Source organism: Myxocyprinus asiaticus, chromosome 1 (genome assembly GCF_019703515.2).
Source record: "Myxocyprinus asiaticus isolate MX2 ecotype Aquarium Trade chromosome 1, UBuf_Myxa_2, whole genome shotgun sequence".
In the NCBI taxonomy this organism is placed as follows: domain Eukaryota; kingdom Metazoa; phylum Chordata; class Actinopteri; order Cypriniformes; family Catostomidae; genus Myxocyprinus; species Myxocyprinus asiaticus.
In genome coordinates this window covers 27,969,322-28,040,387 of record NC_059344.1, presented here as the reverse complement: position 1 = coordinate 28,040,387, position 71,066 = coordinate 27,969,322, and the positions used below count along the sequence as shown (strand labels likewise).

Below are 71,066 nucleotides of genomic sequence, written 5' to 3'. Positions count from 1 at the left end.
AAAGTTCATTTCTAAATCCCCAAGGAGTCTGGTTTCTCAAAAAATTAAGTGCATTGTTTTTTTAAATCAGTACATTTTGTTGAGTACTTAGATCGTAATTGTTGTTTTAGCTTATTTGAGAAAAGCAAGCCAAAAGTTAAAGTATGTGCCAATACATGCACACACAAACACACGCATGCACGCACACACACACAAGCTTGTTTTTATATCATTGTGGGGACTCTCCATAGACTTCCATGCATTTTATGGATTCTATACAGATCTAAAGATAATTTCTATTCCCTAACCCTACCCCTAAACCTAACCCTCACAGAAATCTTTTTTGCATTTTCACATTTTCTAAAAAACATCATTTAGTATGTTTAATAAGCCATTTCCCTCATGGGGACTGCTGGCTTGGCCCCACAATGTAGGTGATTTCAGGTTTTACTATACTTGTGGGGACATTTGGTCTCCACAATACAGTATTAACATGTACACACACACACACACACACACACACACACACACACACAGCGATAAAAAAAAAGCACCTTGTGTGTGTTTTTTTATGTGGTCCAGATGTTTTGAAGCACATGGAAACAGGTGATGATAGCATTAGCCTGGGATTGGACACAGATGTAAAGGGGCTTGATTCTTGAACCTATTCCTGTATCACCACCGGGGTCGTAAATAATTCTTTTTTTCCTCTGAATGATGAAAATAATTTCAAAGTGAATTATGCTAGGCCAGCTCTCTACGCTGTTTAAACCCGCCATACCAAAAGTCTTTTCTCACCGTCACATCATCTCTCAAGCAAAACATTTAATTCATGTCTTTCCTCGTCATATTCTCACTTTAAAATTGACAGACCGGCTTGTCCATGAGGAAAATTTTTTATCGCATTTAGGAGGTCTGGTTTGAAAAAACTTGACTGAGATATCCTGCCAAGGTTTTGGCATGACATTCCGACCAGACCAAAAACACTGTTCCTATCATGTGCTCGCATATAGGCCTATGGGCTGCTTTTATTTTAGTTCTGTACCCTGAGGAGGTATCATATCTATATTTTTTTGTTTATTGTTTATTAACATGAAATAAAATGCACATGTGCATGTGTGATTAGTATCTAATCCTGAGAGGACACAACCCTGCTCTATTTCAAATACAGCTCTTTTGCCCTCGCTAAGCGGAGAAGTTCAGTATCATGCCTGCAATACGGACGATTGTTTCCAGCCTGATGAAGTTGGAAACAAGCTTTCTGGGTAGTTTTAAAACTAATCAGCTCTGATTGGAAGGCTGGTGGGTCAGTAAGTCACAACATGTGTAAAAGCATCAAACACTCAGCATAGAGTGAAGATGGACATTGAGCAGAACAGAGAAATATGTCCAAAATGTGTAATTGCTCCTCTCAAGAGACAGCAATACTCTTGAACCCTGTGAGAAGTGTGAGATCTGAGTAATTGTGTTTTTGTTAGGCTCTTTCAGTTCTGCTATAGCATTACATAATGATCCTCTTTATAACATAAGGTTAATATAATTACCTTCTTTCATTTACACATAAGGAGAGGGATGTTAGATTCTCTTAAAAAAAAATTGTGAATCACCAATGAAAATTTGCTTTGGAACAAACCACGAGTACAGTGTAGAAATAGATATGAAATCAGCAAATCTTCTTAAAACTATTGAAATGACCAGTTCATGGTATTGTTCTATCACGGCTTCTAGGGACCCTCCCCCATATCACCTCAAAATTAAGCCCCTATCCTCACACCCCACATGGGCAGATCAACAGTAGGACCATCTTTGAAAGCACCCAAATGGGGCAGCACAAAGTCTACGTGACAGCCATTTGGGAAGAGGGTCGTTCACCGTGATGGATGCATAAAAAAGCAACACGTCATCCCAGCAAGGTGCCATGGAGCTGCGCTGTCCTATAGCCACCTCTAAACTGCTCTATCGCAGTGTGAAATTATTCATTTGCGTTGACAGACGGCCGTATCCATGGCAAGGGAGAAATCCCTACTCTAAATCTCACACCCTTTGTTACATGTTTATGCAGCTGGATTGTTTTATTGGGCCAATTAAATGAAGTTGTGATAATTGAGCGCAAGTATCAGGGTGGGGAACAGGAGCATTCCAGCTGTCAACTGCTGGGCTCAATGAAATGCTTAACAAAGTTGTATGCTTTATGATTGTCTTCACACTTGTATTCTTTAAACATTGCAGCTGTGTAATTAAAAACAACAGAGAGACTTACCAGAAGAGAACACAAATGTTGATCTTGAGTCACAGGCGATACTCTGTGTTTTTTTTTGGGGTTTTTTTCTGTTCTCTTTGAACACACCCTGCGTAAGCAAGGAGGGCGCTTCTATAATTTTGGTTTGAGGGGCATGAAAGCATCAACTCATTTCCTGCGTGTCTCCTCCTGATCATATCCCAGCAACCCCATGATTCAGCCTGCAAAGGACACAAACATTGTGTTTGTTTGGAGCTCCACGGGCCACCTGACTTCACACTGGAGCACAGAAAACTCACACAGCTGCATGAAAGTGCACTAATTGTGCTTTCGGTTCCCTTTCGGTTCATTATGAGTTAAAGGGATAGTTCACCCAAGAATCAAAATTCTGCCAAACCTGTATGACTTTTTTTGCTTCTGCGCTGATTACTTATTTTTATACATTAGCAGTTGGTAGTGACTTACATTAAAGCTTAAAAAGCACACATAAACATAGTCCATGAGATTTGTGCATCATATTCCAATTCTTCTGAAGAAATGCAATTGCTTTGTATGATGAACAGACTGCACTTTAATGCTATTCACTCTAAAATCAAATCTGATCAACTCCTCTTTACAGAGCCAAAATCAAATATGGCGACACGTCAGTAACATCAAACATCATTGATTTTTTTACTTAAGCAATCAGTTACAGGGCCATGCTATATAATCAATATAGTCAAGGGTTGTGAAGTGCCTGCAACCCCTTCAGCTGTGACTATATTCACAATGTGGCACTGCATCGAGTGCCTTATTTCTTACATAACACAATAATAGCCACATAATAAGTTACCACAAAATAAATAAAATATTAAGGACACATATGTTCATTAAAATGTATTTACTTATTTAATTATTTTTATGTAGCAAAGTGGAGAAATTCCATGTAATTTAACTAGTCATAAATTGGACGTGGCCCCTTTAAGATCCGGAGTTTTGTGACACCTGCTTTTTGGCACTCTCTCATGTTAGAGACATGAGAAGAGACATTGTGCATCTTTCATCGTTTGAGAATTACTTGGGTAAATATCAAATTTCTACACAAAATGCTTATAAAAAGCATTAAATATGTGTTCTGAAGAGTTGTATGTTAAAGAGCACCTATTATGGTTTTTAAACGTGCCTAATTTTGTTTTAAAGTTCTCATACAATAGATTTACATGCATCCAAGGTCAAAAAACACTTTAATTTGCTCATAATTTAAATTGCAGCATTACCTTTTTTTTTCCCAGTGTCAAAAACGGCTCTTTCTATGGTTCGTTCTAAAGTCCTCCTTTCAGAGAGCCTACTCTGCTCTGATTGGTCAGATGTCCCAGTCAGTTGTGATTGGTCAACTGCTTAGTGTAGTGTTTGAGGGCGGGTCAAAGCTGTTTACTAGATCTATGCCTTGCCTCCACAGAATTATTAATTCCTTTTCTAAGTTCTTAGGATATAGAGTGAATTGGTCTAAATCCGAAGCTTTGGCTCTGACAGCGTACTGCCCAGTAACGGCTTTTCAGCCGGGCACCTTCCAGTGGCCCAAACAGGGCATTAAGTATTTGGGCATTTTATTACCAGCAAATTTGTGTGATTTATTTAGTTAATTTTGACCCTTTAATAAAAAGGTTTTCGAGCGATGTGGGCAGGTGGTCTTCATTACATTTATCTATGATTGGGAAGGTTAATGTTATTAAAATGAATTGTATTCCAAAATTCAACTACCTGCTACAGTCTCTCCCTGTAGATGTCCCCCTCTTTTATTTCAAGCAATCTGATAGCATAGCGAAGTCCTTAATTTGGAATGGTAAGTGTCCCAGATTACATTTCAGTAAGTTACACAGGCCAACTGACAAAGGTGGGCTAGACCTACCCAAGATTTAGTTTTATTATTATGCATTCGGTCTCAGACATTTGGCTTATTGGTCGCTTCAACCTGAGAGAGCCCCTCCCTGGTTTTGTATTGAACAGGAAGTTCTTGTCCCAATTTTGCCATTGCAAAGTCTTTCTATCAAACTAACCGGAGAAGTTAAGTTATGCCCCGTTATCTCGCATTTGCACACGGTATGGACAAAAGTGTCTAGAGTGCTTAATTCAGACATTTATTTAAATATTGCTTCGAGCATATGGCTGAACCCAAAATTCTGTATTAATAAGTCCTCTTTCTGCTGGACAGAGTGCATTGTGAGGGAGGTTAGTACGCTCGGTGACTTGTATGAGAGTGGAGTGTTGAGATCCTTTGAAAATATGGTTCAACATTTTGGGATTCCCAGATCTCAATTGTTTAGGTATTTACAGCTGCGCTACCTGCTTTGTACTGTTTTTGGGAGTAGCATACACCCCCCTAAAGTGGCAGATACTCTGGGAGAAGTGATTACTGCTTTTGGAAAAGGTCATGAGGCATCAGTGTATTACTCCCTGCTAATGCAGAGTCTGGGGAACGGAGCTTCAACTTCTCTCATGAGATTATGGGAGAAAGATTTTAACTTGGTATTGGAGGAGGGAGTGTGGGCTAGGATTCTAAAAAACATCAAGTCTACATCTAGAGATGCAAGGGTGTGCCTTATGCAGTTTAAGATTTTACATTGATTCTACTGGACACCCTCTAGATTGTATAGGCTTGTTCTTAAAGACACACCCACCTGCTGGCGATGCAAACCAGAAGATGGGGACACAACCCATGTTTATTGGTGGTGTGTTAAGATCCAAGATTTTTGGTTGAGGGTTCAGAGTTTTATGAGTGACGTATTGGACACTCAAATTTCATTTTGCCCCAGACTCTGTATTTTAGGCGATGGGGTGGTCATTAATATAGGGGATATATATATATGTATGTATTGTATTTATATATATTGTTTTTTTGTTTTGTGTGTATTCTCAAGTTGGACCACAGGGATGTTTGTTGGGGGTCAGGGTGGGGATTGGGAGGGCAAAAGGGAATTATGGGGGTTAAAATTTGATTCGGTGTATATGTGTTTGCTTTTCTGTTTCATGTGTCTGAATCACTAAAAGTGTTAATCAGAAAAACATTAGCCTTTACCATATTTCAGTTTCTGAATTTTCTTTCTTTTTTTTTTTTTATTACCTTTCTTCAATAAAGCCCCATCGATCGCTGTCCTTTTTCTGAGACAGCCATCAGAATAAAACCCCAAAAGTTATTGTTGTATCCTGTGTTGTTTCTTTACAACCCACCGGCTACATAAAGTAAAATAATTAAATGACATTCTTCTGCTAGAAGATATAGTCCCTAACAGTTAACAGAGAACAGAACTTTATGATGCATCAAGAAAAACAGGCTGTGTCTCATTTCAAAGGCTGGTGCTAGGTAGGATCCTCAACTTCAACTTAGCTTTGTTTAAACGAGACGGCCTTCGTAGGACAAAAAGAAATATGTCTCATGGTTGCTATGACAGCAGGCATCGTTCTCAACGTACAAAGCATTTTTTAAAAGTCGCAGTCTCGTAATTAAGTTAATTCTGACATGAATGCACCATAAAGCACGACTATTGATCAATCAGCAATAAGAACTGCAATTATTCCTTTTATAAAGTGCTTTTCAGACAACACACGTACATTTCAGAGTCTGCGGTCTGCTGAAGCATCACATTCTAAATAACATTTGCTTAACATCTAAAAAAAGATCAGTTTTACAAACATTCTAAATCATAAACATCTCAAAGACATTTGCTGAATGTTTTTTTGACATCTATGAGGAAACGTCTTATATAGCTTACTTATTGCAGATGAGTAAACCAAAAAAATATGTATTTCAGATATAAACATGCACATCAAATAGACGTCTGATGGAAGTACATGTGCTATTGGGGTTTAAAAAATCACTATCAACTGCTATTTTATTGAAATCAGTGATCACGACATTCTTTAAAACATCTACTTTTGTGTTCTGCAGAATAAAGAAAGTAATTCGGTTTTGGAACAACATGAAGGTTAGTAAGTACATAAAAACAAAAAATTATACATTTTGAGTAAACAATTATTTTAGCTGTTTTTTATTTTTATCTGTGAAAAATATGTGAATAGAAACAAAAACAGAAAATAACTATTGAACGAAAAATGTCTAAGACCTTGCTCGTGGTGAAATGATCGTTTGTCATTTTCAAAACAGCGAGGTAGAAGCTTGTCTGTAATCTTGACCATAGATATCTTGCGTTACATGTTAAAACTGAACAGCTGAGCTCACTCTTGGCAGCAGTCCTCAGATCTTCTCACTGATAGGTGGCTTGGTTATTTCCTGTGATGAAACTGGAAAATGTTTGCCGGCACATTGAGGAACAACTGGAGAGCTGAAAGTTACAGAACAAAATCTTCACTGAAATTCCTGCAAATATGAAATGAATTCCAATCAGTTTCTAAATATCTCTTTGCCAGTGGTTTACATGGGCTTGAAGAGGTTCCACACACCATAGGATGTAAACCTCCTGTTTCATGTCTCCACAGCCAAGCACACATCCATCACACTTACACAAGCAAGACAGTGGTAAACCTCGCCTCTTCCAACAGATTGTCCTTTAGATTTGAACTGAAATGATTTCATATGAATGTTATGGCACAATCCTGGCAGAGCATGCACAGAACTTTACTACTAAACAGTTTATATTTTCAGCTCTTATGATTCACAGCTGTGCAGTCTGTGTACCACTCTCCTCAATCTACAGCTGTGGGATGACAAAGCTGAGGAAATTGGATTTGACAGTGTTTTTCATTCTTTCATCCTCAAAATAACATTACCAATGATTTTCCATCTCTGACAATGTGATGAAAATGGACAAAAGCTACGTTTACAATAGAGAATCTTCATTTAAAGAAGGGGGGCAAGGGCAGAGACAGAGCAGGAAAACAAACACTGAAGGGCTGATTTGTGGAGCACTGAGTGACTGACTGAAAAGAGGGGATTCCATCGTGACGACAAGTCTGATCTTGTGATTTTGCCAGCAGTGAGTCTTGATGCTCCCCAAAACTGTTCTGAACTCCCTAAATGCAAACACTCACAGTTTTGGCAGTGTATTAATATTCAACATACAAATGAACACTCAAATGCGCAATTTGCATACATTAAATGAATTTTTTTGGCATGAACTTGCCCTATTGTGCATTTGTGTACAAGACTTACAAGCACTCATGAAAACACATTAAAAGGTAATTCATTTGGGGCCTGGGTAGCTCAGTGTTAAAAAACGCTGGCTACCACCCCTGGAGTTCGCTAGTTCGCTAGTTCGAATCCCAGGGTGCGCTGAGTGACTCCAGCCAGGTCTCCTAAGCAACCAAATTGGCCCGATTGCTAGGGAGGGTAGAGTCACATGGGGTAACCTCCTCGTGGTCGCTATAATGTGGTTTGTTCTCGGTGGGGTGCGTGGTGAGTTGAGCGCAGATGCCGTGGTGGGTGGCGTGAAGCCTCCACATGTGCCATGTCTCCGTGGCAATGCGCTCAACAAGCCACGTGATAAGATGCGCAGGTTGATGGTCTCAGACGCAGAGGCAACTGAGATTCGTCCTCCACCACCCAGATTGAGGTGAATCACTACGTGATCACAAGGACTTAAAAGTGCACTGGGAATTGGGCATTCCAAATTAGGTAAAAAAGGGGGAAAAATCCCAAAAAATAAAATAAAAATGTAATTCATTTGATTTGTTAAACAATCAAGTAAGAGCTCATAGTGCCTTAACTTAAGGTGATAGTTCACCCAAAAATTTAAATCTGTTATCATTTGCTCACCCTCATATTGGTCCAAACCCACATGACTTTCTTTTTTCCGAGGAACACAAAAGATGCAGAATGATAGTCTTAGTCACCACCATTAACTTTTATTGTTTGGAAAAAAGAGGCAATGAATGGTGACTGAGGTTAACATTCTGCTTAACATTTTCCTTTTCATTTTTGGGTGAACTGTCCCTTTAAGTGGAGAAACAATGTTGCTGCACTTTATCCTTCTAAATCCAGAGAGGGGACAAATAAATGTGAGCGGATGGTTGGTGTGGATTTTCATGATGATTCTGTCAACACAAGCACATATATACCAATTTGGACTGGAAGTTAGGGATTTAAACATAACACCATAACTCTTAATGGAAAAACAAAGCTAACTCGATGTTGTTTGTTTTCCAAACACTGCTTTGATATAAATCATGCAATTGTTTACTAATTTGGGCAATTGAATTCCAAGGGGAAGTGATTACAACTGAAGAAATCCTAACAGAATATCGTATGATCTAATATAGTCTGATTTTACCAATGACTTTTAAACCATCATGAAATCTGTCCTCAGAATAATCAACTATCAAAAACCCGTTGAAAACAACTATCACTCATAGTGCCTGGCATTGTAGAAAGAATGAGAAGCACATTTGTTCATCAAAAAACACATTTAAAATAGCCAGGATATTTCATTTATTTTCAATGGCTGTTCTGTAAAGAACCAAGCAAATCCAAGCAAAACAATAAGCCATACTTTGCACGAAACTCTGGAATTTAGTGATTCTCTCCATCCTGCCTTACATGTTTTGGGCGTTGGTGGAACTGAGGCTTATAAAATAACAGCTAGTGCACTGACTAGCCTCCTAGGGGATGAAAACCACTTCATTTGAATGAGAATGGCTTCCCTGTCCTCTGCGATAAGACTGAATCAACATGTGGTCTGACAATTCAGAATGCCTTTCAGTGCACAGTGTGGAGGATAAAGAATAGTAAGGCTCTTTGGTGTTTCTTCCTTGGCTAATGCATTTGAGGTTCATCAGACATGGTGTTTGGGGAGATCCAGCCACCAGTGCCAAAGACCTAAAGCATATCTGCTACTCCGCACAGCAATTATCCAGGTTTTCTTTTTTCCTCCCGAGGTCTCCAGGAGACTAGTTCTACACTGTCCACACGCGTTATTTCTTGCGCTGATTGAAGACCGATCCTGTCACCCCTCGTTTTCCAGGCTTTCAGGCCACCCAGTACTGATGAACTTCACTCATGTCATCCCTCTGTGTGGTCCTTCCAAAAGAGAAACAGATAGACACAGAGGAAACGCAAAGCAAGTGCCAACGGAGAAAGAGATGTTTCAAAACCTGACAGTGTCATTTCTGGGAAAGGAAGGAAGAGAGGGAAAGGAAAGGAGGTCGGCGGGGGAGCCCAGTAAAACAAGCAAAAAAGTCTGAGCTGATTGTGAGTGTGGGACTCTTGCCATGCGATGAGAGCAGGAGACTGGAGGGAGGATGTGTGAGGTGTGTGTGTGTGTGTGTACAGGGAGGGAGAGAAATTAGAAGAATCTCCAGACTTCAGTAAAAGTTCTATATTCTGTTGGTTTGCACTTAACGCTGAAACAGAGCCACAAAGGATTTATTCACATGAAAGTGCCTGCAGCTTAAACACAGCTCTGCTTAAAGAGATGAGAAAACAGTTATTACAGTCCACAGAGAATCCAACTGCTATAACTGATCATTAGGGGCTAGTTAGAAGCCTTTACCATCCCTGTCTCATCCAAGACACGGAGTCCTCTTTCACTGTAAAAGTCTAAAAACAAGCACAGTAAACACAACAATTAAAACAATGCTCCATGTAAATCTATTTTTTAGCAGAAAAAAACAGAACTCTTTCCTTTTTTTAATGGGGTTTATTTTGTGGTTTGCTGGATTAAAAGGCCTGTTTCCGGCCCACATGTTGGAGATGCTGGTTGCCCCTGAAGGTTTTTAGTGTGAGCGAGCTGTGTAGCTGAGACACAAGCAGCTGGGAGAGATTAATAAAGAGAGGGAAGACTCGTAAATACTGCTGCCCTCCAGTGATGAATGCCTCCACAGTCCACAGACAGCAGGATGGGAGATAAGGGGAGAAAAGATAAACACTCTTTTTCAGTCTAGGACATGTTGCAACCAGCAAGACCTCAAACCAAAAAGAACAGTTGAACCGGAGGTATCCAAACACTAGAGGACAGTATACTGTAGAATATGGTAAATCCGCATTATACAAAAACTGCAGATTGAAGGGTCTGCTTTCTGGTCTGTCTCTTTCTTGGGTGTAAATTTGCTCAATCTAAAGCAGGGGTGTCAAACTAATTTTGGGTCGTGGGCCTGATTGGACCAAGCAACATTGCTTGGAGGCCGAAGTTTATATTTATATATTATATATATATATATATACACACACACACACACACAAACACACCCACACACACACACCCACACACTCACACACACTGCCTGGCAAAAAAAAAGTCGCCTTTTGGATTTAAATAATGGTTATAATCTGGGGTTACTTCAGTTGGTCAGGTCTAGGCTCAGCAATGTCATGCAGCAATAAAATGAAGTCAGCTGACTACTTGAATGTGCTGAATGACCAGGTTATCCCATCAATGGATTTTTTCTTCCAAGACGGCACGGGCATATTCCAGGACGACAATGCCAAGATTCATCGGGCTCAAATTGTGAAAGAGTGGTTCTGGGAGCATGAGGAATCATTTTCACACATGAACTGGCCACCACAGAGTCCTGACCTTAACCCCATTGAAAGTCTTTGGGATGTGCTGGAGAAGACTTTACAGAGTGGTTCGACTCTCCCATCATCAATACCGCCTTTAGCTTTGATTACAGCATGCATTCGTTGTGGCATTGTTTCCACAACCTTATGCAACGTCACAACATTATTTCCGTCCAGAGTTGCATACATTTTAGGCCGAGATCTTGTATTGATGACGGGAGAGTCTAACCACTCTGTAAAGTCTTCTGCAGGACCCCAGTGGGCGTTCAAAGGATGCCAGGAGGCGCTGAGAGCAAATTAGTAGAGAGGGGGGCGTTAGGTTACAAATGGGGGGTGTTTATCAGTCATGTTAATCAAATCTATCATCAAGTTCCTGTTTGCATTAAAATGTTTATCTAGACACCATTATACAGGTTGGTACGCATTTGTACCGCAGTTCATCTGATTTTAAAGTCTAGCGAAGTATCTCGATTAACAGCATCAAATAGACAGATGAAGTCACAACCTCCACTAATGCACCTGTATGGCTCTGTAGGTGGATACGGCTCAATGGACAGAGCAGCACGAGCGCAAAGCAGGTGCATTTTTACTCACAGACTGGTCTTGAGCTCTTAAACGTGCACCTCTGATTATTGCATTGCTTCCAGAACCAGTGAGGAGCATGGTGCGAGACGCGGAAACCATTTGAATTCGGCACAGAATTCTACATGACCACCCTTGAATTTACTATAGTAACACTAACTGTACTTTAGGCAGAAATAGAGTCATAATACATATTATCATATCACTCCTTTAGCTCAGCAAATTTGTCAGGCTACATTAAGGGAGTGAGGGAATATAATAATATTTTGTTACTACATTTAAATGTTTATATTTTGTATTTATTGTTTTTAAATGTGTTTAGAATAGGTCTACTGTTTATAATTACAAAAATGCCATAGGGGGGCGTTCATCAAAAAAAGGTTGAGAACAAGTGGTCTACAGTAATATAAAGCATGTAAAGAGTCTTTTTCTGGGATTTTCTACAAGCTCAGTGCAAACGAATTGCTGAACCTCGCAGCTATTTTTAATGCGATGAAAATATAACAAGCACAGTGATATACATATTAAATAATGTACATTAAGACAAAAAAACATAAGCAGACTTTCAAAAACAGAACGGGTTTATGTTTACAGTACAAAGGGTTCATGAACAGCAACTATTTATGTTTAAGCATATAATTTTCAGGGTTGTGTATCAGCTTCATGTATTAGGGTGTTTGCCAGTTGATTAGAGCCACCAACACGCTGGATTGAGAAGCTCCAGCGACTGACAAAAAGCTCTTATCTCATTGGTCAGTCAGTTTTCATTGCATTTCTCAGAAAAAAAAAAAAAACCTTCAGATTGTCGGCGGACGATTTGTTGGACCCAATGTGCATAGCGCCATAGGAATGCATTGTTTGAACGAACATTCGTACCGAAAAAAACTGACTTGGTGTGAACAGGGTTTTTTTTACGGAGAGTGTTCAGATTTTTTTATTTTTCTTTGAACTGCGATGAAAACTGACTGACCAATGAGATAAGAGCTTTTTGTCAGTCGCTGCAGCTGCTCAATCCAGCGTGTTGGTGACGCTAATCAACTGGCAAACACCCGCATACATGAAGCTGATCCACCCCTGAAAATTATATACTTAAAAGTAGTTCATGAACCTTTTGTAAAACATGGAATTTACTAATTTCATTAACCAGAGGTTACATCACAAATGGTTGAAGGGAATCAAGCAATAATATTTACAAGAAAAAGAGAGAACCACTCGCTCTTTGGCTGGTGCTTTAGCCTCAATAAACCATCTAAAACCAAACATAAATGCCAAGAAACTGAAACCTGCTTAAAATTAATAATAGTTCAATGGGATGGAAACAATGCAACAGTTATTACATCTAATATTTCTTCTTGGACCTGTCCATGTTGTCATTATTTCTGTGAGAGAAACTTCACTGTGGGAACGTGTGGCCATGGAACTTGTGTCACCCTCAGACATGTGTGGCATTCGCTGATACCCGTGACTCTGCGAGCGCTGAATGTCTCGTGTAATTAAAAGAAATTCCACCGATCATGCATTACAAGCTATAACATAGCTACATGCAACACCACAAATTTTTATGTTTACCTGTTCTGCTGTTGCTAATAAAATAATAGTATGAAAACATCATACTCATGTTACAGGCTAAATCAACGTGAATGTTTTCAAAGATTACTTTGTAGGGCTTTACTGGTTGTTTAGATCAGTGTTACTATCAGAAATAATTAATAATTATTTCTTTAGTTATTAATTAATATTTAAATTAATTAATTGAATCTAACTCATTAAAACCTCATATGTTGCTCCAGTAAATGTAGTGCGCTACGTTTAGGAGCGGGTTTAGTTATTAGCAATAATTAATAATTATCAAAGATAATTATTAATGATTAAAATCAATAGAACATTGATCAATGTTAGCTTTTTTAATCCTTTAAATCAACAATTATCAAAGATAATCGTTAATTGTTAACATCGATGAACCATTAATTAAAATTAACACTAGCTTATTGATCATTCAAATTCAAAAATCATCAAAAATAATTATCTTATTATCAAAAATCAATAGAATATTAATAATCAGGGACTAATAACCAGATAGTAAAACAGTCTCAATATTAGATTGTTTTCTTAGGAAAATCGACATCCGAAGAATATCGATTTTCGCGGGGAAAAAATCAATGAATGAAGGTTTGAATCTGAGCACTGACATCCCGTCAGCATGACACAGGTGTATGCAAAACAAACTAAAACACTTCTCTTTGTAATATAAACAAAGTTTATTTATCCAGTAATATCAATTAATAATTAATACAATGCAGTCAATAAACTTCCGACTTACAACTACAAACTAAACAGTGATATGATTAGATATGGAAATCAAAATAATCCTATAACACATAAGGTGTGTGTGTGTGTGTGTGTGAGTGTGTGTGTGTGTGTGTGTGTGTGTGTGTGGTTAGTATAAAAGAGAGAGAGAGAATAAAGTGACGGCCCCAAAGCCGATTTCACGAGAAGAGAAAAGCAGCTGTTAGTTTATCACTCAGAGACATGGTGGAAGGCTCCTAAAAGTCTCACGTTCTTTGACTCTTTAATGGATAAACTCAGTTTGCCGGTTTCACCCGTGATGGCGAAAATGCACAACAGTCCAATTTGGTTGGACCACAATACAGCAAATCAAATTTGTGATAATTAATACCCTGAGTATTAATAACGAGCGGAAATGGCTAAAAAAAGCTAAAACCTTGAAACACAAGAATAACACGCTATAATATTCTATCTCTGCCCAGATGTAAACCTCTTACTTGAATCGCATGAGGACAGAATGTGTGTTCATCCGTCCTTTAATTCCGACCCGGTTCCTTGAGGCTCGGGTGATGACGGGAGGCCGTTTCCTCGCTCTGTTGGCGAGCACAGCTGTTGATTCTCGGCAGGCTGGCGGAGAACTCAGAAATGTTGACTTGATTGAAGATGGAAGAGAAATCTTTAATCTCTTCACTTCTGCAGGCAAACGGATGAAGATGCGAATTGCTCGGCGATCTCCTTCGGATCCGTTAGAGTGTTCGGTTGAACACAGAGTAATCTCAACTCGTCCAGCGAGATGGAGATTGTATGGCCACAGTTTCAAGTCGGACGTTACTTCCTTGTGCCACGAGGTTGCACCTGAGAGCAGCGATGAGCTGCGTCTACACACTGCAAACAAAGTTGCTGGAAGCAAATCCCGGAAGCATTTCAGAGGTATTTCAACTCCTGATGATGTCATGTTTGAGGGACGTTCTGTTGTGTGCCTCATCCAATAGGAGTTAAGAGTTCGATCCTTTAGTGAGCAAGGCTTCATGGGATTTGTAGTCTGTTTTGGACTCCATTTGTTTGATTTTGGCACAAATTTTATCAGTATAATTTACGACTTGGAATGTGGGGGCTTGAGTTAGGTTTTTACGACTGTGTTAGGCCTGCCTTTGTCTTCTATCTGAATACATGAGGCCCAACAACTTAATTATTTTTTCTGCAAATTAAGGCCGGAGATGACTCCTTGGTGGGCTGGGCCATATGTTTGACACCCCTGATCTAAAGGAAAAGTGGTCCAGTTCAAAATGTAAATGATTAATAAAAAGGAGAAAGGATATTTGTGTAATTTTAAATCAACCTTCTCACGGACAAATTGACAAGTGGATTTATTGATTATGAGGAGGAGTTATGCTTTGAATTATGAGAGTCTGGGTAGATGCTATATTTAACTTTTCCCAATTTAAAATAAGACTGTGAGGGATAAACATGCAGTCCATTCAATGCATTATATTATCTCAATGCTCCAGATCATGTTTAGTTTTCTGTCAAAGTAAGCATGAAGTTTAGCATGACTTATTTTTACCTTTTTGACACCTGAATGATCGAAACGAAGATATTTAAGCAATATCACACAAGCAAGAGTGCTGTTGTTCCATATATAAGTACGGCTGTGATTTACCCATAGGCATGATTTTGCAGGTAATCAAAGCCTTGCTGATATACAGAACAACAGCATGATTGCAAGATTGCAGCCAAAATTGGCCAGTTAGTTCATGCATTTCTTCACTGACTATGAAAATCGTTCCAAAAGAAGCCAAAGCATCTAGCACAACTCCACTTTGTGTACTGCACTCTGGTTTTGAACTAGTGGTGTATTGTTCATGAACAAATCAGTGTTTTTGAACAAATATTTTAAGTGAATGAATCATTCTTGTTCACTTCCATTGTTTCCCTGCTGAACGACTCTGTATTTTTTTACACATCAGTTGAGCAAATGATTGAATGACTCACTCGTAACATAAAAGATGCTCATTTGTCACCATCTACTGGAGTAAATTTGCAGTCTCCTGAAATGGTCTCTTAACTAATTAGTGAATGAAATCAAACTATTTGGAAAGCCACAAACACAGAGAAGCCGAGTGATACAAATAGTAAAGTGTCAAGTGCTTTTGGACTGTATATCAGCACTCTTGGAATGCCTCACATCCACTGGTGAATTCTCAGGGCCAACAAAGCCTTCTCTGCTGGCCTAACATGCCAAATAAATACATATTTTTCATCCTTTCATTCTCAATCACCTTTTTGCCTATGCATTTTTAATCACTTTCCACTCTTAATTCATCTACAAACAAATAGAGAAAAACAAAACGTTTATCCAGTCAGAATTTATTCCTTGATGCTTACAAACGAAGCGTGACAACTGTTTCACAAATCACATGCCCAAAGCAGCACGTGAGTCTGAGCTCCACCCCCTCAGGCCTTCAGAATTTCTACAGAATCCCTCAACAGTGCAAATGAATGAGAAACTAAAGTCAGATTGTCAGATTCATCAGCCAATCAGATTGATTTATTTGTTCTTGGTGGGTGTGATCTTTAGGATATGTCACAGTCGAGGCCTTCTAGCTGGCCTTGAGTGACGCAATCATGCTTTAAGTGACGTAACTTGAAAGCGAAGAGCGTGAGGTCTTGCTGACAAGTCGACTGTCATTACTGCCTCTATCGCCATTGAGAAAGAGATCCTTATGGATTTAAAAACACAAGATGTTCTGCATGACCATGTGATTGCTTAATTTAGTAATCAGGAAAGGAGGACTGATTTTCACTTCAAGCAAATTGGTAAGTGATTTTGCATTGTTATAGCAAAATCAAGAGATTTCTAAGTGTTAATTAGGCTGCTTGAACATTCAGTCCAGGCCTGGCTCCAATCATGAGCTTGGCCCACCCTGCTTGACTTGACACCGGGTGGTGTACACAGGAAAGTGCACCGTTAGATCCGATTAATGCTGAAGAAGTTTTTATACATAATTTTTTCTCCCATAAATTTAAACACGTGTTATGCAACATCATCATGTCAAAAAGACTGAAGCCTGTCAACCAAAACATGAGCTCACTGATGTCATTAAATATCATTCTGTTTTTTTATTCCATCCGTCACTCCTGGTCAGAGTCTGCCGTAAATATTTAGTTCATACGTAGGGTTACGTCCTACCTAAGTTTAATGGCGCAACGCTCAAATATTTAGTAGAGCGTAAATTGTGACTTAGTGCCCATTTACGCCACAACTAGGCTAAGTTGTAACGTACATATAGCTGGTGCAACTGGCCCCAGGACGCAGCTACCACCTCTTCCATTTGTGGCAACGGGGTCGGAGAAATAGTTCCTCAACCGCATGGGCAGAATTTTGCCACCGACAGGTGTCAGGGGAGACCGTAGCATGTTTACTCAGCCCCCAACAGATAGAAAAGAACCGATATTACATAAAAAGCGTGGCAGGTGTTGTGAAATTTTTAGCAGTCAATGAGCTTCCACTACGTGGAGATCGGGAAACATTTGACAATGAGGAGGACTGCATAGCTGCGGGGATTTTTGCCAAGCTGTTTAAATACACGTTGGAAAAAGATAAATACCTTGCTGACATTACGTCAAGTATCCAAGAAAATGCAAAGTACACTTCCAAAACCATCCAGAATGAAGTGATTGAAATTTTGGCATCCATGGTTATGAAAAATAAATTGCTGATTGCTGATTCAGCTGCATTCTTTTTAAAAAATGATGGCACAAGGGATCGGTGCAACATTGAAAATGTGTCTGTTGTAATCCGCTTTGTGTGCAATGGTGTGCCAGAGGAACATCTCATTGGATTGTTAGAACTACAGCAGTTTGATGCAGATTACATCACCACCGAAATATTAAGACACTTGTCTCATACAGGATTCAGTTCTGACAATATACTGAGCCAGTGTTATGATGGAGCATCAGTGATGAGTGGGGTGCGAGGCAGTGTTCAGGCTTTATTGCAAAAAAAGGTTGGGAAGGCATATCCCCTACATCCACTGCTATAACCACCAGCTTCACCTCTCCATCATACATGCAATTCAAAGTGAACCTTGTGCCAAAAGATTCTTTGGCTTGTCAGGCTCACTGTACTCTTTTTTTCAGGCATCATTTTGTCTGTCAGAGGTACAGTTGCCCAAATCTCAAGAGGTTGTTAGAAATCCATTGGACAAGTCATTTTGAAGTTACCAAATGTGTTGTGGAGAACAAGGAAGTCATTCTTGACATTCTTTCCAAAGTTTCCGATGATGACAATGCCTCGGTTGACCTTGCAAAAGAAGCTTCTGGGATTCTCTCTCAGCTGAAGCAACGCCATTTTTTTGAAGTTGGCAAATTTCTGATTCATCTTCTTGCCATTTTGAAACCAGCCAGTGCCATCCTACAGTCTCACCATGTTGATTTGTGCTGTGCAGCTGAAGTACTGCAGGTGTCTCTTAGTGCACTGAGAAATCTCAGAGAAAATTACAGTCAATTGTAGCAGTACTGCACTGGCATGTCTACTGATGAGCCCTCACCAAAACGTCTAAGGACTATTAATCCATTCTATGCTGACTCTGTCATTTTATCACCTATACGGCAAGTAGGGCAGTCAGGCTCTGAATGTTCCACTGAAGCTCTAAGGCGACAGATGTTAAACATTGTTGATACAGCTGTATTAGAGATGCAAAACAGGTTTTCCACAAAGAATTTAGAGCTGATGCAAGCCCTCTCATGTTTGATGCCAAAATCCAACAAATTTCTTGACATTCAGCTGCTTGAGCCTTTCTGTAGTCTTGCAGGGGTTGCAAAAAGTGAGCTGCATAGTGAAATTCTTGTTGCCAGACCAATGCTGACCAAAAAGCTTCCAACTGATGCTGACTGTTCAGCTGTTTGCAAACACTTGCAGGAATACAAAGATGCATTTTCAGGTCTTCATAAACTGTATGTGTCTGCCCTGGTCATGGGCGTTTCTACTGCTTCAAGTGAGAGTTCATTCTCCACTCTGGCAAGAATGTTTACACAGTTTTGCTGCACAATGCTTCAAGAGAGGAAAAAAATCTTGTACTTTTAGCTCATGAAAAATCAATAACACATGAACTGGACATGAATGAGTTTGTGAACGAATTTTCTAAAACAAGCAGAAAGCTAATGATGTAAATATTATAGTAGTGATATCAATAGTTCAATGCACGGTCTCAGACCTGCACCTGTTGTGATAAAATCTGCAGTTACTAAATTGTTACAAAATCTGTTATAGAGGACAATAAAATAATATTAAATACAGAACAAATTAAACAAAATAAATAAATAAAAAAAAATAGATAAAAAGTTCAAGACAAACATTATGTTGGCTTGAGAAAGCCTGGTCAATATTTTTAAAAGCTTTAAGTTTGAAAGTTAAGTTTAAGGATGTATGTAGATGATAGATAGATAGATAGATAGACAGATAGATATCTCAGGGAGATATACAAAGTAAGTGATAAACATTCACTTTATTAAGTAATACCAATAAATGAGTTTGTTTCCACATTACATGATATTAAAGCTTGTTTAACAAACGCCTGCAGAAACAGGTGTATAAAACATTATAATCTCTTTTGATAATCGTACACCTGAAGCACAAATGCTAGCACTGCAGCATTGTTTATCAGTTGGGTTGCAAGGAGACATCTCTAATGAGTCAAACACCTGCTAAGCTAATGGGAGCGTTGCTGTTTTGTTTCCTTAAATGTCATCTTCTGTATATCGGGGAATGGACCACCATTTATGGTCAGAGATATCAAGTAGGAATATCCCACATCCAACTTGAATTGAACGCAGCATAACCGTGTACCCTGACGAAATGAAATGTCTTGCAAGTAACATATTATTAGATAGATTTTTCCAGGTATTATAGACCTCCTTGGTAGATTCATATGGAAAAACTGGATTTTTGAATGTCTGTTCGGGAGACGTTCATTTCACAAAACAGTCATAATGCAGTTAAAATTAGGCTTGCTTGAGCATTAAGTGTTGTTTCAAGTTCTGGCTTTCGTGCGTGGTTGTGTTTTTAAAATGTCAATTGGTATTATTAGTTAGCTGCGACATGATGGATGATGCCCAAAGGCATAGGGTGTCTTATTCATTGTGAAACTGTGTTTTCTTAATGGCATGAATCACACTGAAGGCCTAGACTTTTAATGCACGTCCTGCCACTGCTCTCGTCCAATCAGTTTCAAAGACTGGAACGAACAGTTGCGTGATATACAGTAAAACCCAGTGAACAGACTGTACATGTCTCCCTCACAGCCTCTTTTTCAATCATGACAAATTCAATATGGTGTCTACCCTGCCTGAGGTCTATTCCTGATTCTGTAGTAAAATTTCATATTCATGAAGAAATCTGTTTCCAGAGAGAAAGTTGTCATTCTGCACATAATCAGCTAGTAGCTGGATAAAAATGTACCACTGTTTAAAGGTCATTTCATTCAGCAGATGTTCACATTGACAAACTGGAGCCAATAAGGTATACAAACATGAGGAATTCACACAAAATCCACAAAACTCAAGGAGGATGGAGGGTGGATGTATTTGCAGCCAAGCAGATGGAAACTATTTATTGATATGCAAATAAATGAATGAAAGTCTAGTCTTACCAAAGATGAGGAATGCTGTGGTTATGAATAGGGGAAAAAGAGCTGAATACAGCTAGATTTGGCCAGCAGGAGAGGAAGAGAGTGTTTAGCTGGACATTTTTTTGAATAATTTTCTCTTTTAGAAAGAAGCAATACAGTAAAGGATACAGGATATATGCAGAACACAGTGTAGACTTTAGAGAGCACTGCGCTTTGGCTGTAAAAAACGCGCCAGTGATTTTGATTGTGTTGCGTGAGTGTGTCTCCAGTGCACTCACGTTTGGGTTATGGTTTGCGGCATGACGCCAAGTGCTTCACTTGCACTTGGGGGGGGGATAATTTACACCCCTAGATCCGGACCTGGGCCACTGAGAGTATCATAAGTGTGTATACTTTGTTTGTCATCCTGTCGTTTACATGATTCAGACAAAGGGAAATGAGTAATGACTCATGTCTTCTCTTCATTTCTTGTACTGTGTGTCAAGGGCAGAAGCTGGCATGGAAAAAATTAACAAAACAGGATTAAGAGAATAGGAAATTAAGTGAAAAGAGGAATAACTGAATGATTACAAGGTGGCAAGCTGACATGATGCAAAACCCATATGACTTTCTCTCTTCTGTAGAACACAAAATACGGTGTGAGACTCATTCACATTGCATAATTTTTGTATATGATGAAAGTGAATGGTAGCTGAGGCTGTTATTCTACCTCATTTCCTTTTGTGTTCCCAGGAAGAAAAATCAGATTAAGCTAAGCTCTATTAGGCTTGACACCCTCTTATCTTCAAACTATACTGCAACGTCACATTGCAGCATATCCAACCAGATTATCTAACTGTATTCTTTTGGATGTTCCGAAAAAGTAAAATGCCTACGGCTGTTCTGCTTTTGGTTTTGCTGCTCAAAGTGCCTGGAATATTTTACAAAAATCATTAAAAATGGAAACCTATATTCCTATCTCTGCTTTTAAAAAATTACTAGTAATTACTTTGGATAACACATGTAAATGTTTTACCTATATCCTGCTTTTATATATATATATATATATATATATATATATATATATATATATATATATATATATGTATGTTTTTGTTTTTTTTGGTTTTTCTATGCTTAAGGTGTTTTCATATGTATGTTTCTTGTGTGACTCAGGAGGCCGTTGTCCTCCTGCCAGGCTGTTATTGTAAATAAGTTTTATGTTCTTAAGTGGCTTGACTGGTTAAATAAAGGTTCAATAATAATAATAACAAAATTTGGGTCCACTCTCCCTTTAGTACAAGGTTAAAAAAATGTCTCTAACACAACAGCGCTTCTATCTGCAGAGATGTTATGTTCAGCTCTTGGCACTGAGCTGTCCAGTTCTGATGATGTCACTCAGACCTCTATGGCCCAGAGCTGGGTATATTGGCCATGGTTGTGCAGGAAAGCCTCTCTCACACCACAGGATGTGTTTTTCTGGGCAGACTGCGAGGAGTCGCTTTAACAGTGGGAGATTATTGTTTAACAGAGCCCTGCACTGGACACACTCCCTCACCAAAACATATATAAACTCCTGCGAGAGAAAGGTGTTAAGTCCATTTCTCAATGTTTTTTTGTTTTGGCCCCATCGCAAACATACTTTGAGGCCCTGCTGGGAACACCTTGACAGACAGCACACTTGAAGTCAGTGTATGTGTGTGTGTGTGTGTGTGTGCAATTATGATAATGGAAAATATAAAGAAATTGCATTTTGAACAATCCCTATGTTTACAAAATGGCATCCACTACCACACCCGTGGGAAGCAAAAAAATGAGGGGTGAGGTTATAGTTAACAATGACATAGAACATTTAAAAATCATATACTGAGTAACCATTTTTGAAGAGAGAGAGAGTGAAAGACAAAGAGGGAGGGTAGATGGGAGAGAGGGAAAGTTAGATAGAGAGAAACCCAAGCCAAGCGAAAGGACCATTTCAAGGGGCCCCATTTAAAAGATGGTGACCAAGCAATTGCTTTATTGCCTCAGCTAGAAGCCAACATTTTTTATTTTGGCATGGAGCCACTCAGATGTTCTTTCATATTGCCTGGCAAGGTTAAGGTAAGAGAATTGGCTTGGCTACATTTCAGCGGAGCCACCTCCTTTGAGAGCTCTCCTATGCACCCTCAGTGATATGTGGCTGAACAGGGACAGCACATTAGCTTAATGGGTGGACAAATGACTCCTCCATCATCATAGCCATGTGCTTGTACAGTTAATCCAAAGGTTTCATCACTTCATGCATCGGTTCAATGTGCTCAAGCTGACATGTCGCCACTCTCAACTCCATGCAGGCAAATGGATAATTTCAAATTAAGACAAAAAAAAAAAACACCAGTAATGACTCAAGCAGTGATTAAGTAAAGATGTGTTTTAGACTTAAACTGTTCCATACATCAGATGAGTATGGGAAGAGTGCAGATGTTTGAAAGATGCTGATTTGCTCTGCTGAGATCTTTCTAATGGCATCATTTCCTGTCTCAAACCTCAGAGCTATTATTATAAATGCATACACAGTTTGCTCAGGCTCTCTTTCTCCCTCTGTTTCTATTTGCTCCATTTTTTGTGTGTCTTCGTCTTATACATACAGATGTACACACAACCTGACACAGAACTAAAGCAATTTTACCTTGCTTGAATTAAACCTCCTATGGTCAACAAGCATTATTCAACAAATATAATAAGCATAACTAACCACCAGCACAAACTCTGGCCCTATTTGTCTCTTTATTCACAGGTCTAAGTTTACTTCAAATTGAAGGCTGACATGGGTTGCAGGTGTCAGCACTAAAGAAGAGTAACACAAGACCTCAAGCTAAAGCTGCTTACTTTCTTTGGCCAGTTCCTGCTTTGCTTTTTTTAATTTTTTTATGCTTTTTCTCCCCAATTTGGAATGCCCAATTCACTCTAAGTCATCGTGGTGGCGTAGGGACTAGCCTCAATCCAGGAGGCAGAGGACAAATCTCAGTTGCCTCTTATCATGTGGCTTGTTGAGTGTGTTATTGTGGAGACACAGTGCATGTTGAGGCTTCATGCCATCCACCGCAGCATCCACGCACAACTCACCACATGACCCACTGAGAGCAAACCACATTATAGCAACCACGAAGAGGTTACCCCATGTGACTCTTCCCTCCCTAGCAACTGGGCCAATTTGGTTGCTTAGGAGACCTGGCTGGAGTCACTCAGCACACCCTGGGATTCGAACCTGTGAACTCCAGGGGTGGTAGTCAGCATCTTTACTCGCTGAGCTACCCAGGCCCCCTCCTGCTTTGCTTTTAAGCATACACTTTTTTAATAGGCCCTTTCCCACCTACAGTCCTGGTACTTTTCCTTTGGTAACTTTCTTGATGAGAACTCCTATGAGGAACAGAACACCAGAGGAGAATTTCCCCTGTTGCATTCGAATTCCCAAAAATACCCCCGTAGTGACGTCATCTAGTATCTACCATTTTTCTTCTGACGTGGATGGAACACACGATTCAATAGCAACAACAACAACGAAATCAACAACACTGACGCAGGAAGCCAGGATTGGAATTACACTTTTGTTAGGGCTGTTTTAAACACACTTTGGTTGCATTCGAAAATGAAGGCAGTTGCCTAATAAGTTAATGGTTTAAATGACAGCATTTTTGGATGAATGGAATTCTTAAGAAAACTTGTCTCTGAACAGTTTAAAAAGCACCTTATTTCATCCTACCTCCTTATACAGCCCCCGAAGACAGCATTTTGCCATTGTCAGATGCAGTCTGTGGCTGCGTCCGAAAACCAGGAAAATGCTGCCTCTGGAGGCTGTATAAGGAGGTAGGAAGGGATCAAGGCATGTCTGAATCCAATGCTCATGTCACATCCTGTCTACTGAATACCTTCATATGATCAATTTTTGAAGGCAGCATAGATATATCCTTCGCTGCCTATGAAATCCCACAATACTGTGTGCACGGATCCACAGCTGAGCTGAAGAAAAATAAATGCCGGCCAAAGAGGTGGTTAATAACCAGTTTGTGAATAAATGTACATTTTTTTCCCACCTTTTCCAACTTTTGATTCCATTTCTAGTGAGAAATTTGTATTGTAGTTTTGAAATACTCACTTGGTTTTTGCCAAAAACTCTCTTGATTTTGTTCTAGATTATTAGACCATTGTGGTTCGGTTGCATGAATGAAGTAAACGCATTACCTTTAGTGGACACTAGGTGGCGATAATCAGTTGCTGCTATCCTAGCAACGATGTGACAATATGCAGCCTCTGTAGCCTGTCCAAAACCTTCTAATAGGGGAGCCTACAAGCTTAGCCTAAAATAGCATAATGCACGTGCTCCCATAGACATTCTATGGTGGTACACTGGCAAGGAGACAAGAGGCCTTAGGGAGTATTAGGGAGTCCAGCAGGGGGTGGTCACCTTGTGGACTGTGTAGGTCCTAATGCCCCAGTATAGTGATGGGGACACTATGCTGTGAAAAGGCACCGTCCTTCAGATGAGACATTAAACCGAGGTCCTGACTCTCTGTGGTCATTAAAAATCCCAGGACACTTCTTGAAAAGGGTAGGGGTGTAACCCCGGTGTCTTGGCCAAATTCACCTCATTGGCCCTTATCAATCATGGCTTCCTAATAATCCCCATCCATTAATTGGCTCTATCACTCCAGTCTCACCTCTCCACCAATAGCTAGTGTGTGGTGAGCGTACTGGCACACTATGGCTGCCGTCACATCATCCAGGTGGATGATGCAATTGGTGGTGGTTGAGGAGAGTCCCCTGTTCACTGTGTAAAGCGTTTTGAGTGTAGTGTCAGAAAAGCGCTATATAAATGTAATGTTCATTCATTCATGAGTGTATAAAAGTGTTAATGTGCAGAACAAAGAAAAAATAATGATGATAGAGGCATATCTTACTTTAGATATGTGAATGGCTTTTGTTGCAGAATGGCTTGAGAGTATTTGAGAAGATTTGATTCCTTTAGTAGACTAAAAAAAAAAATCACATGACTTGGTCTTGGAAAATGTCTCTAAGCGAAGGATCGTACAGATGTAGGTACATTTGCACCAGCTCACTAATAACTCTGCACATCAATGTGTTCATGCTGACTGATTTTGACTTGCTGAACAACGTAAACAAAATTAGCCATGGGCCGCAAGGTAGGTGGAGCTCCAGGTCACACCTAACAATGACGTGAACCAAATGGCAGTAGGAATGTTTAGCAGCCTATAAGAAATGTTCCTAAAAGTTCGCCCCAGCGAGCTGTTACGAATCACCGAAACGAATGCAAAAACACCTTGTTTTTGGCCAGATTTTGTTCTAAATGACGTCACACCCGTTCATTCTTCGATTTCGTAGGAAGTATATCGAGGCCTTTACGCTATCAAAGCCTTTACGCTCTCTCCTATGATAACCTCCGTGGTTCTATCTCCATTTATATAAAAGAATCTCTGGCCTGTCCAAAACCAGTTTCTGGAGGTACCTTTGTACACAAACACTGTCTGTTGAGTCATTGACTGATAGTGCAGCGAAGCAACAAGACAGCTACCTTTGGTTTCGGACACATTCTGTGTCTTCAGGTTACAATTTACTTACTGGGCGTAAGAGCTGTGCGTTCAGAGCTCCATTCTGCTGCAGCTGGAGTGAGAGGAGAGGGGAGGTGGTCAGACCACCATGCAGCACATGCTGAATTTAGTGGACAACATGTTGAAAATGCACTATAAACCTATTTATCAACACAATCTTTTACAATAAAGGCTTTTGTGACTCAACATAAATTATTGTACTGAAATATTCATCATTGACTTAAAAAAGATGTCTTGATGCAAGTTAACCATGCAGTGACAGGCACGCAATACTTCCCTCGTGTAAACTAGATTTCATGACAGTTTAGTATTATAAACTCAGCAAAAAAAGAAACGTCCTCTCACTTTCAACTGCTTTTATTTTCAGCAAACTTAACATGTGTAAATATTTGTATGAACATAAAAAGATTCAACATCTAAGACATAAACTGTACAAGTTTCACAGACATGTGACTAACAGAAATGGAATAATGTGTCCCATAATAGGGGGTGTCAAAATCAAAAGTAACAGTCAGCTGCATTAAATTTATTTACATTTATGCGTTTGGCAGATGCTTTTATCCAAAGCGACTTACAGTGGACTTATTACAGGGACAATTCCCCTGGAGCAACCTGGAGTTAAGTGCCTTGCTCAAGGACACAATGGTGGTGGCTGTGGGGATCGAACCAGCAACGTTCTGATTACCAGTTATGTGCTTTAGCCCGCTAAGCCATCACGACTCTAGGCATTAAGTACTGCAGTGCATCTCCTCCTCATGGACTGCACCAGATTCTTGCTGCAAGATGTTACCCACTCTTCCACCAAGGCACTTGCAAGTTCCCGGACATTTCTGGGGGGAATGGCCTTAGCCCTCCGATCCAACAGGTCCCAGATGTGCTCAATGGGAGTGAGATCCGGGCTCTTCGCTGGCCATGGCAGAACAATGACATTCCTGTATTGCAGGAAATCACACACAGAACGAGCAGTATGGCTGGTGGCATTGTCATGCTGGAGGGTCATGTCAGGATGAGCCTGTAGGAAGGGTACCACATGAGGGAGGAGGATGTCTTCCCTGTAACTCACAGCATTGAGATTGCCTGCAATGACAACAAGCTCAGTCCGATGATGCTGTGACACACCGCACCAGACCATGACGGACCCTCCACCTCCAAATCGATCCCGCTCCAGAGTACAGGCATCGGTGTAATTCCTTTGATGATAAACGCGAGTCCGACAATCAGCCCTGGTGAGACAAAACCGAGACTCGTCAGCGAGAGCACTTTTTGCCAGTCCTGTCTGGTCCCGCAAAGGTGGGTTTGTGCCCATAGGCGACATTGTTGCCAATGATGTCTGGTAAGGACCTGCCTTACAACAGGCCTACAAGCCCTCAGTCCAGCCTCTCTCAGCCTATTGCAGACAGTCTGATGGAGGGATTGTGCATTCCTGGTGTAACTCAGGCAGTTGTTGTTGCCATCCTGTACCTGTCACGCAGGTGTGATATTCCGATGTACCGATCCTGTGCAGGTGTTGCTACACATGGTCTGCCACTGCGAGGACGATCAGCTGTCCTTCCTGTCTCCCTGTATTATTTCATATTTCAGAAGACGAAAGACAAACAGAGACTTGGCGACATTTCACAGAAAAGCAGAGCAGCTCCATTGACAGGTTGCTTGTCCGTCGCAAGCTGCATTCATCCAATTATTGTTATCGACACTGCAAATATGCAAATAAGATGTTAACCCAGAGTTTATTATTGTACAGTGTGAAACATCGGAACATGAATTGGAAGTATGAACAGTGTGAAACATGAAACTGGATAACCAAGGATTCGGTTTACCCAGGGTTTAGAATAACCCGGGGTTAATGATTTCAAGTGTGAAAAGCCCTAATGCGTCTCCCGATGAAGTCACACACGCACATACTGTATAAGAATGGTTTTATTTTATCTCTGTTAAGGGAATTGTAAAATTAGCCCAATCTTCTGAGTAGCAGGCTAGCGGCTAGTTGTTTACAAATGTGGCTGTGGAGCTACTCTCCTTTCTCAATGCTATTTGTGTGTCATATGTGTTGACCAATCACAGGCTACAGCACATCCCACAGTCTGCCACAGTCCCTATACGACCCTAAAGTACCTACTAGTAGGAGCTAAAAATCCCCCTAAAATGTTTCAGAGGAACTATAGTTCCTCAGGTGCGAAAGCGACTAAAAGTACTAGTCCTGGGGAAAAGTACCTAAAAAGGGCTTTAGTACCACCAGTAGGAAGGGGCCTCATGAGTGTAGGAACTACAGCTAAAGGGACAGAACTGCTCTGAAGTTCTTAAAGAGTAAGAATCCAGATGTCCCTTTGAGAGTCTGGAGTGTTTATCAGTTAAAAACGTAAACTTTATTAATCATCAGCTTCATTAGCTACAGCTGAGCCAAGAATTGCCCAATGCATGTCCCTGCAACTAATAACCTTCGCTATAGAGGAGAAAAAAAGAGAAAAAATTATAAATTATTACAATAACCACGGGAGTTTGCAGCTGTCAAGAAATGTAGCAAGGCACTAATATCGAATGTGCGGTCACAGGTGTGTTTTATACACCATTTCAAGGACTGTTCATTGGTGACATCAAGTGACGTCACTGTTCCGTGAACATTTCCTGCTTGTCAAAAAAGAGACGGGCCACTTTTAATAAAATGAATTGAAGAAATTGAAATGGCCAACGGCAGCCAAGGGTCAGCGGAAAAACATGACATGTTGTTCTGGGTATACGCATGAATATGCTGTTGTCTGCGGTCTCTGAGTGGTTCATGAAGCCGCTGGGTTGGGGTCAGTAGGACTGGGGGTTCGGGTTTGTAATTTATGAAAAAATATACAGGCCTTCCGAACTTGTTTCGCCCACATGCTCTCGCTCACATACACGTGCGAACGGATGAGGGGCCATTAACACTGAACGTATTTTTGCATGCATCTACTCTGTAAAACATGCGCTGGATGAATGTCCTTGATTGCCGCATCGCGTCTCTCTGTTTCTTCAGTGTCTCACGCAGGACTGGAACATTTTTAGACACTGTGTCAAGTTAAAAAGAACTTTAGGTTTCAAAAACACATGAGACTCCTGCGTTCTGTTGTTTTTAGCGCATGTGTCACAAAGATTTAACATTCTGAACAAGTTCAGGCTGCAAAGAGGTGACTGTTACAATGTTTAACATGACTCCAGATTATTCTACACCATGCAAAGTTTCAGCGCTTGATAAACGTAAACATTTTTTCCCCTGCTGCTCTAGTGTTCTGAGGGGCCGTCGTGTCTTGTTTGTTTACTGTTACAGTACTGTAACAAATGTTGCCTACAATGCTTACATAAAATTCAGCCTTATGCAACATGGTGAACAATACACTGCAGCATCAGAATATAAGCTCCAGGTGAAAGTAAAGTCAATAATAAATATATGACTATTGTATACAACAAATCCTCAAAGTAATAATAATATTACTGTATCATATTATAATGACAATCTGGACAACAATAAATAATTGTTGGGTTATAATATTAATATATACTGTAACAACAGAATTCTTAAATGTTATGTACAGTAAATATTGTACAGTAAATATTGCTTTTTTTTAAATCATTATATTGTGGAAAAATGGAAAACATGCATTAATTATCTTTAACAAGATTTTTTATTTCATTAAACATTTTGAATGTACTTGGCTACAATGGCTGATAGGAAGAATTTAACATTATGATTTAAAATGTTGTAATTTTTTAAGCAAAATTTTTCAAAATGGGCCCCGGGTTGGTTGGTTGCTTGGGGCCTCAGAAATCATAAACCCGCCCCTGTGCGTCACCGGACCCACACCCCCGAAGTGAGTTAGATGCGACATCGGGGATTGGAGCGTGCGTCGCAGCCGAGACGCTCGAGTGAAGCCGGCGCCACACGCGCCTCGGACCAATACAATTTTACTGCTTATTTGAAATGTTCTTTTATTGATCTTGACCAACCATTTTGGAGATTTTGGTCTTTCCCTATTCAAGTAGGTAGGAGCTGCACTGTCATGACACTTGTTTACATAGAAAAATAGCTGCCCAAACGCGTTCCAAAATTGGCTGCCGGGTGGACTGACTAACCTTGAAAAAGAGACTTTGTTAAAAGGGTCCAGAAATACGTTTGGACCGTTCTAATTCATTTGTTTTTGTTTGCATTCTTGAAGTGGTCTATAGTAATTTTACTGTAAAATGGCTTCAAATGGGGCTCATCCAATAAAAATTTTGAGTCAGCACTATCCCTTATAATGAACAATAAATAAATGTTACATTAATGTTTTCTCTAAAATATTATGTGAAAATGAAATATTCTAATTCTTTAATTCTTTTACAAAATTATTTTCCCTGCTTTCTCTTATTTGTAAGAAATTATGAGTGGTTTCATTGAGGGAACTAGGAGGGAAACAAGAGGGAGAGCTAGCTGGAGCTGTCAAAGCTTGAGCTGTAAGCACAAGATAACCAAAGGCAGTTGTAACACTGAGAGGAGCCTTTGACGTAAGATGCTTTTATAGCCTTCCTGGGTATTCACATATGATGTGATTCTTTTTTTGCCACATTATTGTTATGTTTGGGATTATTATTAGCAAGTGATGAGGAGAAAAAGATATGGGTGAGAGTAAGACAGGACGAGACTGGATATTTTAAGCAAATTACGAATATAACATCAATAGGAAGTGTATTTTCTTTGTTGAAATTAACTGCATGCAAACCTGTCAAAACATGAGTATGGCACTCTACAGGAGCTTTTGGAAAATATGCTCTCAAGGGAACAAAGTGAGGACAGCAGACAACACAGATCACTATAGAAAGCAGCTCATTAATGTTCAAAGAAATGTTTTTGTAACTAATGAATTTTCAGGATTATGATGGGCCATTAAAGGTATTTCAATAACTGTCAGCAGTGACATATTTCTCTTCCTGAAGAGGTTCAGAAATGTTTGAGGGGGTAAATGGGGGGGAGGTACTCCACACCTCAAGTCCTGCAGAGCATGTCACTTTGTGAGTCGCCCCTCATCCTGCCTCTGAAATTCACAATGCTTATCAAAGCATGATAATGAGACATGATATCAGTGGGGGGCGTAAAATGACCTGTCACTACTGCAGTGTTCCTCCCTCTCCTGAAGAGGAAGGCTTGAGTGTCCACACAGAGTGAATTTGATATGTGAGTTAACAGGGCCCTGCTTGTGAGAGTGACACCATCTGCCTGTGAAGTGTCTCCATGCTGCATGTGAAGTCTGATGAGAGGGAACAATGGGACAAAACAGAATGCAGGGGAAAAGAAGAAATAGCAAAGACAATACAGAGACAAATTAGAGGAGATGTGCGGTGAGGAGAGAAGTGGTAAGGAGAGGTGAAAAGAGGATTGGAGAGAAGCAGAGAGGTGAAAAAAGTGGAGAGGTGCAAAGAGGAGTGGAGATGAGTAGAAAGGAGAAGAGTGCTCTGTAGAGGAGGGGAGCAGAGAGGAGCGATGAGGAGAGGAAAGGAGTGGAGTGGTGAGGAAAGGAGCAGAGGAGTAGTGAGGAGAGGAGTGGATAGAAGTGGTAAGGTGAGGGGCACAGAGGAGTGGTGAGGAGATGTGAGGAGAAGAGTGGAGAGGTTGAGTAGTGTGGAGAGGAGAGGAGAGGAGTGGTGAGGAAATGTGAGGAGAAGAGTGGACAGGTTGAGTAGTGTGGAGAGGAGAGGAGAGGAGAGGTTGAGTAGTGTGGAGAGGAGAGGAGAGGAGTGGTGAGGAGATGTGAGGAGAAGAGTGGACAGGTTGAGTAGTGTGGAGAGGAGAGGAGAGGAGAGGAGGGGTGAGGAGATGTGAGGAGAAGAGTGGAGAGGTTGAGTAGTGTGGAGAGGAGAGGAGAGGAGAGGAGGGGTGAGGAGATGTGAGGAGAAGAGTGGAGAGGTTGAGTAGTGTGGAGAGGAGAGGAGAGGAGAGGAGAAGAGTGGAGAGGTTGAGTAGTGTGGAGAGGAGAGGAGAGGAGAGGAGAGGAGAGGAGGGGTGAGGAGATGTGAGGAGAAGAGTGGAGAGGTTGAGTAGTGTGGAGAGGAGAGGAGTGGTGAGGAAATGTGAGGAGAAGAGTGGACAGGTTGAGTAGTGTGGAGAGGAGAGGAGAGGAGAGGTTGAGTAGTGTGGAGAGGAGAGGAGAGGAGTGGTGAGGAGATGTGAGGAGAAGAGTGGACAGGTTGAGTATTGTGGAGAGGAGAGGAGAGGAGAGGAGGGGTGAGGAGATGTGAGGAGAAGAGTGGAGAGGTTGAGTAGTGTGGAGAGGAGAGGAGAGGAGAGGAGAAGAGTGGAGAGGTTGAGTAGTGTGGAGAGGAGAGGAGAGGAGAGGAGGGGTGAGGAGATGTGAGGAGAAGAGTGGAGAGGTTGAGTAGTGTGGAGAGGAGAGGAGAGGAGAGGAGAAGAGTGGAGAGGTTGAGTAGTGTGGAGAGGAGAGGAGAGGAGTGGTGAGGAGAAGAGTGGACAGGTTGAGTAGTGTGGAGAGGAGAGGAGAGGAGGGGTGAGGAGAAGAGTGGAGAGGTTGAGTAGTGTGGAGAGGAGAGGAGAGGAGAGGAGGGGTGAGGAGAAGAGTGGAGAGGTTGAGTAGTGTGGAAAGGAGAGGAGAGGAGTGGTGAAGAGATGTGAGGAGAAGAGTGGACAGGTTGAGTAGTGTGGAGAGGAGAGGAGAGGAGTGGTGAGGAGAGGAGCTGTTAGAAAAGGACAAGAGAGAAGTGAAGAGGAATAGCGAGATGAGGAGAGGAGTGGTAAGGAGATGTTAGGAAAGAGTGGAGAGGAGGAGGAGTTTAGAGAGGAGGGGAGCAAAGAGGAGAAGATGAGTAGTGAGGAGAGGAGCGGTGAGAAAAGGACAAGAGAGAGGTGGAGAGGAGAGGAGTAGTGAGAAGAAGAGAGGAGTGGAGAGAAGTAGAGAGGAAAGGAGTGATAGGGAGAGGAAAGGAGCAGAGAGGTGAGGAGAGGAGAGCATTTCCTTCCTCCAATGCTCTGCTTTATATTACTCTAAACTCTGGCACCTGTAAAGGACAGCATTACCATCCGGAGGCTATGAGCGATTGCCAAATTGTGATACATTCAACAATTGTCACGGTCCTGTGTGCAATTATGTTTTGTTTTACATTGGCATAGAACAGAAAAGCACAGGAAGACAAACATCCAGTTAAAAAAATATAGTTACAGCATCAGATAAACTCCACGCCCTCTGAATCACTCACACACACATAAACGTTGTCGTCTATTAAGCCATACTGCAGCCTAGCAAAGTCAACACGTACCTCCAATCAGGGCTCCAAGCTCTCTGAAGGTTGGCTTGGCATGAGGACAACATTACAGCACATAAACAAGACTATGGTTTCATATCAAGGCCCTGTAATTGTTATGAGCTGGGCTACAGAGAACTTTTTTTCAGCCTTGTTTTACTGCATGCTTTTACTTCTGTTGAAGACCAAAGGCCCAGTAAGCAAATTTTTACAACCCATGTTGGACTCATAGAATACAACCAATTCAGACTACAGGAAAAATACATAAATGAATATAGAATAAAATGGCAAAACCATGATCTAGTATGGAGAGCAGTCAATTCCAATGTACCTTACAGAGAAAGACAACATTCTGGTTCGTAACCTTCAGTTTCACTATGGTTTGCCTCTCTCCCACCTGGAACACAGTAAAATAGGCAATAACAATAGTTGACATTTCAGCTATTGTATTTCATGACCCTGTAAATAAAGTTAGCACTCTCTATTTGTAACGTCTGGCAGTATTCCCTGAGTAGCTGCTAATTCACACTCCTGGTGCTTGTCAATTGGTGCATTCAGAAATGAGAAAGCATGATTTCATTTGAATAGCATGAAAATAATTAAAAACAGCATTACACTGCATTCATCAAGCCAGCTTGAGACTGACCTTATGCACACATGTACACAGAAAGAGGGGCTCATTGCTTAGAGCTGTTACTTGGATGCTTGGTAACCAAAATCTATATTCCTCAGCTTACTGAAGAATCAGAAGCTCAGACAATATGTATGTTTATGTTAAATATGTCTAACCAACTGTACTCAGTAACTCTACACACACAGTTTCGCTGTGGATGGCAAGGGGAATGGAGGCTTTGAGTATTACCAGAGAGGGGAGGAAAAGAATTTGGACAAAAGCACATTGTTGTTGTTACATTAATCTGGATACAAGAATGGGAATTTTCCTCATTATGATCACACGCTGCTGGGCAAGCGGCTCCATTTTCTCCCCCTACCAAGTCCTGGCAGCTCAAGGCATCCCCGCTGAGATGGCTTCCTCACCGTGATGAGCTTTTGACAGGCTTTACAGCCGTGCCAGCCCAGACAGTGCCTGATCAGAATGCTGGCAGTTATTTAGGTGGTTATTTATCTCCCAATCTCTCCCACTCTCTCTCCATGCTTTTGAGATAGACCAACCATCTCATAATTGTTATGCAGACTTCCTAGAGGGCAAGTTTGTTTAAGCAACTGTGGACTGCGGTTTGAAACTGTAGGACTTCCCCCAGACTTGATAGAGCTTGTCTAGCAAATCATTAGTTATGTTCTACAGGTGGAAACCCCATTCAGCCCAATATTATATACTGTAGTTATTAGACAATTTCAACATACATGTGTATCAATTTACCCATAACACTTTCAAGATGATTTAGCCATTGAAACACTTGAGCTGAAGCCATTAATGGTGACAAAATGGTGCTTAATCATCCCTGAGTTCACACCAGTAGATTGCACTAAAAACCAATATAAAAAAGATCAGATGGCTAAATATAATTTAATTAAAAACCTCTTCAGACAAAATATATAAAAGACATGAATCCTCTCAGTCAGCTAGACATAAAAGTGGTTTTTGTTCATGCATGTAAAACACACAAGCACTGCTGCCATCTGCTGTCTAAGCAAAGAAACATTTTTGGGCCGCTAAAGAGCACAGACACTGAAAAGGCAAAACACTCAGTGATCCTCTTCGGAAAGGACTCACATTACATACATAATTATGTACATAAGTGCATAATCAGATCATGCTTGTAGTTATCTTAATTAATCTATCGTGCATAAACTCATCTTGGCTTTACCATTTTTATTGGAAATGGTAATGCTATGTTAATACTATGGTTTTCATTTCATTACCTTTGAGTGCCTACATTTCAACGTCTAATATTGCAATCATTTAGTAACATGGTGTTTATCAAGGTACTATGGTATTACCATCTGATACGATCACTGTACCATGGTACCACTACCATTTTTTGTTTTTACCATTTCTGTGAATCTCCTTTTTGTGCACTCCAACATTCACATCATTCGCACTTGTTCACATAGACTCGATGAATGCGCAGATGTTGGATAGTCTTGTCTTTCCTGATCAAATGACCACAATGCTGGAAAGACATCAGGATCACAACATTCTCACTTTCTAAACCCGTTCCGAGACAGCAGCATAAATCCAGACATTTCTACAGCCAACAGACAATTGAACAGTTTCAATGACTTTTCTCCGTAGCTGCCATATTTGTGACCATCAGCGGGAGGAAACATTGGCGGTGAATGGAAAAACACCCGAGAAACAATATAAAGAAAAACATCATAAATGCTTTTGATCCATGCCAAGCCCTACAGGTCTGAAGACAGCACAAATATTACCAAATTGGACTTTCGCAGACATATAAAGATATTTTATCCATTATTCACGGACGCAGGAGAGTCTGATGTGTGACTGGCGAGTACACGTGCCCACCTGCACATCACATTAAACATCTCTCATTCAGAAGTTACAAAGGTTTTTGTGTTGTTTTCTGGTCTGATTTAGTCACAGTATTAAAAAAAACGTCTGCGATGATCCCGTCTGTATGAATGTAAGAGCTTCTTTTAACTTCTAAAGAAGGTTTTTTGTTGCATCTCGCAATGGGCACAATGAAGGTATATGAAATATTGGTCACAAACATGGTGGCGCGATCATACCATGACGTCATATGAAACAGGTCAATAGTGAGGTTTCTCATTCTAAGTGCTGACGCACCCTCTTCTTCTTGCATTTACAACTGCTGTATCAAAACCATACCCGAATCACATATTTAAAGTAAATATACTAGTAGATTTAAGACTATTCATTGCCACTGTCTAAATTAGATACACATCCAGTACTGAAAAATAGTACATCAGGATGGCCTTAGTGAATACTGTTGTGTGGTGTGCAACTAACCACTATGATTAATCACTCAATCAAAACCAGATGGCACTGAACTACAGAAAATCAAATGAGGAAAAAACAACACATACCATAAATGAGTGGCAAAATATCCAAAGCATTTTATCCTCATTGAAAGTGAACATTTGTTAAAGGCTTAAATCATTTTGTGCATGAACCTGCTTAAAAACAAAAAAGATAAAACCAGCTTAAGCTGACTTTAATTAAGCAGTGTTGTCTTACTTGGTCACACAGTCTGGTCAGTTACTTGTTTTTAGAAGGTTTTGGGCATTTTTTAGCTAGGCTGGCAGACCAGCTTGCCTCCCAGCTAAACCAGTGGAGAACCAACTTAAACCAGCTAAGACCACCTTAATCCAGCCAACCAGAATTTAGTCTGGTTTTAGTGTTTTTCCTTTCAGCATGGTGGCCTCTTTAAATTGTTTTTTCTTACAGCACAGCAGCAATATGTTTGTAATACCATTGCCCTAAGATCTGTCAGCTGTGCCAGTGTAACTGAGACATCAGAGTATGTGACCTGCTCTGTGGTTTAGTATGAAACTGGATCCACTGCAAGGTAGACAGAGAAAGGTGGACTAAGGAGAGGGATAATGACAGATTTATCTTTACTATCTAACAGTGATCAATCAAAATGCCATTAAAGGAATAGTTCACCCAAAAAGGAAAATTATTTCATCATTTACTCTCCCTCATGCCATACCAGATGTGTATGACTTTCTTTATTTCTGCAGCACAGAAATTAAGATTTTTAGAAGAATATTTCAGCTCTGTATGTCATCACATTACTGTGTCAAAATGTTGACACTCCAAATAGCACATAAATGCAGCATAAAAGTAACTCATATAACTCCAGTTTTTAAATCCATATCTTCTGAAGTGATAGGTGTGGGTGAGAAACAGCAACATTGAAGAAAATTTTTGCTTGGGGGCCTGGGTAGTTCAATGGTAAAATACACTGGCTACCACCTTTGGAGTTCACTAGCTCACTATTTCAAATCCCAGGGCATGCTGGGTGACTCCAGCCAGGTCTCCTAAGCAACCAAATTGGCCTGGTTGCTATTGAGGGTAGAGTCACATGGGGTAACCTCCTCGTGGTCGCTATAATGTGGTTCATTCTCAGTGGGGTGCGTGGTGAGTTGAGCGTGGTTGCCGCGGTGGATGGCATGAAGCCTCCACACGCGCTATGTCTCTGTGGCAACACGCTCAACAAGCCACGTGATAAGATGCACGGGTTGATGGTCTCAGATGCAGAGGCAACTGGGATTCTTCCTCCGCCACCCGTACTGAGGCAAATCACTACATGACAATGAGGACTTAAAAGTACATTGGGAATTGGGCATTCCAAATTGGGAGAGAAAGGGGAAAAATAAAAAAATAAAGAAAATGTTTGCTTGAAATTCTTCCCCCTACCCAGTAGGGAGCATATGCATGAAGAATGTTAATCACCAAAAACACAAGAAGAAGAATGTGAAAGTTAAAGTGCAGCCAGGGAGTTGAATTTATGGTAAAAATTTACTTAAATTTTGATCCGTTTCTCACCCACACCTATCAAATCGCTTCTGGAGACATTGATTTAACCACTGGAGTCATATTGATTACTTTTATGCTGATTTGTGTGACTTTTGGAGCTTCAAACTTTTGGCACCCATTCACTTGCATTGTATGCACCAAAAGAGCTGAGATATTCTTCTAAAAATCTTAATTTATGTTCTGCTGAAGAAAGTCATACACATCTGGGATGGCATAAGGTGACTAAATGAAGAGAGAATTTTCATTTTTGGGTGAACTACTCCTTTAAATAAGATTTAAAAAAAGAAGGATATTCAAGAAAGCAGAGAAATTAGCATGATACCTGTACTGCACTACAGCAAAACTTTAGCCTGTCCGGCACAATGCAATAAAAAATGAGAGACAAAAAGAGAAGACCATTCAGGTTCTGTGAGCTAGAAGTAACAGCACTATCCTTCCTAATTCAATCATTGCCTCAAGAACACATTGTGTGTTCTTATTGGCAAGTCTGTAAAGGGCATTTTTAAGAAAATATACAGTACACAATCCTTTCATCCACCTCAATGCTCAAAAAATGTGCCCGTTCTCTTGGGGCACGATTTCACACTTGTAGTAGATGAAAACCACTTGCAGATGACTCCATAAGTGGTTTATTAATCTGAGACGATGGGTGTGAGGGTATATGGAGTCAAAAGGAACAACTTAAAAACACTGGCTGCAGAATGCATGTATGATTCCAATTTAGGCATATCTATGCACTCATGACTCGCTGTTCAGGTCCGGACAATGATCAGCACAGGAATCAAGTGTTTAATTGGTAACAGTATCTTTTCCTTTGTAAGCAAGGTAGTCTTAATTAATCCCAGTACAGGGGAGATTCTTTCTAGACAAGTCTGACATATTTATCATTGGACATCTGGGTAAGGCACTCTGGAGTTCGTCACACACAGTGTCTAAACACTAACCTGCCAGATGTGTGAGGATCTTTTTTTTTTTTTTTTTCTGTTCGAGGCAGCAGTTCCCATCAACAGGCAGAAACAATTACTAGAGGTTATCACAGGTCATCAACTGCAGAGCAGCACAGATTTGAATTTCATCTCGTTCTCTCTCACTCATACCCCTTCAAACTCTTTTTTTCCCTTTCTTCTAATATAAAGGTTCCTGTTTGTATATAAATAACTGTTTGTATCCTGAGAGTTTAGGAGAGATCAAATAAAAATGATTAGTGGTGAGCTTAAAGAGTGTGTTTGTCTCTTATCTGTGTTTAGTCTTGAAAATAGTATTCACCATATGTCATGTCTATGTTTTGCCATCATAGCATGCATTGCTACTCGATGCAGTAACATGATCTAATGCAATCCAGATGTACTCCACCAACTGGTCTACTTCCTTCAAGCCTCGATATTTCACATTACATATATTAATCATCTGAGGCATGTCACAGCTTTCTGCACTGATAACATCCCTCCCTTCAAATGATGGCTCACTCATTGTATCAAATTAAACCAGTGGGGCAGTTAACAAAACAATGCAGCACAAAAACGGAGGAGGGAGAAAGTATTTTTCTAAGCTGTTGCTCTCAAGTGACACAACATTAAGTGCTTCCACCTTTAGTTTATGAAACAGTTTCTGTTATCTGATGGTGACAATTCAAACAGCCAATCAAAAGCTACAGAGGTTAATTCAGAGGTTTTCGTTTTGAATAAACACTAAGAAAGGTCATACAAAAATATTCTATTACATTATCACAACACATATACGTGTTCCCCACTTTCAAAAGAAAGGCTTATAAGAGTTTAAAATTTTATTATTCTGTACAATCATGACAACAGGTGTTGTGATTTCTCAGTTGAAAATCTCAAACTGCCAAGGTCATTTTTTTTCCCCCTCCATATGCTTGAGATAATCTTTTACTCTTAGACTGAAACATTTCCACAAGCAAAAAGAGTTGAGAAGTTTTGCCTTAACACAATCACTCTCAACTCGATTCAACCTGCATTATTTAAATTTGTGGGCAGAAGCTCCTCTTATTCTCTATCTGAAGACATTGTCAGTGCTGTTCATGAAGAGCACTTCTCTTGTCCTTGGGCTGAAAGCCTCTCTCCAGGGTCCTGAAGCATGGGCTCTGGGCCTAGAGCTGGTCCAGGGCAAAAGGCCAAACATACCAACAAGCTAGTGCCCTCCCTGTAGGGCCCCACGATCAGTCCTCCTCTGAGGAAAGCTGGGCCCCATCATCATGCACCTCTCTGTAGGCTGCCAGTGGGCCTTCTTCTGGGTTGTTACTCTCCCTCCTGATTCTCAGACCATCTGCCAACTTCTGGGCAGCTTGCTTGGCCTGTAACTCCTGAAATAAACAGTATACACAATTACATAAATGTATTGCTTCCTGAATACAGAATGAGACGGGAACACCCACGCACAAAGTGGCAAATATGTACAGGTTTTATACTCTATGGGGAATTATCTATGGAAGTATTCCAGTAGCCCTTCCTCTCAACATGTCCTGGTATGCCAAGTCTCAACAGAAAGTTGAAGCTCTTGTTTGTTTCGAAGAGCTTTTTTTCTAGACTGATCAGCGACAGGAGGTTTAAAGTTGTGCTGCTGAAAGTTGTGCTTAGTAGGGGTGTAAATCACAAGCTTCATTACGATACGATCTTATAGCGATTCTCTTAGCCAGCGATCCGATGTTTGTCGATAGCCCGATACCTCAAAGTCTGCCTATTTTACACAACCAATTACATCTATTATTTCACAGAATATTTTATAGAGCTCCATGAAAATCCAGTATCCACACTGGGACATCCACAACAAAATAAGGTACTTCAGTTGTTGAAAAAGACTCATAAATACAGATAAATAAATAGCATAAAAAATTTTGTCACACATTTGTGATGAACAATCGTTTGATGACTGCTCATTGCCTTGTGGAATGAGGTAAACACTACAGTGACAAATTGTCATCTCTACAACAGTCAAGCAAGTCTTCAATCCAAAATATTTACATACCCATGACAGGAGAGTATGTGCTATCTGTATTTTTTTTCTTGGCTAACATCTTTCACAGTTGTATGGAAAAATTCTGTTACAATTTAAGGTGATAAATGTTAGTAAGGGTGTTAATGTTTAGATGTGAAAATTCTTGTATTTGATGTTGGTTCAGGGCAGTGTTTTCTCTTTCCCTCATCATCACTGTTCAGAATGTCATGCTGTCTATCCATTTGACATGGTTGAATTGCTCCATAGCACTTTAAAGTAGAAAAATCTCATGTAGAATTCAAATGTGTTGCCTGTGCCACGATGTCAAGGGAAGGCCGATTTAATCACGCATGTGAGCCGCTCTGCGCTATCCTGTCACCTGAGCTCGCATTTGAGGGAAGCAAGGTTGAGTGGCACGCAGGAATGCATATTTGTTTAATTCCAACCCCAAACCCTAAACCTAACCGTCAGGAGTAAAATTTAATTTTAGAGCAATTTATGAGGAATTTGCAGACAAATAGCGCTTCCCTGCCTACCAATCATTTTGGCCAATTTAAAAGAGCGCACTCATAAAATGTGACGTCAGCCATAGCAACGAGGTCAACTCTGCCTTCCTCTTACATTAAGATTTCCTTAGTAAAACTTGCCCTTAGCAGTTTTGTGAATAGCTTTTAGCTAGGAACTTCTTGGAGCATTCCTAGTGGTAAAACAAAACTCTTTTAAAATAAGGGCCCTGATCCAAAAGTGACAGTCATATTGTATGAGCAAGACAGTTTCAACCTACCTGGTACTTTCTAGTCTGCTCTTGCACAAGGGCGACTGACTCCTCTAATGACAGGAGCTGGGCAGGACTGTGGTGTAGGGGTGGAAGCCTGGCTGCAGTGACATCATCTAGGTGTTTTCTGTCTTGCTGTCTTCTGGCCTCTGCAGTAATTGGTGTGGTGCTGCCAGAGCTCTCACTAGTTGACAAAGACCCCGATTTTACTGTTAACCTGAAAGACAAGAAAACACAATGTTGCATTATATTTTATATAATAATCTATTGAGTCTAACCAGATTTCTCAAGCTGCTAAATAAAAATCAAAAACACACTAATTTAATGGGGCAAGTGCAAAAAACTTTACTAATATTATAAGTGACCATCAAGGGACACATTAAAATAATAATAATAAAAAGCCTGTCTCTACCCCTTTAAACACTTATTTATCTAATTGTAGAGTGCACTTAAACTACAATATTTGGTTGGGTGAAACACACAGGCTAAGTGAACAGCAGGCTAAAAATGTGATATTTTGTGTGCAAGAAAAGAAAATGTAAAGCACTGCTATGATGTCAGTGTAGTTCCACTCACTGGTTTGGTTTAAATCTGGGCTTCCTTGCGTTCACACTTTTCTCCATCTTCTCCAGGACTTCTATGTAATGTGGCTTCTTCTGTTGCTGATTGCCCAGAAGTGGGTTACTAGGAGGCAGGTTTTTAAAGGTGTCTCGATTTGAGGCATCGTCACTTTCAGCAAGCGTTACTCGCCCGAATGCCTCCACAAGCCCTCCTTCTTTCATCAGCAATAATGTTGCATTTCCATTGATTGCTTCTAGTGTTTCAGCAGCAGCCTTTGGCGGAGATGTCAAAGACTCCTGGCCAAAGAGACCACCATTTTCCTGTATGTTAGCTGCAGTGATATTGACATGGGCTTCAGTTTTGTCATGGGAAGTGATACTCATGGCTGAGCTTGAGTCTAAATGCTTATCTATGCTTCGTTTGGCAAGGGCTTGCTGATATTTAGCCTGAAACTCTGCCCGGACAGAGATTAAACTTGCTTGTTTTCTCTCCTCCTCCTCCAGATGTCCAAGAGCAAGGCGTACTTTCTCCACAAAGTCAGCTATCTTCTTTCCCTTATCTGGTAGGCTCTGAATAAATCTCCTGAAGAGATCACAGAAGGACAAATAATTGCACAATGTAATTGTAAATTATTAGGGAATCTTTCTGCCCTGGAATGATCAATTGTCCTAAATTGTGAGTGCAATAATGTACAGTGTCACTGACAGAATGCACTGATCTATGATACAGTTAATCCAGATTATTTATTCAACTAGTAAGTGCTCACCATACAGGCAGGTTACAGTGGGGCACCAATGGATCTGGAATGATCCCGCATATTTCATTTGCATAGTCATCTAGCCGGTAAATTGAACGTTTACTTTGTTTATTGAATTCATTAAACATTTCAGTAAACGGGGATAAAATACAATAAACGGGTAAGGTTGTAAGATGTAGAGAAAATCACTTACTTATTAGAAAGTAACTTTTCTTGTCGTGAGAGTATCTCAAGGAGCTCATCTTTTCTCTTGCTGTTGAGATCAGACACTTGCCCGTGGCGCGCTGTCCACTCTGCCGACATGATCAAAGATGCGCAGAATAAACAACCCGTAAAAAACTCACACTGACACTTTCACTCTTCACCACTCTGCTTCATGACTGATACTGATACTAATGATAATGATGATGATGATGATGATGAAGTGGACGCTAGGTATCCACTCATACCGCCATGTGTCAAAATAAGCGACGACACTGAAGTTAGGGACGATAACGCCATGTCAAGTATGTCACATTTATTACAAAATAAAAGGCCCAAACCTAAAAATATGTTTAGTTCAATTTATTGTTTATTGATTTAATTGTTTAATTTAGAGTACTTTGGGCCTTTATACACGACAGTATGTTTTTACGTGTTTGTGTTTTTTTGACTATTACACAATTTTAAAAGAGTCACAATTGCTACTTTTATTTTGAAAACAAATATGGTTCCGTAAGATCATCTGCACACGTGACTTAACGCATGTGATGGTTTGGTGTGGATATTGTAGTTCTTTGGTTTGGTTTGTTTCTGGTATGGTTGTGGGACTGGCAGAAACAAGTTATTTTGTTTCTGAATCTTTGACCGGATTGAACCAATCGCCCTCGACGTCCCCACGGTGGCTGCTGTAGATCTGAGATGCTGTGTGGTTTCTTATTTTGACTCTTTTTTTGACATTTTATTGTAAACCTTATGATTTTATTTGGTGAATTTATTTTATATCTTATACATTTTGTTTTTTTATTGATTGTCTTAAATATATAAAATGTAAGAAATCGGGATCTACTATATTATATCTTAGGAATGTATATAATTAAAGATTGGGAATTGAAAATGTTTTATGTAATTAATTTTTATGTTTATTGAGCTAACAATTTTAAGTGGCTTGCATATGTTTTACAATTTCTTTAAATAATAGACTCATAGGTTCTTGTTGCAGATTTAATTTCAAAACCATGTGCAGTAATGAGGTGTGTTCTTTGTACTGCTCTAACTAACAACTTCTGAAACATAATAAATAAAACAAGCAGTGAGAACTGTTCAAATGTTTAGCGTTACAATTTGCCACCTGTGTTATATTTTATTTAACTTTTTTCCTGTCTCTTTTGATACCATAAACTATTGTTTTATTTTATATATCTTTTGTTTTTAGCCTTCTTCGTTTATTTACTTCGTTTAACATTTATTTCTTTAGTATAGGGACAATACAAAAACATGATTTCAGCAGCAACAACAACAGAATTCCAGCGCAAATAATGCATACATAGAGATTATCACGTGCCAATTTGCTATATACGCCTTTTTCTTTAAAAGACTAAACAAAAGGAAACAAAACATAATTGGAAAGAAAAGAACAACAGATTATTTGACTATCAAAGCAATTGAGGTTGCTCCCAACCCTGGTAACTTATTAAGATTTAAGAAGATTTTAATAATTAAAAATGAGAAATTAATTAATTTAAGACAGCGCTTAACCATTATTGTAAAATATTTTATATCTTGTATTGATTTTATTTGAATGTGCTTGTCATTTAAAATAAAAATAAAACGTGAAAAATTACGTAACGAGGTCTGCAGGAATCACATGACCTGTTCACTTGGAAACAGGCTGCCGTCTTCACATACATCTCTGTCGTAAAGCTTTCAAAGCGTTTCGGACCCACCAGCCATCATAAGTGCACTGGGTAACGCCAAATTGAGCTTTGAGCTCGGGCGACGAATAAAGAGCTGCCATGACGAGTATGTATTCGTTTGATTTGTTTTATTAGCATAATTCTAGCTTTAAATGTTGTTAGAGGAGGTACTTTAAGATACAATACGATAGCCAAGCTAGCTAACTAGTGAAACCACAATATTAACCCGTTAAACCAAGCAAAGTGGTGTTTTATTGTGCAGTTGGTGAACATTAATTATTATATTTTATTCGAGTGGGCAAACGTTTTCCAAACATATTTAAAGAAGTTAGTTTCTTTTGGTTAAGTTGACCGATGTTTGACATCAGCAAACTTAGATTGTTGTGTCAATAATAATGCAACAGTAACCACTTCCACCACAATACCGTGAGAGCGTTTTGTTTTTTGGTGGACAGATGTATTTATAGGATTAGAAAGTTGTTTCTTCTGTGATAGTTTTTTTACAACGTTTTGTCTGAGGTTGATGTTATTGTTATGAAAGCTCTCTGGCGCCCTCATTGCCACGTTTGCCCTTAGTGCACCACACACAGTTTTAGTGTTTGCAGATTATTTAGAAGAAAAGCATCACCCATAGTTTTTTGGTTTGGCTAATTACTTAGATGATGTAAAAGTATACATAATAATTTTGTATGCATAATTGGAATCCTCAAAATGCTATTTGTTTCTAAGTTTAATGTGTGGAGCTGATGAAGGATCTGATATTGTGTGCATTTCCTTCATAACAGCACTGACGGCCTGCCAGTCGCAGACCTCAAATTTAAAACGGTGATTAAAAAAAATGGATCTTCTGAATCCATGTTCTATCCAGTCTGCAATCTTTTCAGATCTGACAACCAGTAAAGAATGGACATGTTATTAAGCATGTTGTGATCTCTTGACCTGCAGGGGGAAATCAGCGTGAACTTGCCCGTCAAAAGAATGCTAAGAAGCAAAATGAACATGGCAAAGGGAAGAGAAATGAAGATGGCCTCTCCTCAGCTGCTCGTAAGCAGAGGTATAAAACCTCAAGATCAACAAGCTTTTCCTCTAATCACAAAAAGTTACATTGAAATGCAAAGAGCATAATAGTAAATGTCAGTGTAATATTATTTTGTTTGTTTCAGAGATGCTGAAATCATGCAGCAGAAGCAAAAAAAGGCAAATGAGAAGACAGACAGTAAAGGCAAATAACCAGAGGAGGATGTTGTGACAAACATGGCATTCTGAATTCTTGGCCTGCGAGTCTTTTTGTCATGAGAGAATATCTGTCATTCTGAACATGTGGAGGCTTGGATTCTTTAATTTTTGTACCCCAAAGTCCATAATGTGCTTGTAAGGGCAAATCACCAATACAGTACATAATGATTTGTGGTTAGTTTGTGTTCAGCTGTGGAGGAGACCGTTCTTTCAAATAATCAGCGCAATCCCAAATAGGGATCTCAAAACATCTGGACTGGCATTGCAACCCTGTACTTTTGTATCAAGTGCCCTTCTTAATAAAGTGTACATTTTAATTCACATGTAGCAATTCAACTTTTATTTCTAAAACATGCATTTTAATATTTGTTTGTTTTTAACATTCACCATGATTTTTATTTATTTATTTTTTACAGTTCGCTATGAATGTGAAGCATAATATGGGGCAGTATGACCTATCAACTACATGACTTTCAATTAAGGTTTCAGGCCAGATTTCTGCAAATTCCAACACATTCTGCAAATAATTGCAGTTATGGTGATGCATGAATATTTACAACTTTGTTATTGACCTTATTCAAATTATTTAGTGGACTATTCTCTTAAGACTGCATACATGTCTAAGCTGTTTATTTACAATAAACATGCAAGCTTTTTTTAAAATAAAAACTAAAAATCTAAATATATTGAACATTTCTCATTTTTCCATGGTTAGGTGGAAAATGTTATATGTGATTTATCCTGAGGAAGAATGTTTTTTTTTCCTAAGCTTAATTATTGAGATGCGTTTAAACTTGCCTAATGACCTAACTGTATGTACAGCATTGTAGCATTACTATTAGGATAGGATTTCTATGAAATTTCTCCTCGCCACTTTCATCTTTAGCTTGCTCTTTGGGAGTTATAAGAAAATAGTTTTTATAAAGCTGCTTTAGAACAAAATATATTTTGAACAGTGCTATACAAATACATTTGAAAATGCCTCTCTTCAGGTCTGTAAATCCAGCATTACTCTAATAGTGAATGCTGTAAACCCTAATACCCTAAAACAATTTCTGCCTTTAAACCCTCCAAAAATTGGCCCCATTCACTTCCATTGAAAGTGCTTTACTGTAACCTTTCTTTTAAATTTTTTTTTTTTTTTATGGTAATCAACATTATGCCATAAGTGCAGTCAGTTGAGCTTGCAAATTGGGCACTTAAAAAAAAATGTGAGTTAGTATTACTCTACTCTGGACTGTGATCGGTTCTGTGTAAATATGTTTATTATTATTATTATACCTGTTTACTCTTGCATTCTGTATGTTATATAATGTATTGTAAATGACATAATGTTCAGTAGGTCAAGTTGAAAGTCCCAAGTTGGCTGGCCATACAGTAAATGGCGGTAATGCACAATTTATTTAGCAAATTCATCATTATAAAGTTGAAACATTTGCCACACACATAAAGAGAATATTAGCCAAATGCAAGAAATGAATAAACATTGTAAGATGCTTGGCAGGGGTTGATTGTGATGCAAGTCGACAGTCATTTAAGGAGAATAGGGTACAACGGGGTAAAAGGCTCCATTGATTTTATTTTCTCCCAAAACACTAAATAGTAACAAAAACTACCACAGCACTTTCCTAAACACCTGTTTGTCATTATACACTGGAAAATTCTCCTCTTCCATGAGATCTTTGCATGTGGTGTCGAAAGGTTGATTTTGAGGCAATTTGATTTCAATTTTATTATTTTTTAAAATATTGCAAATTTATGTATCTAATGAAAATCCCTGAAATTAATAAATTTCTTCTGAAACAAAATACTTATTTATCATTTTCAGTTTTGTTTAAGGTCATTTAATCTTACATTTTTCAATAACTGTCCAATAAGTGAAAGGATAGCATTTGGGGTAAAAAGCCCCCCTGTTGCAGGGGCTAAAGGCCCCCATTAAACACATTGTTTTTCATAAGTGGGGGGAATAGATTTGTTATGAAAAATGTTCAAAGTTGGCTCACATATGACTGATCATAATAGAGATTAGTTTGTTTATAGAATACTTGAGATGTGCCAAATGTGTTGACTTTTTTCTGAAGTAGTTATTTTGAGTAATCATCATCTTAATTTGTAACTCAAAAAAGCATCTTGCTGTCTAGATGACAAATTTTGCACTATAACTATTGCCCCTGTATCTACATATCACTTTAAACCCCCTAGGGGCCTTTTACTCCAAGTGAGGCAGCCTTGTACCCCAAGTGTGGGGTAAAAGGCTCCCTCACCACTTTTTTATTTTTTATTTATTTATTTTTTTTACTGATTTTTAATTGAAACAACTTTTTTTATTTCTTTTCACACAAATGATGTTGCTTCATCAATATTCAATAAAAAGAAATCACATTTTTTGACCTTGATACATTTTGTCACCAGAAAAAAGCTACATTTCCTTAAGGGGTGCCTTTAGCCCCGTTGTACCCCATACTGTGCAATGATTAGACCTACAACAGATTATGGCAGCATAAAGCTTAGCATCAGCATTTATGTTGAGGAAAATTAATGTCATACAGTCACAAGCTTGACACACTGGACTTCATTAAAAGGGCACTTTAAAATTCAACCAGTCAAAAAGGTTTTGGAGAAATGCTGGGAACATGACTATGCAAGATTAAGTAGCTTTGGATGCACACAAAGAAGCCCAGAACACGGGAATAGATATCAGAAATATAAGTCCTACTGTTGTTATGCCTGTTACACCTCCTTGGCCGTTCCCAATGCAAATAGTTGATCTCCAGTTGCTTGGTAAGATAAATGAAAAGGAATGATATATTTCAAAGGATATAGTTGTGAAACATATTTCAACAGTATTCAAATATATACAGATGGTTCGAAACCCTAACTCTGAACATACGACTGCAGCAGTTTATACTTCTAATTTTAAATATAGCATTGTAAAAAGATTATCAGATCATATTTCAGTGTTTACAACTGAAATGACAGCAATTTTAATGGCTCTGCAGTGGGTGGAAGAAATCCATCCTATAGTGGTGTGTTCTGATTCATATCCAGCTTTAACAAGTTTAAAAAGTGGGAAATCAATGTCCAGGCAAGACATCTTATATGAAATTCTACAGAACCTGTACAGAATACACCAATTAGGAGTAAGCATTTCCTTTGTATGGGCTGGTAGAGCTGTCAGAAATGATACAGTGCATCCGGAAAGTATTCACAGCGCTTCACTTTTTCCACATTTTGTTATGTTACAGCCTTATTCCAAAATGGATTAAATTCATTATTATCCTCAAAATTCTACAAACAATACCCCATAATGACAACGTGAAAGAAGTTTATTTGAAATCTTTGCAAATGTATTAAAAATAAAAAACGAAAAAAAAAAAAAATCACATGTACATAAGTATTCACAGCCTTTGCCATGACACTCAAAACTGAGCTCAGGTGCATCCTGTTTCCACTGATCATCCTTGAGATGTTTCTACAACTTGATTGGAGTCCACCTGTGGTAAATTCAGTTGATTGGACATGATTTGGAAAGGCACACATCTGTCTATATAAGGTCCCACAGTTAACAGTGCATGTCAGAGCACAAACCAAGCCATGAAGTCCAAGGAATTGTTTGTAGGCCTCCGAGACAGGATTGTATCGAGGCACAGATCTGGGGAAGGGTACAGAAAAATTTCTGCAGCATTGAAGGTCCCAATGAGCACAGTGGCCTCCATCATCCATAAATGGAAGAAGTTTGGAACCACCAGGACTCTTCCTAGAGCTGGCCGCCTGGCCAAACTGAGCGATCGGGGGAGAAGGGCCTTAGTCAGGGAGGTGACCAAGAACCTGATGGTCACTCTGACAGAGCTCCAGTGTTTCTCTGTGGAAAGAGGAGAACCTTCCAGAAGAACCACCATCTCTGCAGCACTCCACCAATCAGGCCTGTATGGTAGAGTGGCCAGACGGAAGCCACTCCTCAGTAAAAGGCACATGACAGCCTGTCTGGAGTTTGCCAAAAGGCACCTGAAGGACTCTCAGACCATGAGAAACAAAGATTGAACTCTTTGGCCTGAATGGCAAGCGTCACATCTGGAGGAAACCAGGCACCACTCATCACCTGGCCAATACCATCCCTACAGTGAAGCATGGTGGTGGCAGCTTTTTTCTTTAAATACATTTGCAAAGATTTCAGACAAACTACTTTCACGTTGTCATTATGGGGTATTGTTTGTAGAATGTTGAGGATAATGAATTTAATCTATTTTGGAATAAGACTGTGACAATGTGGAAAAAGTGAAGTGCTGCAAATACTTCCGGATTCACTGTATCACCACACAATATTTCAGTAAAAAATGAATAAATGCACCTTGGCATTCCAAATACGTCTAAAGATGTGCCTTTTTTGCTTTTCACACTGCTAAGAATGATGAAAATCAGATTAGGTCTTGCAACAAAAATATTCTATAGTTTAAAAATCAAATTGCTTGGCATTATGTCTTCTCATACTCTTATTGCTAAATGTCTAGTTTATTTGTTTTGTTTTTTTCTTTTAGTATTTGAAGCTCTTACTATAATAGAGGGTCCTCTTACACAGATAATAAAAAAAGGAAAATAAAATTACTGACTTATTAAAATGTAAGTCTGTGTATACTTTGGATATAGTAGCTGTCCATGGCCTTGTTTTACTGGTGAAGGGTTTTATGCAGTATTAGAAATCTGAAATAGTAAGGTATTTCTGTTGTGCATGTTAGTATCAGTTTGGTTCAAAACAGTCATGAGAATTAGGATGCATAAAGAGCAATATGCTGTTGGTTTTGTGCCAAAAAGGGCGATTGTCCACAACTATCCATATGATATCACGGTACCTCTTTTCAGAACGACAATGTAAGCTTATGCAAAATTTATTTTGCACTTGAAACTGTGGAGACTGTACTCATTCAGGTCTATTCAATAACCATTCACCTCTCCAATAATAAACAAACCTTGACTACAATACCATCCCAGGATGCTGACAGTGATATACCACATCTACAGCTTGCAAATACTGATAAGAAAAAACAAAGTGCTTGAATGTACAATGTAAAATATAACAGTAAAACAGTGTCAATATAGCATAAAAAATTCACAATCTAATTTACTTTTGCCATTCAATACACAATTGTGAGTTGAAAAGAGAGTGGAATGTAAAACAAACCACATCAAACATTTCACAGTTAATATAGGTTAGACACATTTTTCCTTAAGTGGGTGTGTTTGTGTGAGAGAGGGCATGTGTACTAAGTTTTACATTTTTTTTTTTTTTTTTCAAAATCATAAAACAGATTTGCAGGCATTTTCTAACTACTTGCTCCCTATCACATAAAGGTATATTTCACCCGAAAATGAAAATTCTCTCATAATTTACTCACCCTCATGCCATCCCAGATGTGTATGACTTTCTTTCTTCTGCTGAACACAAAGATTTTTAGAAGAATATTTCAGATCTGTTGGTCCATACAATACATGTCAATGGGTACCAACATTTTGAGGCTCCAAAAGCACATAAAGGCAGCGTAAAAGTAATCCATACAACTCCAGTGGTTAAATCCATGCCTTCAGAAGTGATATGATAGGTGTGGGTGAGAAACAGATAAATATTTAAGTCCTTTTTTTTATTGTAGATGTCTACTTTCACATTCTTCTTGTGTTTTTGGCAATTCACATTCTTTGTGCACCTACTGAACAGGGAGGATAATTTATAGTAAAAAAAAAGGACTTAGATATTGATCTGTTTCTCACCCACACCTATCATATCACTTCTGAAGACATGGATTAAACCACTGGATTCTTATGGATTACTTTAACGCTGCATTTATGTGCTGCTTTTTGGAGCTTCAAAAGCTTGGTACCCATTTACTTGCAGTGTGAGTTTGTGTTCTGCAGAAGTAAGAAAGTCATACACATCTGGGATGGCATGAGCGTGAGAAAATTGAGAGAATTTCATTTTTGGGTGAACTGTCCCTTTAACACTGCTTTTTCACTACTAGAATCAGAGCTCTTCACCTGTGACTCTCTCGTACCTGTTGTTCACTGCACAATTTATCTACCATATTTATTGTTCTTTTCTCATTCTATACAGGTCTCCCAGTAATTGTAATTATATTGTATTATATTATTATACAGTAACATTGTCTTTTCATGTTTTTAAACTGTGCACCTGACTGTTTGAGTCTCTATCCACTGCACTATGCTGTACTGAATACAACTACCAGTAACCTGTGAGTGTGTATTTGTGTGTGGCAATACAGAATCTTTACTCTTTTACATTTTCATACAATTCTTCAAATGTACATTCGAAGGTATCAAGAAAACCTTGTCGTTCCTTAATGCTCATACAGGTTTGGTACATTTGATCTAAAACCCAAATATTTATTCTTTGAATTACCCCACATCTAATGTTTCCATACGCATCATACCACCATCGAACATCAGGTTAGAATACTCTAATTCCCCCAAATTGCAAAGAAATTGCTTCTGTTTTAAGGCAGAAGAAAAACACACACACACAAAAAAGCAATGAATGTTCAGGAGAAAGTAACCAAGTTTTGTGATGCTAACAAGCTCTCTGCTTTGAAGTGCTTTGTGATCAATCCTGGTATAATGTGTATCTGCAGAAAATGGGCTATGGGTTTTATACGGTTTCAGGAGTCAGTAATTTCCCATTTGGTGAAAAGATTCAAACATGAACACACATGCACTTCACCTTTGCATGAATGTAAACAGACATACTGTATGACACAACCTTATCGATTTGATGCAAGATTGTGCAGCATCATTACTCTTGTGTGGCAGTGATAATAGCACCAGTACCAGCCATGGAAGGCTTGGCCTCCTCATCTTCTCCACTCTTCCGCATGTTTTCCTCTCAGACGACAACTCTACTTTTTCATGATTATCTTCCTCGTATTAATACAGTAGACTTTTTGGTAAATTAAAGTGTAACCTCAAGGAGTCAAGCAGATGTTTGAGGGGTAGAAGTAGATTTGAGGGCACTGTCACAAATAACTAAAATTTGGCAATACACACAGAGCACAAATCTCTAGATCTCTTCTTGTGGCATTTTATCTCTGTCCCATTGATTTGCTCGTGCTCAAGACTTAAGTGCAATCAGTCCTCAAGAAAAGCTGCCCAATGACTGTATCACGTGAACATTAAGAGTGTCACATTGTATTTGTGAGTGTTTCTCAGATATGAGTGGAAATGTGTGTAATTCACACCACAGAGTCTCTGATTTCAGAGCCCAGCCGGACCCGTGGGCGAGGGCAAATGTCACTGACCTCCACATGACTCTCTTGGAACCCATTCTGTGGTGTTTGGGTGAGTGTCTGTGTTTCCCTGGAGTTTTGCTGTGTTAATGTGTTTGTGCTGGTAGTCTCCGATTGAGGGATTATGTAGCCACGATTTTCCTCCAAGGTCTGGTAGCTTTTGTGGTCTGATGGGGAGGTTGGAAGTACACCACTATTCAGGGGCAAACTCTCCCCAGGCTTGACTGTACTCTTCTGGGCTCCTCCAGTCTGCCCTCCCCCCCTCAGCACCTCCTTCATCCGCCCCCTGTGTCGGTATACCAAAGACAGTCCAAACGAAAGCACACACATGGCTAACAACACACACACTACTGCCAGCTCTGTGCCATATGTCTTTACACGTTGTTGAGCAGAGCGTGCCGATTCACTGGACAGGACGTCTGACGATATGTCCTGGAATATAAAAGGTGCATCTATCCGACCAGTATTGGTTGTAGACTCAAATAAAGGCTCCGCCTTTAAGCAATAATTGGCCAAGAGTTGCCAGAAGCCTTGCTCCACTGACCAACACGAGAAGACCTCCACACTGCCTGCTCGGCCACTGACCACCAATCCACCATCTGGGCTGCGGAAAAGGAAGTGACCAACATCTGGCTTGTATGACCATTTTCTGTGGGCATGGTTGGAGCGAAGCTTGCATGGCAGCAGACGAAGAGTGTTAGCAGGGACGATGATGTGCTTGCAATCGGATGCTTGGGAACTTGGGAACGAGCGCAGTAACACTAGTAAGAAAGAAGAAGAGATATGTATCAATATGTACGTTTATGCCGTGTATTAAGATGCATTTCGGGTACTCCAATCACAAGCGGTGAGGAAGGACAAGACATCGCCATTTTCACCTGGCATTAAAACATGCATCTTAAATGCGTCCCTCGTGACCACTTGTGTTCAGACTTCGAAGGGGAGGATCTCAGAATTCATAACGACATACTGTACATCAATCACTACATCCATGTATTAGTGCATGATTATAAAGCACAAAAAAAAAAAAAAAGATAATATAGTTTGATTTACGAAAATAAATGTGCACACAGTTTCTCCCTATTATATTTGAATTGATCTAATCAAAAGGGTGACATTTCGAGCACAATTCTCTGTTCTTTTTTACTGGAGTGCCTGTATAAACTGAGCTTTAGGTGTGCATGCTTACCATCTGTCACCGCATGTTGATTTTATGCATTCTGAAGAAGTTCTGTGAAGTTTTTGAGCATGAATTTGCATACGATTTTTCACATTTTCAGATTGGCCAGTTATTTCCTTTAATAATCACAATGTGCTTGTACAGTATGTATGTGTTATGAGGATGTGTAGACTTGCAAGTTTACCTGTGCTCTCAAAGTCAGCTCTGAACTTGGTGCTGTTACATTTTGATGAAGTGTCTGCTTCCTCAATGTCCTGCTGCCAATTGCTAAAACACATTTAAGATGGCAAAGGAAGGTACTGAATAAAACAGAAAAAAAAGAAAAAAAGATGGATTCAACAGAAGAAAGGGAAAGAAAGAAGTAAAGACCTACTTTTGTGGTGGAGTACGTGTGATGTCAGTGCAATGTGTGCCTGTCCAGGCACAGTATGGGTCTTTGGCTAAAATACACTCCCCACAGTTGTTATGGAAACTGCAGTTTGCTACTGGCAGCTGCACAATACCAGAGTGTGATGACACAAATAATAAGCCCTGTTTGTTCAGAGAGATGTAAGAGGGGTAGAGAGTAGGAATGTAAAAAAAAAAAACTTTTTGGATTTTCTAAACAACTAGTTATTATGCTGGTTTAGGGTCATGTCCACTAGATCATTTTTTAAAAAGCTGATGTGTGTAAATTGTTTTTAATTTTATCTTCTAGATGTTCTGGAATCTGTTTAAAAACAGTAATTATTTTTGCAATTTCCTTTGGTGACGCTAGTGGCGCAGAAATTAAACACTACAGCTTTAAAGATCATTCACATACCATGTGTCCTTGTGTTTTTTCAACCAGCTGTTTTTTCCACAGACTTTTTTTTTTTTTAAGTTTATTATTTAGAAATAAGTTTATATTCTACATAACACACTCACCTTTGTTGAGGCCAGCTCAATGTTTTGCACAGGTTGTGGCTCTGAGAACACACTGATCTCCTCAATAATGTACATCATTCCAGCCACATTCACAGCCTTTTGCAAACGTCCATCATCTGGCAATCATAGAGAAAAACACTCAAAATTAACAGCCAAACACAGAGAAAATTAAGGACAGAATATCAGACAAAAAAAGCCTGCTTAAAATCTCTAATTACAGTAGACAATACCGATCATACATTAACATACCTGTGCCAATGAACATCACATCGTAAGCTCTGTGGAGGCCTTGTACGCGGTGCACAGCGATTTGTGTGTACTGTACAGAGTGTGTGAACAGCACAGGCTGGCTTTTGATTGGACTGTCCATCAGGAAGTGGTCTTTCACAAAGTTTAGTACCTTATCTGGCATATCCAGGGATGACTCAATTCCCAGCTGCCTTGAAGCATTAGTAATACACTGCAGAAAGAAAAAAAAAATACACATTGTGTTTCCAAAGAGCTTTACAGATACTGAAAGAGACTTTACTTATACAGAACTGCTAAAGTGTGTATGTGTGAGTGTGTATGTTTTCTTACCATTCCAGGTCGTGGTTCCGGTACAGATTGAGTGTGTGTGTACCACTGCTGTGTCTCTCGGCTGACTTCTTTGTAACGGCCACTAAACGCTTGCGCAACCTGAACCATGCTGAACACGCACACTGCCGAACTGCCTGCCAAACCTTTGCTCCTAACACACACACACAAAATGCAATCATTGTTTATTTAAGCCATAGCAACATTTAGAAGTAGTTTGCATTTTTACTTGCAAAAGTAGGTAGGTTAGTAGGTTGCATTGTGTATAACAATGAGTTTCAAGAGTAAAGTCTAGTTTATTAATCACTTTCCTTCCTTGTTTATCTTTGTTTTTTACTTACCACTGAGAAGTGAAGACTGCATAGAGGAGTGTTTCTTTCTTGTGTTTAGCTGAAAGCACATATACATCCTGGATGATGTTGAAAGGAAAGCCATCGTACGGTAGAGAACACAAGAGTTGCGCTTTCAGAAATGTGGTCCACTTCTTCTGCAAGACTCTCTCCCCACCCTGATCCTCCTGAGGTCATACACACAAACCCACACTGCAGATCAGAAACAGACTCTCAAACTAAAAATTTTCACCTTACCTTGTTTATTTACAGTTATAAAAAAATCTACACGGCCACTAGGGGGCCTCAGAACTTCAGCCGTGATATGCCATTATCCATCTCCCCTAACAAAAAGAACTGTGCCATATTCACCATGTTCATGTACTATGGTATTTACAGAGTACTACAAGGTACTTCAAAGAATAGCATGAAGAATGGCATACCATCTCTAAAAAACAATGGCTATTACCATGGCACATCTTCAAAAAAAGAGAAAGAAAACATGGTATTATCATGGTATTATGTACTAAAACCATGGTAATACCATAGTAGTTTTTGATACTGTTTTGTTGGTGTCAATGAGGTAGTGATTATCACAGAGAGGGGAAGTAATACATATGCAAGCATTAACAAGGTAGAGTTCACATTTTCCTGTGATTCACCTTGTTCATCAGCTTTTAAAGGCAACATGAAACCAGGGTGACCAGATATCCCAGTTTTACAAGGTGTGCCATTGTCCCAACAATTCATTGAAAAATTGTAAATATCTCCAGTTTCTGCTGTTAGGCACACTGACTTAAAATTAAGTATAAATAATGTCTCTGTTTGTGGTTCTCAATAAGTGGACACTACCAAAAAAAAAAAAAAACATTTTTGTGCAATAGTGAGCTGATCTGCCAAAACTTTCATTCCAGAACGTCTTTTAGCAAATGACTTTGCAAAGTATCTGTTGCCACAAGAATAACTTCACTTGTTTTCTACTGCTAACAGATTTTCCTCTCAGTACAAGCTAGCTAAATTAGAGAAATGCACCTCCCACAAAAATTCTCAGTGATACCCTTCACTAGACTAGTCGACTAAAACTAACAGTCGACACCGTCCGCCTGAAGTCGACTAAACGCTCACCATGTGATTTAAAAAATGTGTCTGCAGGAAATACAGCAAGTCTGAACCCCGGTAGATCTGCACTGAAACAGCACAGTGGCTCCTATATATATAGGCTGTGATGTTCTGTCAAACTCGCATTAAAAGACTAACACACAGAACATACTGCAGAACTGGTGTTTGTTTACTGTGCCGCTCTGCTTAACAACACATCAACAACAATCTTACGTTACAACATAATCTTAGTGCACATGTGCAGAGCATTGTATCAACACTGAAAATGTTGAGAACATTCCATAGACTACTCTGATAAAGATGACACAAATGCTACAGTAACCTGAAATATATCTATAAACCGGCACCGAAATAAATGAAATACTAGTGTTATGCTGACCTGGATGCTGTTCGCTCCTTCAGAAAAGCATTTCAAGTTTGAGTCCAACGACCTGACAGAATACATCCGGACTGCCAATTTTGTGTGTTGGGACATCTTACTTGGATGCTGTTCACTCCTCTAAGAACAGTATTCTGTGAATTGTGGCACACTTCTAATAAAAATTTGCTTATGAGTAGATAACATTATGATTTATGTTTATTTCATACAATCCCAGCCGTTCACATAGCAAACAACGCTCAGATCGTCACTCATTATTTTTCCCTGTGGCTATCTAATGCCTGACGATACATAGCTAAGTGTTTATCTTTGTAAATGCATATAATTAGCTAAAACCCATTACACTGTATCGAACATAGATCTATCTATTGTGTACTGTAGGATTGTACAGTATGTGTATGGGAGCCGGATGTTTGCGAATGTTTGCACAGGTTTGGGAGTGGAATGATTTCACGACTAGTCAAATTCGACTCAAATAATGGGCTCGACTAGTTGACTATTAAAACTCAGTAGTCAAGCAACCCCTACCCTCCACCCACTATGTTTACCAGTTTGAGATCAAAAAACAAAAAACAGGCCATCATACAGTATAAATCAGCATTTATCAGCATTTTACAAAAAGCCATTTTACTTCCGTAATGAATCATATTTTCATGTGAAACAGGACACTCTGTAACATAAACTTCTGACTTTATCCATTGGGAACTGGTTGAATCATGAAAGGTGTTTTTTTGAAGATAAAATCTAATTGGAATAACATGTACTCATGAATCATGCACAATAAGACCAGGAACATGTAAAAGTAGTCATTAGACCATAGCAAAATATTGTGTGGGTGTGTTAGTATGTGTGCTTTCTCAAGTTTATGCCAACTTTATCAATGCAGTGTGAACTGTTTAAATACTCTATCTTACCTTGCACACACGTGCAATCCTGGACACTATGGTGCTATCAAAGAAATCAAACTCCTTCCCCATCTCACTGAAGAAAAAGTAAACCTGATCATCACCCCAGTCGCTGTCTGGACCTGTAATATGAGCTGAGCCCGCAAATACTGGATCTGAGAGATCAAAACACACACACACATTTATTAACGCTTTCAAAAAAAGTCCTCAAAAATGTTAAACTGTTTCTTTACCTCAGTATCAGTAATTTTGTGTTTTTAACATGCATGAGAAAATGGGGTTCCATAATCACTGATGCTGGCATTTATATTTAGATATTTACGGTATCTTTTATGAGGTCCCCTGTGAGGAAATATGTGTGTGTGTGTGTGTGTGTGTGTGTGTTTTTACCCTGGAGCCAGTTAAGAGAGTTTTCTGTTTTGAGAGGAGTGCCAGATCCAAGACTCCTATATATGGTGGGTTCATTTCCCTGGAAGTTACTGACAGTAGCAGTATACAGCTCCCCGTCTGTAACACAAAAACGCACACAAGCCCTCATAAACATGAGGTCAGTGTGTTCATTGAACACAATGACTATTAAATAAGCAATTCAAACTGAGTTATGGGTATGTTTTTTGCATGAGTATACTCACCCACTATAATAGCGGCAGATCTGTATTCTGGATTAAAAGGGCAGCGTCCACGACCATCCTCCATAATATGCTCACCGTGCTCATCTCTTTCCAGCGAGAAACTTGAAATGTTCTACAAAAATACAGAAGATCCGCAGACCTAGATCATTAACGAGAAATTACATCAGACACAAACAAATACAAAATAAAGAAATAAAAAGATCTCTCACAATGTAAGCGCAGGTGGGGCTGAAGGCATATGTTCCACACACATAGAGGTGTGTGTTGTTCAGAGGAAGCAAAATCTTGATGTAGTTGAAACAGTCAGTCTGAAAAACATAAAAGACCGTGATGAAAGGATTAAGTATAAATTAGGGCTACTTCCCAAAACAATTATTTATTCGATTAATCGGATATTCCACTTCTTGCCCAGTGCATCATCAATTAATTTGTCAATTATTTATTCGATTAATCAGATATTCCACATCTTGCCCAGTGCATCTTCGATTAATCTGTCAATTATTCATTCGATTAATTAGATATTCCGCATCTTGCCCAGTGCATCATCAATTAATCTGTCAATTATTTATTCGGTTAATCAGATATTCCACATCTTGCCCAGTGCATCATCGATTAATTTGTCAATTATTCATTCGATTAATCAGATATTCCACATCTTGCCCAGTGCATCTTCGATTAATCTGTCAATTATTCATTCGATTAATTAGATATTCCGCATCTTGCCCAGTGCATCATCAATTAATCTGTCAATTATTTATTCGGTTAATCAGATATTCCACATCTTGCCCAGTGCATCATCGATTAATTTGTCAATTATTCATTCGATTAATCAGATATTCCACATCTTGCCCAGTGCATCATTAAACAATATGCAAATTGAGTCTGCATGATGTATGCAATACCTTGTGTATAAAAATGGCTTACAATGGTTTTAAGATTTCATCTTAATAAATTAAACAAAACAACCTACATTTGATGTTTAACAATGAATATTGTTTTGATCCAAATGCTTGCGCTCCCTTTCCGTTGCACTCCATTTGATTGGCATGCTTGTACATTCTCTATAAAGTATCTGAAGTTTAATAATGACAGAGATGTTTAATTGCTCGCTTGATGTAAGGGCAATGGATATGTATTATCAATGGTTGTTACGCTATGTTTTGCAAAACTGAAAAAACACCTAATAAAAACTGTGTTTTTCACTGACTGAAGCTTTCTATGCAATTAAAGATTTTGACAATTTGTTGATTATGACATCTTTGTTTGTTGCTCCAATATACTTTATTGCTTCACAGTTATATAAATAATCACTGCAACACAAACAAACCTGGGGGTCCTTTCCCTTGAAGCTGCACTCTTTCCTCTTCCGTTCTGGAGTGCTCCATGTGAGCTGCACAGGACACAAAAAATGAAGAGTAACATCAAACTGAACTTCTACACACTAGTGTTTTCTACAGACATTCCCAGATGCACTTACTGTTCTCTGTAGATACACTGCGCTGATGTTGTCCAGGCTGAGAGAGAATATGTTCTCCCTGGCTCCCACATAGAGCTTGTGTTCATCTGGGCTCAGCAGAACAGTTGAATAGTTATACACACCATCCACCGAGAAAACTCTCACTGATCGCCCTTCTGCATCTGAAACACAGCCAAAAATATTACTATGTACATGCAACTTAAAGTATTGGTTCACCCAAAAAAATTCTCTCATCATTTACTCACCATCCCAGATGTGTATAACTTTCTTTCTTTTGCTGAACACAAACAAAGATTTTTAGGTGAATATCTCAGCTCTGTAAATCCAAAAAGGACATAAAGGCAGCATAAAAGTAATCCATAAAATGCCAGAGATTAAATCCATGTCTTCTGAAGAAATATGATAGGTGTGGGTGAGAAACAGATAAATATTTAAGTCCTTTTTTACTTAATCTTCATTTGTGTTAAGCAGAAGAAAGAAAGTCATACACATCTGGGATGGCATGAGGATGAAGAAATGATAAGAGAATATTTGTTTTTGGGTGAACTATCCCTTTAAAACCACTTCATAAAACAAAAGCTCCATTCCATCCACGAAAGCTTAATGTTATGCAATGCACACACATAAAGGTTCATATTCAACCTTATGGCTCTTGAGTCAAAGTAAGAAGTCTTACAGTACATTCAAAATGCATCTTGCATTCCTCACATGTCAGCTGAACTATGTTTTGGAACGCATCTCCAAAAATCTTAAACTACACAAAACTAGCATGTAAACAAATCCTTTCAAATTATGTCGGTTTGCATGTCCAGAAGACTTTCTGGCAAGGCACAGAGGTTGCTAATGTCAGTGTTTACTGATGAAAAATATTTTCCCACAAAATATTTTCCCAAAAAAATATTTTTTTTACCCCCCCACAAGTACAACCATTGGATTTGCATTTTCTCCATCAAGTAATTACTGAGTTTGATTATTATTCAAAACACAGCATGCCAGCCAGGGTTTGCAAAGGGTTCTAATAGCTCTTGTAAATGTTTACATTCAAGGATTAAACCCTCCTGTGTATTTGTCCAAGATTAGTGAATGCAACATTGGAACAGTCTGGAACAGTCTTTTGGGAATAAGAAACATTACGGCAGTTCAAGCAGTCCTAAAAGCGAGCTACGTTTTTGCAGACGAGTGAGTTGAGGTAGTCTGACTGTGGAATGGATGAAGCTCTTCTGGCCCAGATTCACTCAGTGCTCATTACTGAGTCAAACAATATGTCCCCAGACAGAGCAATGAGGACGGATCACACACACACACACACACACACACACACATACATACATAGAAAAGAATCTCCGAATTCAACTCTTTATAAGACTTTTTTTAAACTACAGACTGTACGAATGCAAACTTTAATAACAATAAAGATTTTTTTTGCAGTCTGGATTACATTGGTTGACACTAACAACATTAACAAAAAGTAGTTTGGTATTGGTAGTACCAAAGTTGTCATGTTTTTTTAAAGCTACACTATGTAACTTTCAGCCTTCTAGTGGTTAAAAATTAAAACTGTATGCGTCTTGCGGAAGAACATTGTTTTGGTAATGACGCAAGTTGTGCTTCGACTCTGCTCCTCTGCACGAATGATTGTGGTTTGATGCACCGGTATACAAATGGATACAGGATTTCTTATCAGAGTGAATGGACAAATAAATAAAAGAAAGGAAAAGACGGATATCTGAAAACATGTCATCTGAGCAATTAAGTGCCATATCTTATGCTGTTGTTTTGACTTATTGGAAACATTGATGTTTTGAAATAAATGACATTACAAAAGTCAGGCAATGTTTGTTAACATTAGACATAACGATTGCTAGTCTGATAAGGTCAAACGTTGTAAAGTTTTTATAACTGCAGGATTTTCTGGCCAAACAGACCACGGTAGTAACTAATTTATAGATTGTCATTGTTACCAACCAGTGGTCAACATCATTTCAAGACTCACATGTCCTTGGCAAGCCTAGGACTAAAGGATTTATTTATATAAATAATTGCCGTTATAAAGAAAAATACACACGTGTGCTAGCAAGTGAAAAGTTCTGCACCGATTACAGTATAATTATTGTATTTCACTACACACACACAGACATGAGTGTGTGTGATCACACAGTTGTACATAAACCATATCAATAAAATATCTTACCTGCCGAGTAAGAAAAAGCCATCTCTGATTCGCTTTTAAATCCTTTCAGATCAAAAGCCAAGCCAATGTTGATTCGGGTTTTATTACGGAATCTGTCGCTTTCCCTTTTTGCTTGTAGACTCTGCTCTGTTCAGGGTTTCTTTGTTTTTACAACCGGTGATTCCCCGGAGGTTTGCTGTTTTGAATGATCCATGGTCAATTTTTCTCATTCGTTGTGACAACAAACTTTCAGCTTCAGCTACTCCCACACCACACACGTGCTACAGTAGCCAGAGCTTATTTTCTCTGTGTACGGAAATGACGTCAATATGCACGGGCGAATGACATATGTATGCAATTTCCCGCTAAATCCGTCCCAACAGCTCTAAAATATAAATCATTATTAAAGGTTTATCAAAGTGTATTTCGGTAAAGACATGGTTTGGAAGATGGATTTTTGTTGCACTCTTTCTTTAATAACATTTTGTTATTTTTTACCAAAAAAAATTATATCATGTAGCTTTAAAATATATTTATTTATTTATTGTAGTACTATGATATTCTTTGAAATACCTTGGAGTACCATATAAATACTGTGGTACAGAAACATTGTACTCATTCAGTACCATGTTTTATATCAAAGTACTGGGATATTATCACCTGATACCATCACAGGTACCACCAGGGGATGTTTCCGCTCCCTTCCAATGGTCAGAAAGATTATCAGAAGTGTGCATATGCGGTATTGACTTTCTGTTGAATATCTTATTTATTTACTCAATAAGTCATCATACTACTACTTAAGCTAAAGTTAAAATGACCGCTTAGACCAGCACCTATGTGATCCTGTGCAAAGGACTAAACCCTAGGTTGCTATCAGTGGGACTGTCACTGTCATAAGTGAAATATAAATCACTTTAGAAAGCAACTGCTGAGCTATGAATAATAAATTCAGGCACTTACTATATAGGAAACTGATGCGTGCTGTGATATCATCTTCATTCGACACAGTGGCTTGTAAAACTCCAGCCAAAACTATCCATATGGTCAAAAACAGGAGCCAAACAGGGTTTGTGGTTTCCATGGGTTCTTGTTTCCAATGGACTTTACATTTGGTTGCCATGGTTACTGAATTGTAATTTTTTTTTTTTTAAATCCAGGTATCTTTGGTATTCAGGATGTGAGGTTGACACCCCGTTGACGATGCTTATTAGTTCTTTCACTAATACCGGGACTGTGCCATATTTCAATTATGTCCTCAAAGAGGTCTAAGGTGATCAGATATCAGATCCTCTAGTGCAAACACACTTATTGTAAAGGACACATTCCTCCTGTTAGGGACCATCCCATTAGACTGTCTGGAATCTGCAGAAGGAGAAACAGAAGCAAATTTGGTCACATGATTAGACAGTATGGCAATGAATACTAAGATTATATTTATTTAGCTAAAATCATGAGTAATATCCCAAACCCACAGCTAACAAAAACATCCAAAGTCTGTCTTTAATTAAAGCACTAAAGACTGCTAACAAACATATGACAAAATATGTTCCCCAAATCAAAAGCGAGTGATCTCTACATCCACACCACATGCATCCGTGTTCAAAGAGAAAGAGGCTGAATCTAATGTCCTCCACTGCATGACATTATCCAACAGTATTTGGAAATGCACCAGCTCCTCCCTTTTGGCCTGATGAGCTTTTAAGGGTGGTATGTCCTGAAAACAGGAAGACTGTGTATTCTCTGTGGCCTCAAACACAACACACATATTATTAAAAAAATTATAATACTGTTTACCTCATGCTGTGTTAATTTCTTTTTTTAAGAAATTGATATCCATGGTCCATTCTTGAGAACAGATTAGTTGCCTATTTTGTAATCTTAAAGAAATAGTTCACTCAAAAATGAAAATTCTCTCATCACTTATTTACCTTCATGCCATCCCAGATATGTATGACCTTCTGCTGAACACAAACAAAGATTTTTAGAAAAATATCTCAGCTCTGTTGGTCCATGGATTACAAGTGAACGGTGACCAGAATTTTAAAGCTCCAAAAAGCACATAAAGGCAGCATAAAAGTAATCCATATGACTCCAGTGGTTAAATCCATGTCTTTTAAAGATATATAAAACATGTGGGTGAGAAACAGATCAATATTTAAGTCCTTTTTTTACTACAAATGTCCACATTCTTCTTATATGGTTTTTGTTGATTCGCATTCTTTGTGCATATCGCCATCTACTGGGCAGGGAGGAGAATATATAGTAACAAAGGAGTCTTATGGTTTACTTTTATGCTGCTTTTATGTGCTCTTTAGAGCTTTAAAGTTTTGGACCCTGTTGACTTGAATTGCATGGACCTACAGAGCTGAAATATTCTTCTAAAAATCCTTGTTCGTGTTCAGCAGAAGAAAGAAAGTCATACATATTTGGGATGGCATGAGGGTGAGTAAATGATGAGAGAATTTTCATTTTTGGGTGAACTATTCCTTTAAGTACATCCAATCATTAAATAGCCCAAGAAGTTAAGCCATGTAAATATAGATATACATGTGAAATCATGCATAGAGGTTTCAAGTCAAATACTAATTGTGTGTATAGACATCAGTTACAGGTTCAAAGCAATAAAATGTGAGTGCAGACATCAGTCTCAAGTTCATTATGTACGCACACACAGTCACTTACGTAATGCACAATGCATCTTCCCTGTGCGGCACAGATACAAATGTGCATATGCTGAATTCAAACTCAGAATTTGAAGAAGGGCTCTTCTAAATTATTACAAACTGCGGTAAACATAAAGCATGCTGCTCTCTCTAACAAATGAACTACAGCTACAGCAGCCCAATCAAATGTAGCATAACATACCCATAAATAACAATATGACTCTATCAACAACAACAACAACAAAAAAACTTACATGGAGACACGTCCCATGTACTGTATATACCTATGCTAATGAACAGAATCCAAGATCAATGTTGAAATGACATAATTTAGTGAATGATATCAAAAGAAGTGATAATAAGGGAACATAAACAATGTGAACTCTGAACCTGATATTTGTATTTAAAGACTCAAATTGATGTGACAGATGTAAACATTTGTCAATATATACAATTTAAACACATCTCTAAATCTTTAAGGTCTCTACTAAAATTGCTATTCAGTGAGGTTGATACAGAGGTCAAACACATTTTTGTTACTTGTACTTCAAAAAGATCACTGATATATGCAATAAACTTTATGATCTGTCTAGCATCTTTACGCTAGCCATCACTGGAAGTAGGCAGTACATCGTTGGCCTGATTCATTTTACTTTTTCCCTCGCATGGTGAGCCCCTAGGGCAAAAACATTCAATAAAGGCAACTGTATTATGACTTGCACTGAACTTCCCGAAAAGGTTGTCTACAAGTACAAAAAACAGATAGGGTCACAAGCACAGGTAACAACCTGGTGCTCATGTTCTCAGCAGAGGATCTTTTCTCTCCCTGTCCCCACCGGCTTGAGGTGTGACATGCTGAGTCTTCCTCTGACCAAATGGAGAGCAGAACAAAAACACAAACTATCTTCTTTACTAAATTACATGAGCGTCAAACGCTCCTTTGAGAGGACAAACAAGGTATTCATTGTCTAGTTTTTATTGTCTTTGATCCAAATGGCTGATCATGATCTAAAGGAGCTGAACTTCAGTAAACAATATGTCTGCTTTGATGTTTTCTCTTCAGCCATCCCACAACCACTGAGTTAGCAATTTCTTCATTTTCATCTGTTTTTCAGAAACACTCAAGCTTCAGTCTGAGATTACAAACATAAGAAAGTATACCCCAATATAGAATTTTTTTAATCAGTAATTAAAGTAGCCTTTTGAGGACACTTTCTATTATTTAATTTCAAATCAGTGTTAATCATTATCAAACCTTTGTCTTAAGTAGGAGGATTATGTAAATGTCACATGGCATGAAGCAAAAACAAATGCTCAGTCCAACCGATGTAATTGAGGATGATGCCACTAGTTTAAGATATCAGTCATCATTAAAATCATTATTGTTAATAATTTAATGTTCATTAATGCAATGCTACTGATTAAAGTTTCTTTGAATTTAAAAACAAAAGAAACCTTCAACGTTATACATGTGTCCCTTTATTATCTTTTTATTCACAAGTACTTGTAAAATGCAGAACTTTACTTTGCAGCGCACACGCACGCACACACACACACACGCACGCGCGCACGCACACACACACACACACACACACACACACACACACACGCACGCACACACACACACACGCACGCATGCACGGACTACCAAACACCACCTTGTTATTTGAGCACATTTACACCCACCCCCAACTCAACTCCCCCTCTGCTGCCACAAACACACACACAGCCTGGATCCTAGTACACCTCAGTAGCAACAAGGCGCTAAAACTGATCTAATATATAGGGCAATATTATATTAAGTGATGTTTTGCAACAGGTGATTTTATGCATACAGCATTCAACGGTCCTATCGTCTATGAACAATACTAAATCCTCGACAGCACCTCTTTTAGTAGACCACCCTTCAACTTACTGTTTATTCGGGCAACTTACCACTAAATCGCTTAGAGTCATTACATCATTATATTTGAATTCCAGTTGATGTGAGTCTGTAATGGTCCATGAGATTTGTATTCCAGCATGTTTTCTCGCAGTCCCGGCGGGTAAACAGTATAAATGTATCCGCTGGTCTCTTCGCTTGCATGGATCCACCGCTGAGAGTCGACCCTCCTCCTCCTCAACACAATTCAGTAGAGCCACACCTCTAACACACTCGCACATGAAACCAAAGGTGCTCCTTCATATGCTCGAACTGAGAAATAATACGTTAATTACAATACTACTACTAATACGTTTAAATGGTCAATTCATGTTCAGTGTTTGTTGTTTTCTGTTAGCTCATGCAAACGCATGTTATGAGATGTCAATGACGAGATGAAGGTGTGCTATAAAAATTAAACTACTGAACTTGCTCAATTGTTGTCAGCTTTTAAAGCATGTTCCCACAGCAAATTATTTCATTTATTATATTAGTAGGCTAACATAATTACAAGAAGTGAAAATGACACACACACACACACACACACACACACACACACACACCGTTGGTGCAGCTATCATTATGAGGACTCTCCATAGACATTATGATTTTTATACTGTATGAACTATAGATTCTATCCCCTAAACCTAACCCTAAACCTAACCCTCACAGAAAACTTTCTGCATTTTTACATTTTCAATAAAACATTGTTTAGTGTTTTTTTAAGCAATTTGAATTATGGGGACACTAGAAATGTCCTCATAAACCACATTTATAGCATAATACCCTTGTATTTACCAATTTGTAACCTAAAAAAAGTCCTCTTAAACCACTTAAACCCCCCCCCCCCACACACACACACATAATATATACCAATAGTTTTCAGTTACCTGTGCCATTGTAAAACTTTACTATTCACAGTCAGTCATGATTAATTTAATCCATGAGTGTAAGTGTCCTTTTTACCATAACTTTTCCTCCCTGCCCATTAGGAGGTGGTATGCACGATGAATGCGAATCGCCAAAAAACAAAATAAGAAGAATGTGAAAGTGGTTTTATAGTAAAAAAAAAATATATATATATCTGTTTCTCACCCACACCTGTCATATCACTTCTGAAGGCATGGATTTAACCATGCGAGTCATTTGGACATTTTGGAGCTTCAAAGTTCTGGTCATCATTCACTTGCGTTGTATGGACCAACAGAGCTGAGATATTCTTCTAAAAATCTTTGTCTGTGTTCAGCAGAAGAAAGAAAGTCATACACATCTGGAATGGCATGAGGGTGGGTAAATTATGAGAGAATTTAAATTTTTTGGTGAACTATCCCTTTAAGTGAGTAATATTCGGCTGGTCATGTGATTCTAACATGGCAGCCCCCATGAGGGGACCCTCTCCATGTAGAATAATACAGCTTTTATAAGGTTACTGATATGACTGGAGTCTTCACCTCAAGTGATTGATCATTATTTTATATATATGTTTCAAAATTACAATGAATCTCTTTTGTTTGTGTTTTCATCTGGAAGATGTATTTTTTAGACTGTTTGCTCATCTGCAACACATCCATAAGACATTTCCTTTCGGAAGTTGAAAAGATATTCAGCAGATGTCTTTGAGATGTTTATGATTTAGAATGAATATAAATCTGCTCTTTTTAAGATTTGTATCAGATGTTAATTAGAATGCAACACTTTCCTGGTGAAACACTCTTAAACAGACACCTCAAAGATGCACATGTGCTACTTGGGTGGTTTCAGTAATATACAGTAGTCTACTATACTGAAACCAGACACCATAAGTTGATTGGGTGAAAGTGTTGGTTCAGTCAGTTTAAATGGGACTCCCAAAGGTAGATATTAGTTTAAATAAAGGAGAGCAATTCACTGTGTACTGCTGTGAGGAAATTACAGAGGATTATAGGTTTGTTCAGCGACAAGCACCAGAGCTGAGCTCAGGCATCCATGAAATCTCTAGTGAAGTTACGGAAGACTGACATCAAATGGAGCCTTATAGTTCTAATGGGAATTTGTGCTCTTAGTCGAGCGATTTTTGATTTATTACTTGCTTAAACAATGTCCTAATCTTACTGAAGGATATGTCAAAAGGATATTTCGAAAATGTTTAGTCTTAGGTAGTCTTTTCCATAATTTTTTACTTGTAAGAACGATGTTTTGAATCACTCACTCATCTATTACTGTGCACCCAGATAGAGATTGAAAGTTCAAATGTTGCTTTGTTCAGTTTCTTCAATCACAGATCCCTCAGACCTCGCCCTGTTTGTGCAGAAATAACAGAACCCAAGGCATAAAGACAGTGTGTAAATATAAAACACTGTTTCATCTATAAAGAAGCAGAGAGAGAGAGAGAGAGAGAGAGAGAGAGAGAGAGAGAGAGAGAGAGAGAGAGAGAGAGGTTCTTGTATATTTCTGCATCATGCTGTATACTCTTCATGTTTGTACAGAAGAAAACTTAGCGTCTGTCCCTGCCATCCTAGCTCCACAAATGAGAAATTAGAGGGCCCTGACTCTTTTACAGTAGACTATACAAGGTTTGTCTAAAATTGCAATGTATAATTTCAGGTTTACTTTCTAAGAGGGGTTGGCTGGTCTGATCCACTACTTTTATTATGTTTCTTATGATTTTCTTATATGCCTGCTTAGTCCCCGAAATGGTGTCTTGCTTTACTTAAAGTTCCTGTATTATCAAGTTTTCTTCTGTAATTGATTGTAATTGGAGTATATACTGTACACTATCCCTGATTTTGTTTTAACCTAAATAAATTGAGCACACTTATAAAGGTTTGTTCTATGGTTATGTTTTGAGTTATTTATGTTTATTTCTCTGAGTTTTAATTAAAGAAGCCTGCACATAGATCCTCCTTCTCTCACCTCGTTCCTGCAGATGTTACAAGACTAAACATAAATCATAACGTATTCCCTCCATTACTAAAGTGTTTTGAGTTAGGTGCATGATTTTCATAATTTCTCTCATTCTGCTAGAATTTTTCGGTTGAATTTTTTGGAGTGAAAATGAACGAAATAAAAAAGATTGTTAATATATAAGTAGTCAACACTCAAATTAAAGGTGCACTCAGTAATTGTTTTGTTAATGTAATCTTGGACTTACACTGACACCTAGAGGTGTGGATGCAGTATCATTCAAAGGCATTCGTTTTCAGTTACAGATGCCATTGTACAAATGGACTATTGGTTAATTTAATCCATGAGTGAAAGTGTCCAAAACAGGGCGGTTACTGAGATAAAATGAGTAATATTCGGCAGGTCATGTTATCCTAACATGGCAGCCTCCACAAGGGGACCCTCTCCATGTAGATTAAAACAACTTTTATAAGGTTACTGATATGACTGGAATCTTAATCTCATGTGAGTGATCATGATTTTATACATATGTTTCAAAATTACAATTCATTTTATTTTATATGAGGGGGGAAATAATCCTGAATGTACCTTTTGAGTGACTTGTTTGTTCAAAACAAAATGAACTTAACACCTGGAATATACCACTGCTTCATATTTGAAGCGCAACAGTGACCGGCCAACAACCATGCTCACTTCGATGCAGTTATGGACTGTGGACTGTCCATTCTGACATGTGATTTCAATATCATCATGTCCATTATCCGACACAGATAATAAGCAATGGAATAAGCGCTGGTGACAGCCCTCCCTCACAAACAGCGTGTTTGGAGCATGACTAGCACAACTGCAGCCGAGAAATGCTCACTGGTCCGGTGATGGACTGCGGTGCGTTTTGTGGAATGATTTCAGTCAGACCATGGTTTTTAGTCC

The 71,066-nt window shown here is 39.0% G+C and overlaps 3 protein-coding genes across 4 annotated transcripts; 1 reads left to right on the top strand and 2 right to left on the bottom strand.

Moving 5' to 3' along the window:
- Positions 1 to 35,412: 35,412 nt before the first annotated feature.
- LOC127446729 (DNA-directed RNA polymerase II subunit GRINL1A-like) lies at positions 35,413 to 43,068 on the bottom strand. The gene is made up of 4 exons (XM_051707870.1): positions 42,770 to 43,068; positions 41,835 to 42,401; positions 41,268 to 41,475; positions 35,413 to 39,851 (listed from the first exon to the last, which is right to left on the bottom strand). The coding sequence occupies exons 1-4, from the start codon at positions 42,877 to 42,879 to the stop codon at positions 39,708 to 39,710; spliced, it is 1,029 nt and encodes a 342-aa protein (XP_051563830.1). The 5' UTR covers positions 42,880 to 43,068; the 3' UTR covers positions 35,413 to 39,707.
- Positions 43,069 to 44,421: 1,353 nt separating this feature from the next.
- On the top strand, positions 44,422 to 46,062 carry LOC127442889 (small EDRK-rich factor 2-like). Its single transcript, XM_051701217.1, has 3 exons — positions 44,422 to 44,577; positions 45,417 to 45,525; positions 45,635 to 46,062. The coding sequence occupies exons 1-3, from the start codon at positions 44,571 to 44,573 to the stop codon at positions 45,699 to 45,701; spliced, it is 183 nt and encodes a 60-aa protein (XP_051557177.1). The 5' UTR covers positions 44,422 to 44,570; the 3' UTR covers positions 45,702 to 46,062.
- Positions 46,063 to 50,954: 4,892 nt separating this feature from the next.
- On the bottom strand, positions 50,955 to 67,575 carry LOC127442886 (semaphorin-4B-like). 2 transcript variants are annotated; one of them, XM_051701192.1, is made up of 15 exons: positions 67,268 to 67,575; positions 63,630 to 64,031; positions 60,497 to 60,657; positions 60,347 to 60,409; positions 59,229 to 59,327; positions 59,020 to 59,131; positions 58,778 to 58,894; positions 58,397 to 58,542; positions 55,997 to 56,172; positions 55,659 to 55,809; positions 55,329 to 55,539; positions 55,080 to 55,195; positions 54,547 to 54,704; positions 54,358 to 54,440; positions 50,955 to 53,754 (listed from the first exon to the last, which is right to left on the bottom strand). In XM_051701192.1, exons 2-15 carry the CDS (start codon positions 63,787 to 63,789, stop codon positions 52,940 to 52,942), a joined length of 2,568 nt encoding a protein of 855 aa, XP_051557152.1. In that variant the 5' UTR covers positions 63,790 to 64,031; positions 67,268 to 67,575; the 3' UTR covers positions 50,955 to 52,939. The 2 variants fall into 2 exon arrangements, with proteins under 2 accessions (XP_051557152.1, XP_051557163.1); XM_051701203.1 differs by lacking the exon at positions 67,268 to 67,575 and adding an exon at positions 64,142 to 64,392.
- Between the last annotated feature and the right edge of the window lie 3,491 nt (positions 67,576 to 71,066).

Coding starts and splice junctions, on each gene's coding strand:
- LOC127446729 (XM_051707870.1), bottom strand. CDS start 42,879: ATGTCGGCAGAGTGGACAGCGCGCCACGGGCAAGTGTCTGATCTCAAC. Junction 42,402..42,769: donor GAAAAGTTACTTTCTAATAA/GTAAGTGATTTT, acceptor TGATCTCTTCAG/GAGATTTATTCAGAGCCTAC. Junction 39,852..41,267: donor AGCAGACTAGAAAGTACCAG/GTAGGTTGAAAC, acceptor TGTTTATTTCAG/GAGTTACAGGCCAAGCAAGC.
- LOC127442889 (XM_051701217.1), top strand. Junction 45,526..45,634: donor TCAGCTGCTCGTAAGCAGAG/GTATAAAACCTC, acceptor TGTTTGTTTCAG/AGATGCTGAAATCATGCAGC.
- LOC127442886 (XM_051701192.1), bottom strand. CDS start 63,789: ATGGCAACCAAATGTAAAGTCCATTGGAAACAAGAACCCATGGAAACC. Junction 58,543..58,777: donor CTCTCTTAACTGGCTCCAGG/GTAAAAACACAC, acceptor TTGATCTCTCAG/ATCCAGTATTTGCGGGCTCA. Junction 54,705..55,079: donor TTGAGCTGGCCTCAACAAAG/GTGAGTGTGTTA, acceptor CTGAACAAACAG/GGCTTATTATTTGTGTCATC.